General features: G+C 64.8%; 2 gene segments (V, D, J or C); both read left to right on the top strand.

Moving 5' to 3' along the window:
* LOC307098332 (immunoglobulin heavy constant gamma 1-like) overlaps positions 1–3,076 on the top strand; it is a 4,496-nt gene extending 1,420 nt beyond the window's left edge. Inside the window, exons 4-7 of the C gene segment in view lie at positions 1–278; positions 368–688; positions 2,075–2,205; positions 2,993–3,076. The exon at positions 1–278 is cut by the window's left edge and continues 52 nt beyond it.
* A 29,278-nt stretch (positions 3,077–32,354) lies between these two features.
* Positions 32,355–34,603, top strand: LOC307098331 (Ig alpha-1 chain C region-like). The segment is given in 4 exons: positions 32,355–32,364; positions 33,171–33,476; positions 33,685–34,020; positions 34,209–34,603.
* Positions 34,604–70,388: the final 35,785 nt, after the last annotated feature.

Genomic DNA, 70,388 nt, shown 5'->3' with positions numbered 1-70,388 from the left:
GGACACCCTCATGATCTCCCGGACGCCCGAGGTCACGTGCCTGGTGGTGGACGTGGCCCCGGAAGACCTGGACGTCGAGTTCACCTGGTTCACGGACGGCGTGCAGGGAAGAACGGAGAAGGTGACGGCGCAGCAGCAGCAGTTCAACAGCACCTACCGCGTGGTCAACTCCCTCGCCATCGCGCACCAGGACTGGCTGAAGGGCAAGGAGTTCAAGTGCAAGGTCAACAACAAGGCCATCCCGGCCCCCATCGAGAGGACCATCTCCAAGGCCAGAGGTGGGGAGCAGACAGGGGTGCCCGGGGCCGGGGATGGGGGGCCAGCCCCCCACCTGGGAGTGACCGTCTGTGCTGACCCCCTCCCACAGGGCAAGTCCGGGACCCGCAGGTGTACGTCCTGGGCCCACACGCGGACGAGATGGCCAAGGACAAGGTCAGTGTGACCTGCCTGGTCAAGGACTTCTTCCCGCCGGACATCAGCGTGGAGTGGCAGAGCAACGGGCGGCCGGAGCCCGAGACCAAGTACTCCTCGACCCCGCCCCAGAAGGACCAGGAGGGCTCCTTCTTCCTGTACAGCAAGCTCTCCGTGGACAAGGCCCGGTGGCAGCGGGGGGACCCCTTCACGTGCGAGGTGATGCACGAGGCCCTGCACAACCACTACACCCAGAAGACCGTCTCCCGGAGCCCGGGTAAATGAGCAGCGCCCGCGCCCGGCGCCCCCTGTACATACCCTTGGGCACCAGCATTCAATAAAGCACCCAGCGCGGCCCTGGGACCCTGCGAGCGACACTGTCGTGGTTCTTTCCGGGGCAGAGGGCAGGCCGGCTCACAGGCTGGTTGGCACCGCTGGGGCGGGACCCAGAGCCAGTGAGCCTGCAGGCGCCTGGGCGGGACGGCCTCCCCGCGGAGCCACTCCTCACCCACACCCCCCACACCCCCCAACCCCGGCCGGCGAGGACTCGGTCAGGAGATGTGGACGGGGCAGGAGATGCCCCTCGAGGGCAGGAGGGCCGGGGTGCCCGCCTCTGAGCAAGCCCCGCTGTGGGCAGGGCCTGGTCTCCAGGGTGCCTTGTGCACCGGCCCCAGGGCTCCCGGACGTGGCTCTGTGCCCGCCCAGGAGCACACTGGCCCGTGGTGTGGGACAGGCCCTCCGTGCCCTCGAGACCAAGCCTCCCACCCTCCCTCGGGTGAGGGGGCTCTGTGGGCCACGTCCCGCCTGGGCCAGGCGTGTCCGCTCATGAGGACACTCACCCGATTACCCCAAGAGGCAGAGGTGGGCAGCCCTGGGTCCCGGCAGGGACGGTCCAGAGGCCACAGGGACACTGAGCCAGACCATGGAAAGCAAGGCACTCCCACAGACCAGCACCAGCACACTTGGTCACACACACACACACACACACACACGCACACACGCACGCACACGTGAGCACACAGGCATGAACGCACGTGCATATGTGTGTGGGTGTGTGCAAGCACACGTGTGTACACAGTATGCACACACATGCACACAGAGACAGGCCTTACACTGCAGGCCTCCCATGAGGCACCCTGCACAGGCCCAGACCAGAGAACAGAGCGGGTCCTGGGAACCCCCACCATGGAAACCAACCTGCCTCCCCCCTCAATACCCCAGGGTCACTCAGCAGCTCATCCCACACTGACACCCCTCCCCCTTCCCAGACGCACACACCCTCCCCACACACAGAAGTCCTCCCCACTCACCCACCGGCCTCGGGCCCACCCACTCGTCCTGCACTCCCAGCTCAGACCTGGCGCTGGCCCTTCCCCAGGCAGGGCCCTCCTGCCCTCTGACCCCAGGGGGAGCAGGCAGAGGGGCTGGTGGACGAGAGAGCAGGCTGGACAGCGGGTCAGCCCACCTTGTCCCCCAGGACCCCGTGTGGGTGGCAGAGAGGAGGGGGCAGCCCGGCCAGGCTGAGACCGGGGCCTGAGGCAGAGGACGGGAGAGCCGGGAACCCCAAGCCCCACCTGGCCATCCCCCGTTCACAGGGAGCCCCTGTGCCAGCCCCAGGCCGCCAGCCCCCCGCGGCCCCCAACTGACCCCCCTCCCTGCACAGAGCTGCTCCTGGACGAGAGCTGTGCCGAGGCCCAGGACGGGGAGCTGGACGGGCTGTGGACCACCATCTCCATCTTCATCACCCTCTTCCTGCTCAGCGTGTGCTACAGCGCCACCGTCACGCTCTTCAAGGTGGGCTCCCACACGCCTCACGCGCTCCATGCCATGCCCACATGCCCTGCGCGCCTCACACGCCCCACGTGCCCACACTATCGCCACACATCCCACGTCGTGCCCACGCACCCCATGCTGTGTCCACATGGCCCACACATCCCACGTGCCCCACATGCCCGTCATACCCATGCTATCGCCACACATCCCACATCGTGCCCACGCACCCCACGCTGTGTCCACGCGCCCTACACACCCCACATGCCCCACACCCCATGCGGCCCACGTGCCCCACACACCCCACGTGCCCCACACCCCATGCACCCCACGTGCCCCACACACCCCACGTGCCCCACACACCCCACGTGCCCCACACACCCCACGTGCCCCGCGCCCCATGCGCCCCACGTGCACCACACCCCCCACACTGTGCCCACACTATCGCCATGCATCCCACATGCCCCACGCTGTGCCCACACTATTGCCATGCATCCCACATGCCCCACGCTGTGCCCATGCTATCGCCACACATCCCACATGCCCCACGCTGTGCCCACACTATTGCCACGCATCCCACATCGTGCCCACGTGGCCCATGCACCCCATGCTGTGCCCAGGTGCCCCACGTCATGCCCATGCTATCCCCACGCACCCCATGCGTGTCCACATGCCCCTCACGGTGCCCTCACTGTCCCTCGATGTCCTCACTTTGTCCCTCACTGCCCCATGCCGTCCCCCCACCAGCCCACCTGGCCCCGGCCCCGCAGAGGCTGACGGGGCCCTGCCCTCCCTCCCCCACCACCTGCAGGTGAAGTGGATCTTCTCCTCGGTGGCCGACCTGAAGAGGACCATCGTCCCCGACTACAGGAACATGATCGGACAAGGGGCTTAGCGGCCCTCCCAGCAAGCGCCAGCTGTCTCGACCTGCCGAGGCCCCCACCCGCCGTTCCACCTGCTCCACCTGCTGCAACACCTGCTCCTCCGCCCTCTGACCTTGCTGCCCTCTGACCTCTCCACCCTCAGACCCCAGGCCCCCCTGGGCCTGCACCCCGCCCTCTGGCCTCATGGCCATCACAGGCTGCATCCCGCCCGGGACCTGCCCCTTTGGAGAACTGAGTGGACAGCAGATTCTGCTCCAACCTGAGCTGACGGAAGCCCGCCCACCCTCCACGCAGCCACTGACGCCACCCCGGGGCGTGTGGCCTAGGACACTGCCCGGGCGGCGTGCGAGTCCGTCCTGAGGGGCGGAGGCCCGGCGCCCAGTGTGTGGGCAGGAGCAGGAGGCAGGGCTCCCAGGAGGTGCCGAGTCCCCCCAGGAAGCTCCATGTGGGCCCTGACAGTCGCTCAGCAGCCTCTACCAGAGCACACCCTCGGAGCGGGGCCTGGCGGGGCTGCTGCGGGGCCCAGGGGGCAGGATGGTACCACCCAGGGTGGGTGGGCATCGGCCCGCAAGCCTCCTGGGGCGGGGCCTGGTGACCAGGTCCCAGCAGGTGAGACCCAGCCTCCGTGGACAGAGGCGGGGACGTGGGTGTGGAGGTGCAGCGGGCCTGGAGGGCCCAGGTCAGAGCACAGGCCTGAGTCCTGCCCCCTCGCCCTCCCAGGTAGCCCCTGCTCTGGGGAGGGGGGCTGAGAGCCGAGAGCACTGGACGGAGAACACCGCCTGCCTTGGCGACCGGCAGGTGGACAGACGTCCCGATCCCCAGGGAGCGCCCATCGGCACGTCCCGCCGGGAAGGGGGGAGACGCGGACCCGTGATGCAGGGGACACGCAGAGAGATGATTCCCAGGAAACGCACCTTGTAGCTTGGGCCGCTTTTCGTTTTCTGTTTAATTTCCTGGAGCCCGTCCATTGTCTCTACTGGTGTGTGTGGTGTGTGTGTTTGACGACAATAAAAGCTCCTTAAACATCCATGCCTCGCGGGATCTCCCTGTGCCACCGCCTCGTGAGTCCACAGCCAGCGGAGGCGTTGGGGCGGGGGGGGGGGGTGGGTTGAGCCCTCTCCCAGCGCCACGACCTGCCCCCCTCTGCCTCCTCCCCCCCCCCCCTTCAGCCGGCATCCAGCCCAGAGGGTGAGGCAGGCGGCCCAGAAACCAGGGGGCGCCGGGAGCCACACGGGCGTCCGGGCTGGGGCTGGGGCAGGACTGGCCATGGCCAGAAACAAGACACTGTGTGGGGGTCAGTCAGCACCCACAGGAAGCGGAACAGCACCCAGAGACGCTCCCCGTCCTGGAGCCTGAGTCCCAGGGCAGGTGCTGTGGGCTGGCTCCCCCGAAGCCTCTCTCCTGAGCGTGTGGACGGCCACCTTCCCCGGGGTCCTCACGTGGCCGTCCCTCTGCGTGTCTGTGTCCCATCTCCTCTTCTTTCTTCTTCTTCTTCTTTTTCTTTAAGCTTTTTTTTTATTATTGATTTCAGAGAGGCAGAGGGATAGAGAGATAGAAACATCAATAAAAAGAGAAAAATCATTGATTGGCTGCATCCTGCATGCACACACATGCAAATGCACACAGGACCTCACATATGAACACATGCACAAGCAGGTCCTCACACATGCACACACAGGACCTCACACATATGCACACATGCACGCACAGGTCCGCACACACATAGGTCCTCATGCATGCGTGTGCATACATGAACACATGCACACAAGGGTCCACACACATATGTCCTCACACACATACACACACGTCCTCACACACATGCACATACACATAAGTCCTCACACACACAGGTCCTCACATGCACACAAACACACACAGGACCTCTCACACACACACACACACACACACACACACACACACACACACAGGACCGCACACACAGGATCTCACACACATACACACACACACACACAAGACCTAACATACACACACACACACACACACACACTCAGGCACTGCCCACTGGGGCGCCTCATGCCCGAGCCTTTGCTCAGGCCCCTTCTCCGGTGCCCCCTTCTACGGTGCCCCCCTTCTCCGGTGCCCCCTTCTCCGGTGCCCCCCTTCTCCGGTGCCCCCCTTCTCCGGTGCCCCCCTCCATGCACCCAGCAGCTCCCGCCCTCCTGCTCGGTGCCTGTTCCCGGAGCACCAAGAGAGCACAGCCAACGCCGTCCCACAATCACGTGGCCTCCGCTCACCAGCCCGAGCTGCGGCCGTCTCCCAGGAGCCCCTGCGGCCGTCTCCCAGGAGCCCCAGCGGCCGTCTCCCAGGAGCCCCTGCGGCTCTCTCCCAGGAGCCCGAGCGGCCGTCTCCCAGGAGCCCCTGCGGCCGTCTCCCAGGAGCCCGTGCGGCCGTCTCCCAGGAGCCCCTGCGGCCGTCTCCCAGGAGCCCCAGCGGCCGTCTCCCAGGAGCCCCAGCGGCCGTCTCCCAGGAGCCCCAGCGGCCGTCTCCCAGGAGCCCCAGCGGCCGTCTCCCAGGAGCTCAGCGGCTCCGCAGGGCCAGTCCTGCGCACACGGATGCCTGCGGGCCCCTGGGAAGGAGCAGGACCGGCCTGGGGCAGTGCCGACGGTGCGGGGTCGCAGCATCGGCCGGACCGGTGGCTGCCCTCCCACCGTCCCCGGTTCCTGTCGAACTTCCCGCCGGTCGGTCTGGTGAGTCTGTCTGTTCTGGAGACAATGGCTAAGAACACGAGCAGGGCTGCGAAGCTGTGGGAGACCCCCGGCCCCAGCACGGACCTGCACACCGAGGGCACGGGGGAGGGCGGGGTGCCGCCCCAGGCCCCGGAGAGATGGCGGTTCCGTTCCGCCAGGGCACACGCCAGGCTTCAGGGTCAGCCCCGGGCGGGGCGACTGCAAGAGGCACCCCCAATCGATGTTTCTCTCCCTCCCTCCCTCCCTCTCTAAAGCCAATAAAAACGCCCTCGGTGAGGACTGAAGGTAAAAAGCATGTTCTTGTGCGCAGACCACCAGACCCACGCCCCCGGCTGCTAACGGGACTTGGTGGGCAGCGTCTGTGGCTTATCAGGCGGTGGGAACGCGTGGGGAAGCGTTGGGAATTGTGGGGGAGCGTGAGGAATTGTGGGGGAGCGTGAGGAATTGTCGGGGAGCGTGAGGAATTGTGGGGGAGCGTGGGATGCGGGAAGAAGGCCTGTGACCGGACACCCAGCTCTCGCCCCGGACAGTGAGCGGCGGGAGCCTGGCGGGGCTCCTGCTCACATCCCGGCCGGTGCTGGAGGGAGATGGAGCAGGGGAGCCCATGGCGCCGGCTGCCTTCTGCCTGGCCGACTCGCTTGGAAACGGGGTCTTTGCCGATGGAATTCGGGCAGGATCTTGAGATCACACTCGGATTGGGGTGGGTCCCAGGTCCCAAGACTGTGGCCTCCAAAGACAGCCCTGGCCGGCTTGGCTCCGCGGGTAGAGCGCCAGCCCATGGACTGAAGGGTCCCGGGTTGGATTCCAGTCGAGGGCAGGTACCTTGGTTGCAGGCTCAATCCCTGGCGCTGGTCAGGGCGAGTGTGGGAGGCAACCATTCCATGTGTCTCTCTCACACCAATGTTTCTCTCTGTCTCTCCCCCTCCCTTCCACTCTCGCTAAAATTCAATGGAAAAAAATACCCTCGGCTGAGGATTAACAGCAAACAAACAGGAAGATTTGGCACAGAGACGCCAGGCAGGAGGCCAGACAGAGGTGGAAACTGGGGTGGTGTCCAGCCCCAGACCCTGGAGCCTCCGTGGAGCGCCCCCCCCCCCCCCCCCCCCGCTCACACCCCTTCTGGCTGCAGGTTCCAGATGTGTGTGAACTCGCTCCTGTGGCTTAAGGCACCACGTTGTGGTGGGAGCCACAGGGCACTCGATCGCCGGCAGCCAGTTCTCCTGACTCCGAAGGCACAAGCCTGAGGGGAGGTGCTTATGGACTTCGCCGTGGGAACCAGGAATGTCTGTTAATATCTAAGATGTGGACACAGCCCCCGGGCCCATCCGAAGACAAGTGAACAAAAAGTGTGGTCCATCTACACCACGGAACACTATGCCACAGTAAAGGAGAAGGATCTCTTACGCTCTGGGACAGCATGGAGGGACCTGGGGAGTATCGTGCTAAGGGAAATAAGCCAGGCACAGAAAGAGAAGTATCACACAATCTCACTCATATGTGGAATCTAATGAACAAATAAAATGATAAGAGAATGGATCCAGGGACATGGAAGCATGGAGCAGAGCGCGGAATCTCGGAGGGAAGGCAGGGAGGGAGGGTGGTGGGTGGGAGGTGATCAGCCAAAGACCATGTGTGCACACATGCATGGCCCATGGGCACAGACAGTGCGTGGTGAGGGCCGGGGGCGGGGGTGAAGGTGGGCTAGAGGGGAGTCAATGGGGAAAAGGGAATATATGTAATACTTTCAACAATAAAGATTTTATCAATCTACTAGGGGCCCGGTGCACAAAATTCGTGCACTCAGGGGGGGGTTCCCTAGCCTGGCCTGTGCCCTCTCACAGTGCGGGAGCCCTGTGATTGATCTCCACAAAGCGGTAGGCCCCGCCAACCCATCCGGGGCTCCTTGATGGATTGCCCCAAAGAGGTAGGACAGAGATGGGGGTCCCACCTCCTCGCTGCATGGAGCTGCTGGACCCCCGGTGTCACCGTGCGAAACTGCCAGGACCCACCTCCATGGCTCCGCACACGTAGCATCAAGTACCCGCCCACCCATGCATGACTCACCATGCACGCAGCCCCACCCACCCACACATGCCTGCTACACACGCAGCCTCCTGGTGATGGATTGTTATGGCGTGAGGGCATCATGGCATAAGAGCATAATGACCGGCTTTTATTAGTATAGATAATAATAAAAGGGTAATATGCTAATTAGATTGAACGTCCTTCTGGACAAAGCTGTGGCTTCGAGGGAAGCCTGGGTCCCAGGTGCCAGAGGGAAGCTGGTGCCGGCAGCCAGGGGAAGGAAGGCCTACGCTTGCACGAATTTCGTGCATCGGGCCTCTAGTAAGTAAATGAATGAATGAATGAGTGAATTTCTGTTAAATGAAGGACGTGATAAGCAACACGAAGGGACGGGACTAACGGGGAGAAGGTCGTCCCACGTTGAACGGTCACCAGGGATCAGCGTTTGGAACGCCTGTCCTCGGATTCCCAAGACCCTGCCAATGAGCTCGCATGTCTGTGTCAGACCTTCTGCAAAAGCCACCGGTCATGGGACTCGGGACCCATCCCAAACCCAGTGTGATCTCGAGATCCCGGACCGAATTTCACTGGCAAAGACCCTGTTTCCTAAAGGTCAACGGGGCAGACAGCCACAGCGCCATCAGCTCCCCTGCTCCATCTCCCCCAGCGCCATCAGCTCCCCTGCTCCATCTCCCCCAGCGCCATCAGCTCCCCTGCTCCATATCCCGCCATCAGCTCCCCTGCTCCATCTCCCGCCATCAGCTCCCCTGCTCCATATCCCGCCATCGGCTCCCCTGCTCCATCTCCCCCAGCGCCATCGGCTCCCCTGCTCCATTTCCTGTCAATGCCATCGGCTCCCCTGCTCCATCTCCCGCCATCGGCTCCCCTGCTCCATCTCCCGCCATCGGCTCCCCTGCTCCATCTCCCGCCATCAGCTCCCCTGCTCCATCTCCCGCCATCGGCTCCCCTGCTCCATCTCCCCCAGCGCCATCGGCTCCCCTGCTCCATCTCCTGTCAATGCCATCGGCTCCCCTGCTCCATCTCCCGCCATCAGCTCCCCTGCTCCATCTCCCGCCATCAGCTCCCCTGCTCCATCTCCCCCAGCGCCATCAGCTCCCCTGCTCCATCTCCTGTCAATGCCATCAGCTCCCCTGCTCCATCTCCTGCCATCAGCTCCCCTGCTCCATCTCCTTCCATCAGCTCCCCTGCTCCATATCCCGCCATCGGCTCCCCTGCTCCATCTCCCCCAGCGCCATCGGCTCCCCTGCTCCATCTCCCGCCATCGCTCCCCTGCTCCATCTCCCCCATTGGCTCCCCTGCTCCATCTCCCGCCATCGGCTCCCCTGCTCCATCTCCCCCATCGGCTCCCCTGCTCCATCTCCCCCATCGGCTCCCCTGCTCCATCTCCCGCCATCGGCTCCCCTGCTCCATCTCCCGCCATCGGCTCCCCTGCTCCATCTCCCCCAGCGCCATAGGCTCTCCTGCTCCTCCCACTGGCGTCATGGCCTCCGGAGGTAAAATGCCAAGAACACCTTTAGGAAACGAGGTGAGGGCCAGCCCAGGGAGGTACTGGGGCTAAGTGCCTGCATTAGCGATGGGAGCTGGTTAGCGGTGGGAGCGCGTTAGCGATGGGAGCGCTGATATCAGGACAGGAGGCGCTGCAGCCTCCAGGTAATGCTTTCCGGAGATGCGGACACATGGGGAAGGCAGGGCCCATGCTCAGGGCCCCCTGGGTGCAAAGGAGGGCAGGAAGCCTGGGGTGGCTCCGTCAGTGCCAGGAAGGAGGTAGGCCCGGGGAGACACATGCATGTGTGCATGTCACACAGGTGCAAGCACCCACACACATGTGTACACATGTATGAACACAGAAACACATCACCCAGACATGCACCAAGAGATCTGTTCATGTCACAGGTGCACACACATGAACACCTGTATGCACACAGCAAGGCACATGCATGTCATACAGATGCTTACACATGCGTACACTGGGAGACACGTGCATGCATGCCTCATAGGCACACCCACACGTGGTTATATACATGCCCGCACATGGAAAGACGTGCATTGCACATATGCACACGTGTGTGCATTGGTGACATGTGCATTGTGTGTGTCACACCGATTCACACACTCACATACATGTGCACAGCTGAGACACAGCTCTTTTAGATGCAGGCTCTGTCCTGAGTCCTGAAGTACAGGAGCAACAGGGTGGGGCCACAGTAGGGCTGGCCGATGAGGCTGGGGCACGTGCCTGCTGGGTAGGGGGCATCTAGGCCCAGCCCTGAAGAGGTAGAGGGCAGCTCAGGGGCGACTCCTCAGGGGAGGGGCAGGGAGACGGCCCCCGGGAGGAAGGAGCAGCAGACCCGTGTGCTCAGAGCCGAATGGGAGACATTCTCCTCCAAGTCCAAGGGGCCGTCAGGGCAGCCCAGGCTGGAGATAGGGTCCCCTCCACAGACCCCCGCCCACCTCCACAGACCCCCGCCCACCTGCTTCCACAGACCCCCGCCCTCCTACACAGGCCCCCGCCCTCCTACACGGGCCCCCACCCTCCTACACGGGCCCTGGCCCTCCTACACGGGCCCCTACCCACCTCCACAGGCTCCCGCCCTCCTACACGGGCCCCGGCCCACCTCCACAGACCCCCGCCCTCCTACACGGGCCCCCGCCCTCCTACACGGGCCCCGGCCCTCCTACACGGGCCCCCGCCCTCCTACACGGGCCCCCACCCACCTCCACAGACCCCGCCCTCCTACACGGGCCCCCGCCCTCCTACACGGGCCCCTACCCTCCTACACGGGCCCCGGCCCTCCTACACGGGCCCCGGCCCACCTCCACGGGCCCCCGCCCTCCTACACGGGCCTCTACCCACCTCCACAGACCCCCACCCACCTCCACAGACCCCCGCCCTCCTACACGGGCCCCGGCCCACCTCCACAGGCCCCCGCCCTCCTACACGGGCCCCCGCCCTCCTACACGGGCCCCTACCCTCCTACACGGGCCCCGGCCCTCCTACACGGGCCCCCACCCACCTCCACAGACCCCGCCCTCCTACACGGGCCCCTACCCACCTCCACAGACCCCCGCCCACCTCCACAGACCCCCGCCCTCCTACACGGGCCCCCACCCTCCTACACGGGCCCCGGCCCTCCTACACGGGCCCCCACCCTCCTACACGGGCCCCCACCCTCCTACACGGGCCCCTACCCACCTCCACAGGCTCCCGCCCTCCTACACGGGCCCCTACCCACCTCCACAGACCCCCGCCCACCTCCACAGGCCCCCACCCACCTCCACAGACCCCCACCCACCTCCACAGACCCTCACCCTCCTACACGGGCCCCCGCCCACATCCACGGGCCCCCGCCCACCTCCACAGACCCCCACCCACCTCCACAGACCCCCGCCCTCCTCCACGGGCCCCCGCCCACCTACACGGGCCCCCGCCCTCCTCCACAGGCCCCTGCCCCAGCACCAGCAGCCCAGCGCCATCTGGGAGGTAAGGATAAAGCCAGGAGGCTGGCTTGGCGCTGAGGCCCAGGCCCCATGTGCCCACAGCCCAGGAGAATGGATAGGGGTGCCGGGGACCAGGGCAGCTGAGCGGAGCCCCAGCCCCACACATCCCCATGTGTGAAGACTGCAGGGTCGGGCACCACCAGCCAAGCCCAAGCGCCCAGCTGGGCTCTGCCTGCTCCAGGCCTGTGGTTTCTCTTGGAATCACGGACTCTTCCAAGGAATTCCATGTTCCCCATGCCTCCACCACAGCACCCGTCCCAGGAGCCACATGTGGGGTGTGACAGGCCAGGACAGTCTGCCGGGGGGCTGAGGCTCCGGCTGTGTCCTGTGCTGTGCACCTGTCAGCCCCCCGCCTGCCCAGCCTCCCATGCAGCAGCCCTTTGGGGGTCTCCCCAGGCCACGGGGCCAGACAGAGCCACCTGCACACAGCCTCTTGCATGGGGATGACTGGCCCGGGGGACGGGGTCCTGACGTGTCCCTCTCTAAGCCTCTGCACCCCACACTGATGAGCCGGACTGCCAGGTTCCCTTGGGTGGGGGGCCTTCGGGGGGTTCTGAGGACACACAGGCCTGTGGGACACATCCACGGCGGGAAGGCACACACAGAGCGTCGACGACGGGCCGCCGCCCCAGCAAATCAGAGTCCACGCCGTGGGCACCTCCAGGCCATCCTTCCGCCCCACACCCTCGGTGGCCACGCACGGCAGGGAGGCAGCACGGTGCCCCCAGCCTCCAGCGGCTGGAGGGGCCTTGTAGCCAACCTCACAGTCACCACCAGCCTCCCCCCCGGCCCCTCCGGCCCCCGCGGGCCAGACCACCGGTCACAGCCCTGACAGGGACTCCAGCTCCAGGACATGGCATGGGAGCAGCTATGAGAGATGGTCACCCGCCAGCATTGCCAGGGCCCAGGAAGAGCCAGGTCTTCCTGTCCCGTGTGGCCCGCGACCTGCACACGCACCCCGGAGCCCACTCCGCCAGGGGCGAGACCCATGACAGCGGGCTGCGTGTTGGCGTGAGGTCCTGTCCGCATGTGGGCACGGGGCCCACCAGGCCTCCACTCTCAGCACAAACACTCCCAGCCCTTCCCTCCCCGGGAGCAGCGGCGGGCAGCCTGGTGCCGCCCCCTCCTGGGGGCAGCCCGGTGACCCCGCGTGTGCTGACAGCGTCCAGGGAGCGGGCAGTGGGGGGACACGGCGCAGGCAGGAGAGCACCTGCGTGGGGGCCTCACAGGCGGTGGCTCCATCGACTTCCCAAGAACAGCGGCGGGAACTGCCAGGCCTGCGGGCCGGGGGTTCCCGTTCCATTTTTAGCCGAGAGCGATGAGGCAGAGCTCCCCTCCCCACATATCTGGACGTAAAAATACCAACAATGGTTTCTACAGGTTCAGCTCTCCGCCTGGGAGCCTTTCCAGGGAGCCACAGGCAGTGGGGATGGGTCACGCCGTCGCCACACCGGTCGCCTCGCCAACCAGGCACCTGACCAAGGCCCCACGCGCCAGGTACCTCCGCTCCGGGCTGGTCCCGGCCGCAGTGAAGGGCAGGCCGCCCAGGCCACGGCCCAGAAGAGGACATCGGACGGCCACCCAGCCGGGCCCTGGCCTCCTGGTTGCTGCTTACCGCTCAGCTGCCCCTCCCTGAATGGGAAGCAAGACAGAGACCAGAGCCAACCTGGAGGGGACAGGCAGCCGAGAGCCTCGGGGGACAGGCTGGGCAGGGCCCCGGGCGGAGGGCAGGGAACACGCAGAGGGTACAGACAGTGGGCGGCGGGGAGATCAGCCAGGAGGGCTGCCCCAGCCCAGGGCCCGGGAAACAGCAGGCAGCCAGGGGCACAGCCTCTGGCCTGGGTGGGGCTGAATGAGGGGTCTGCACTGGGCTAGGCTGGGCCAAGGGTGGCTGGAGTGGACAGAGTTGTTTAAGGGAGATGGGTATCCTCGGCTCAGTTGGGCCAGGTTGGTCATTCTGGACTGTGCTCAGCCATGCTGGGCTGAGCTGGGCTGGACTGGGCTGAGCTGAGCTGGGCTGGACTAAGCTGGGCTGAACTGGGCTGAGCTGGGCTGAGCTGAGCTGAGCTGGGCTGAACTGGGCTGAGCTGGGCTGAGGTTGGCTGAGCTGAGCTGAGCTGAACTGGGCTGAGCTGAACAGGGCTGAGCTGAACTGGGCTGAGCTGGGCTGGGCTAAGCTGGGCTGAGCTAAACTGGGCTGAGCTGAGCTGAGCTGAAATGGGCTGAGCTGGGCTGAGCTGAACTGGGCTGAACTGAGCTGAGCTGGGCTGAGCTGACCTGGGCTGAGCTGGGCTGAACTGGGCTGAGCTGAACTGAGCTGAACTGGGGGCTGAGCTGGGCTGAGCTGGGCTGGGCTGAGCAACTGGGCTGAGCTGGGCTGAGCTGAACTGGGCTGAGCTGGGCTGAGCTGAACTGGGCAGAGCTGGGTTGGGCTAAGCTGGGCTGAGCTGAACTGGGCTGAGCTGAGCTGGGCTGAGCTGAACTGGGCTGAGCTGGGCTGAGCTGAACTAGGCTGAGCTTGGCTGAGCTGAACTGGGCTGAGCTGGGTTGGGCTGAACTGGGCAGAGCTGGGTTGGGCTAAGCTGGGCTGAGATGAACTGGGCTGAGCTGAGCTGAGCTGAGCTGGGCTGAGCTGAGCTGAATTGTGCTGAGCTGGGCTGAGCTGAACTGGGCTGAGCTGAACTGGGCTGAGCTGGGCTGAGCTGAACTGGGCTGAGCTGGGCTGAGCTGAACTGGGCAGAGCTGGGTTGGGCTAAGCTGGGCTGAGATGAACTGGGCTGAGCTGGGCTGAGCTGAGCTGGGCTGAGCTGAACTGGGCTGAGCTGGGCTGAGCTGAACTAGGCTGAGCTTGGCTGAGCTGAACTGGGCTGAGCTGGGCTGAGTTGGGCTGAGCTGAGCTGAGCTGAACTGGGCTGAGCTGAGCTGAACTGGGCTGAGCTGAACTGGGCTGAGCTGGGCTGAGCTGAACTGGGCTGAGCTGAGCTGAACTGGGCTGAGCTGGGCTGAGCTGAACGGGGGGCTGAGCTGGGCTGAGCTGAACTGGGCTGAGCTGAGCTGAGCTGGGCTGAGCTGAGCTGAGCTGAGCTGAACTGTGCTGAGCTGGGCTGAGCTGGGCTGAACTGGGCTGAGCTAGGCTGAGCTGAACTGGGCTGAGCTGGGCTGAGCTGAGCTGAACTGGGCTGAGCTGAGCTGAGCTGAGCTGAACTGGGCTGAGCTGAGCTGGGCTGAGCTTGGCTGATTTGAGCTGAGCTGGGCTGAGCTGGGCTGAGCTAGGCTGAGCTGAGCTAAGCTGAGCTGGGCTGAGCTGGGCTGTGCTGGGCTGAGCTGGACTGAGCTGAACTGGGCTGAGCTGGGCTGGGCTGAGCTGGGCTGAGCTGAACTGGGCTGAGCTGGGCTGAGCTGAACTGTGCTGAGCTGAGCTGGGCTGAGCTGAGCCGAACTGGGCTGAGCTGGGCTGAGCTGAACTGGGCTGAGCTGAGCTGAGCTGAACTGGGCTGAGCTGAACTGGGCTGAGCTGGGCTGAGCTGAACTGGGCTGAGCTGGGCTGAGCTGAACTGGGCTGAGCTGGGCTGAGCTGAACTGGGCTGAGCTGAGCTGAACTGGGCTGAGCTGGGCTGAGCTGAACTGGGCTGAGCTGGGCTGAGCTGAGCTGGGCTGAGCTGGGCTGTGCTGGGCTGAGCTGGACTGAGCTGCACTGGGCTGAGCTGGGCTGAGCTGGGCTGGGCTGAGCTGGGCTGAGCTGAACTGGGCTGAGCTGGGCTGAGCTGAGCTGGGCTGAGCTGGGCTGAGCTGGACTGAGCTGAACTGTGCTGAGCTGGGCTGAGCTGAACTGGGCTTAGATGAGCTGGGCTGAGCTGGGCTGAGCTGAACTGGGCTAAACTGGGCTGAGCTGGACTGAGCTGAGCTGAGCTGGGCTGAGCTGGGCTGGGCTGAGCTGGGCTGAGAAGAGCTGGGCTGAGCTGAGCTGGGCTGAGCTGGGCTGGGATGAGCTGAGCTGAGCTTGGCTGAGCTGGGCTGAGTTGAGTTGGGCTGAGCTGGGCTGAGCTGGGCTGTGCTGAGCTGGGCTGAGTTGAGCTGGGCTGAGCTGAGCTGAGCTGAGCTGGACTGAGCTGGGCTGAGCTGAGCTGAGCTGGGCTGAGCTGGGCTGAGCTGGGCTGAGCTGAGCTGAGCTGGGCTGAACTGGGCTGAGCTGGGCTTAGTTGACCTGGGCTGAGTTGAGTTGGGATGAGCTGGGCTGAGCTGGGCTGAGCTGGGCTGAGCTGAGCTGAGCTGGGCTGAGCTGAGCTGAGCTGAGCTGGGCTGAGCTGGGGTGGGCTGGGCTGAGCTGGGCTGAGCTGGGCTGAGTTGAGCTGAGCTGGGCTGAGCAGAGTTGGGCTGAGTTGAGTTGGGCTGAGCTGGGCTGAGCTGGGCTGAGCTGGGCTGGGCTGAGCTGGGCTGGGCTGGGCTGGGCTAAGCTGGGCTGAGCTGAGCTGGGCTGAGCTGGGCTGAGTTGGGCTGAGCTGAGCTGAGCTGGGCTGAGCTGGGCTGAGCTGAGCTGAGCTGGGCTGAGTTGGGCTAAGCTGGTCTGAGCTGGGCTGAGCTGGGCTGGGCTAAGCTGGGCTGAGCTGGGCTGAGTTGGGCTAAGCTTGGCTGAGCTGGGCTGAGCTGGGCTTAGCTGAGCTGGGCTGAGCTGGGCTGGGCTGAGTTGAGTTGGGCTGAGCTGGGCTGAGCTGGGTTGGGCTGAGCTGGGCTGGGCTAAGCTGGGCTGAGCTGAGCTGGGCTGAGCTGAGCTGAGCTGAGCTGGGCAGAGCTGGGCTGAGCTGGGCTGGGCTGAGCTGAGTTGGGCTGGGATGGGCTGGAATGGGCTGTGTTGGGCAGGGCTGGGCTGAGCTGAGCTGGGCTGGGCTGAGCTGGGCTGAGCTGAGCTGAGCTGAGCTGGGCTGAGCTGGGCGGAGCTGGGCTGAGCTGGGCTGGGCTGAGCTGAGTTGGGCTGGGATGGCCTGGAATGGGCTGTGCTGGGCAGGGCTGGGCTGAGCTGGGCTGTGCTGGGCTGGGCTGGGCTGAGCTGGGCTGGGCTGAGCAGAGTTGGGCTGAGTTGAGTTGGGCTGAGCTGGGCTGAGCTGGGTTGGGCTGAGCTGGGCTGGACTAAGCTGGGCTGAGCTGAGCTGAGCTGAGCTGGGCTGAGCTGGGCTGAGTTGGGCTGAGCTGACCTGAGCTGGGCTGAGCTGGGCTGAGCTGGGCTGAGCAGAGTTGGGCTGAGTTGAGTTGGGCTGAGCTGGGCTGAGCTGGGCTGGGCTGAACTGGGCTGGGCTGAGCTGGGCTGAGCTGAGCTGAGCTGGGCTGAGCTGAGCTGGGCTGAGTTGGGCTGAGCTGAGCTGAGCTGGGCTGAGCTGGGCTGAGCTGAGCTGGGCTGAGCAGAGCTGGGCTGAGTTGAGTTGGGCTGAGCTGGGCTGAGCTGGGTTTGGCTGAGCTGGGCTGGGCTAAGCTGGGCTGAGCTGAGCTGGGCTGGGCTGAGCTGAGCTGAGCTGAGCTGGGCTGAGCTGGGCTGAGTTGGGCTGAGCTGACCTGAGCTGGGCTGAGCTCTGCTGAGCAGAGTTGGGCTGAGTTGAGTTGGGCTGAGTTGAGTTGGGCTGAGCTGGGCTGAGCTGGGCTGGGCTGAACTGGGCTGGGCTAAGCTGGGCTGAGCTGAGCTGAGCTGAGCTGGGCTGAGCTGAGCTGGGCTGAGGTGGGCTGAGCAGTGTTGGGCTGAGTTGAGTTGGGCTGAGCTGGGTTGGGCTGAACTGGGCTGGGCTAAGCTGGGCTGAGCTGAGCTGAGCTGGGCTGAGCTGAGCTGGGCTGAGTTGGGCTGAGCTGAGCTGAGCTGGGCTGAGCTGGGCTGGGCTGAGCTGAGCTGAACTGGGCTGGGCTGAGCTGGGCTGAGCTGAGCTGAGCTGGGCTGAGCTGAGCTGGGCTGAGCTGGGCTGGGCTGAGCTGAGCTGGGCTGGGCTGAGCTGGGCTGAGCAGAGTTGGGCTGAGTTGAGTTGGGCTGAGCTGGGCTGAGCTGGGTTGGGCTGAGTTGAGTTGGGCTGAGCTGGGTTGGGCTGAACTGGGCTGGGCTAAGCTGGGCTGAGCTGAGCTGAGCTGGGCTGAGCTGAGCTGGGCTGAGTTGGGCTGAGCTGAGCTGAGCTGGGCTGAGCTGGGCTGGGCTGAGCTGAGCTGGGCTGGGCTGAGCTGGGCTGAGCAGAGTTGGGCTGAGTTGAGTTGGGCTGAGCTGGGTTGGGCTGAGCTGGGCTGGGCTAAGCTGGGCTGAGCTGAGCTGAGCTGAGCTGAGCTGGGCTGAGCTGGGCTGAGTTGGGCTGAGCTGACCTGAGCTGGGCTGAGCTGGGCTGAGCAGAGTTGGGCTGAGTTGAGTTGGGCTGAGCTGGGCTGAGCTGGGCTGGGCTGAACTGGGCTGGGCTGAGCTGGGCTGAGCTGAGCTGAGCTGGGCTGAGCTGAGCTGGGCTGAGCAGAGCTGGGCTGAGTTGAGTTGGGCTGAGCTGGGCTGAGCTGGGTTTGGCTGAGCTGGGCTGGGCTAAACTGAGCTGAGCTGGGCTGGGCTGAGCTGAGTTGGGCTGGGATGGGCTGGAATGGGCTGTGCTGGGCAGGGCTGGGCTGAGCTGAGCTGGGCTGAGCTGGGCTGGGCTGAGCTGAGTTGGGCTGGGATGGGCTGGAATGGGCTGTGCTGGGCTGGGCTGAGCTGAGTTGGGCTGGGCTGAGCTGAGCTGGGCTGGGCTGAGCTGAGCTGGGCTGAGCTGGGCTGGGCTGAGCTGAGCTGGGCTGGGCTGGGCTGGGCTGAGCTGAGTTGGGCTGGGATGGGCTGTAATGGGCTGTGCTGGGCAGGGCTGGGCTGAGCTGGGCTGGGCTGAGCTGAGCTGGGCTGGGCTGAGCTGGGCTGAGCAGAGTTGGGCTGAGTTGAGTTGGGCTGAGCTGGGCTGAGCTGGGTTGGGCTGAACTGGGCTGGGCTAAGCTGGGCTGAGCTGAGCTGAGCTGAACTGTGCTGAGCTGGGCTGAGCTGAACTGGGCTTAGATTAGCTGGGCTGAGCTGGACTGAGCTGGGCTGAGCTGACCTGAGCTGGGCTGAGCTGGGCTGAGCTGAACTGGGCTGAGCTGGGCTGAGCTGGGCTGTGCTGGGCTGAGCTGACCTGAGCTGGGCTGAGCTGGGCTGAGCTGAGCTGAGCTGAGCTGGGCTGAGCTTAGCTGAGCTGAGCTTGGCTCAGCTGGGGTGGGCTGGTCTGAGCTGGTCTGAGCTGGGCTGAGCTGAGCTGGGCTGAGCTGGGTTGGGCTGAGCTGGGCTGGGCTAAGCTGGGCTGAGCTGCGCTGGGCTGAGCTGTCCTGGGCTGAGCTGAGTTGGGCTTGGATGGGCTGGGATGGGCTGTGCTAGGCAGGGCTGGGCTGAGCTGAGCTGGGCTGAGCTGGGCTGAGATGGGCTGGGCTGGGCTGAGCTGAGCTGGGTTGAGCTGGGCTGAGCTGGGCTGAGCTGGGCTGGGCTGGGCTGAGCTGAGCTGGGCTGGGCTGAGCTGAGCTGGGTTGAGCTGGGCTGAGCTGGGCTGAGCTGGGCTTGAGCTGGGCTGGCCTGGGCTGGGCTGGGCTGGATTGGGTTATGGTTGGGTTGGGTTAGGGTTGGGTTGGGCCGGGTTGGGTTAGGGTTGGGTTGGGTTTGACTCTGCCTAGTCCAGCAAGGTAGGCCTGTTTCCTGAATCCACTTGACTTGGCTCAGTTGTGCTAATGGAGCCCCACCCCCAGGAAGGTTGTCCTTGGCTGGCGGGTTGAGCTGGGCTGAGATAGGGGGCATTTGGTTTAACTTGTAGACTGGGGTAAGATGAGTTTCATGGCCTGAAATGTTCTATTCTGCGCTGACCTGGGCCAAGATGGACCCAGGTGGGCTCTCTGGAGCTGAGCTGGACTGGGTTGAGCGGGGCTGGCTGCACATAGCTGGGCCCGGGTCCAATGGGCTGAGGTCTGGGGTTCCCAGACCAGTGGGGGGGCAGGCAGAGTCACCTGCTGGGGGCGGGCCTGAAGCGGGCTCCCTGGGGCGGTCAGCAGGGAAGCCTGGCTGGTCAGAGATGTGGGGTGAAGGGGTACCCTCAGCTGCAGAGACTCCAGCCCAGTGAGCAGGAGGTGGGGGTGGGGTGACCACACTCGTGATTCCTAGGGTTGGGGCCTCTGGACCCCAGGCCTTGATGGGGAGCTGAGGGTGGGGGCAGAGGAGACATCTTGCTGATCCCTGGGGGTCTTGGGGTCCCTGCTCCGCAGTGGGGGGGGGGGGCGATGGCTCTGAGCCTCTGCTGCCTGAGGAGCAGAGAGCTTCCTCGTGGGTGGGAGGCATGTGCTACCACTCAGGACCGAGGGGTCCGACCAGGGGCGAGGGCAGCAGCTTCGGGCGGCACAGCCTTCGTCACAGGCGTCTGGGAGGAACCGGGATGAGCCCCAAAGGAGCCCAGGCGCCTCCGTGCCCCGGGCTGGAGCCAGGGCCCATGCTCCCTCCCAGACTCCCGGGGCCGGCCCTGGAGCGGCTGCCCAAGTCCAAGGCTGCCGGCGCTGACGGGCCGGTTCCGTCCCACAGCCTCCATGCAGGGCCCATCCGTCTTCCCCTTGGCCCCCTGCTCCAAAGGGCCCGCCGGGGGCGCCGCCTCCGTGACGCTGGGCTGCCTGGTCAGGGACTACTTCCCGGAGCCCGTGACCGTGACCTGGGACGCGGGGACCCTGACAACAAGCGTCGTGACCTTCCCCGCCGCCTTCAGCTCCGGCCTCTACACCACCAGCAGCCAGGTGACCGCCTCTGGCGAGTGGGCCAAACAGCGGTTCACCTGCAGCGTGGCGCACCCCGCCGGGTCCACCACCGTCAACAAGACCATAGACCCAGCGCCAGGTAGGCCCACACCCGCGGGCGAGGGGCAGGCCGGGCAGGAGGGCGGCGTCTGGGGCCCTGGGCCGGGAGGGGGCTCAGAGGCTCAGAGAGGCCTCCGTGGGGCCGCCGCCTCTGTCTCCAGTGTGCCCCACAAACGTCACCCTGCCCACGGTGGGGATCTACCACTCGTCCTGCGACCCCAGCGGCAACACCCAGGCCACCATCCAGCTGCTGTGCCTCATCCCCGGCTTCACCCCGGGCGACCTGGAGGTCACCTGGCTGGTGGACGGGCAGACCGAGAACCTGTTCCCGATCACCGGCCCCGCCAGTTGGGGGGGCGCGCTGGCCTCCACCTTCAGCCAGCTCAACATCAGCCAGGGCGAGTGGCTGTCCCAGAGAACCTACGCCTGCCAGGCCAGCCTGCACGGCTGCACGGTTAAGGCCGAAGCCCGCGCCTGCCCAGGTACAGCCCTCCCCGCACCCACCCCTGCCTCTCAGGGCCGGCGGGGCCGGGCGCGGCCTCACGCAGCCCCTCCGCACCCACCAGAGGCCGAGCCCCGCGGCGTGAGCGTCTACGTGATCCCGCCCAGCCCCCTGGACCTGTACGTGCACAAGTCGCCCAAGGTCACCTGCCTGGTGGTGGACCTGGCCAGCCTGGAGGGCATGAGCCTGCAGTGGTCCCGGGAGGGCGGGGACCTCGTGAACAAGGCCACCGAGAGCAGCAAGCGCCACTTCAACATGACCTACTCCGCCACGTCCACCCTGCCCGTGGACGCCGGCGACTGGATCGAGGGCGAGACCTACAAGTGCAAGCTGACCCACCCGGACCTGCCCCAGGACATCGTGCGCACCATCGCCAAGGCCCCGGGTGAGCGGCCGGGCGAGGGGAGGCGGGCGGGCCCCCCGCCGGAGCCGGAGCCGGAGCCGGCTGACCCCACGCCCGTTCACAGGCAAGCGCACTGCCCCCGAGGTCTTCGTGTTCCCGCCGCCCAAGGAGCAGGGGGCCCAGGACACGCTCACCCTCACCTGCCTGACCCAGGGCTTCTTCCCTGCCGACATCTCGGTGCAGTGGCTGCGGGACAACGCCCTGATCCCCAGCGACCAGTACACCACCACGCGGCCCCTCAGGGACCGGGGCGCCAGCCCCGCCTTCTTCGTCTTCAGCCGCCTGGAGGTCAAGGGGGCCGACTGGAAGAGGAGCAACTTCACCTGCCGAGTGACCCACGAGGCTCTGCCCAACTCACGGACCCTCGACCAATCAGTGCCCAAAGGCCCTGGTAACTAAGGCCCTGCCTCCCGCCCCCTCCAGGGCTCCCTGCTGTCAATAAACTCAGTGCCAGCTCAGAGCCAGGTGCGCTCGCTCGTTCTTGGGGGCGGGCGGAGGGACAGGTGTGTCTGGCACAGAGGAAAGGACTCCAAGAGGGGACGGGAGGGTTGGGCGGGGCTGAGGGGGTCTCTGTCCACCATCCTCCCGCCAACCCCCATCCTGCCCGCTCCAAGGAGCCTGGGAACCAGAGGGCGGGCCGGGGAGGCCACGGGGACCCGGCTCAGCCCACAGCCCCTGCCTCTCCGGAGGCCCAGGTCTCCACCCCGGCTCCTGCTGGCCCTTCTGGACACAGACAAGCTCCCCCAGGCCCAGCTGCACACACAGGCCCTCTGGGTGGAGGGACGGGCTGAGTGCGACGCCCACACAGGCGCCCACACACAGGGAGCCAGGCAGCCCCCCCGTCAGCCCCACGGCCATCCCGAGCACCATGGGCAGGGACAGGCCCAGCCCCACTCCGCCCTGACCCTCACCTCACTCCGCCCTGACTCTCACCTCACTCCGCCCTGACCTTCACTTCACTCCGCCCTGACCCTCACCTCACCCCACCCTGACCCTCACCCCACCCTGACCCTCACCTCACCCCACCCTGACCCTCACCTCACTCCGCCCTGACCCTCACCTCACCCCACCCTGACCCTCACCTCACTCCGCCCTGACCCTCACCTCACCCCACCCTGACCCTCACCTCACCCCACCCTGACCCTCACCCCACCCTGACCCTCACCTCACCCCACCCTGACCCTCACCTCACCCCACCCTGACCCTCACCCCACCCTGACCCTCACCTCACCCCACCCTGACCCTCACCTCACTCCGCCCTGACCCTCACCTCACCCCACCCTGACCCTCACCTCACTCCGCCCTGACCCTCACCTCACCCCACCCTGACCCTCACCTCACTCCGCCCAGACTGTCCCGGGGACAGGCCGGCCCTCACAAGCACACCCGTGGGCCTCACACGCAATCACGCCTGCCGTGCCGGCCCTGCCCCCACACAGCCTGCAGTGACCCAACAGCGCCACCCACCGCCAGCCCCGGTGCCCCGTGTGGGCAAACGCTTCGCATGTGCGCTCCTGGCGGCCTCCCTTGGCCTACCCCTTACCCAGGCCACCCCGAACCTTTGCTCCCCATCACGCCTGGGCCACAGGACCCAACACGGGCATGGAGAGGACCCCCCTGGCTGGGAGCCCAGCAGGCCTCCCCCCAAACCCTCCCTGCACCCACAGACGGACAGACACATACATGGACACAAACACACACACTGATGCACAGGACAGAGACACACACATGGACACACACACATGGACACACACACACATGAACACACACAGATACCTACACACAGAGATACACATAGACGCAATGCACAGACACACACTGACATGCTAACACAGAGAGACACACGTGGACACACACATGGATACATACACTGACACATATGGACACACAGGGGCACACACGCACCCGGGAAGTGGGCTCCGTCCCACAGCCCAGAGCTGCCTGCTGGCCCCGTCCCAGGGCCTGGAGGCTGCAGGGATCAGAGTCAGGGACCGAGCCCACCCCTACCCCAAGCTCGAGTGCACGTCTAACAGCCCAGACCCCCCACTCCGTCCTGTGTACACACGCACACACACGCACACGCATATGCACACACGCGTGCGTGCCCCAGCTAGCAGCACCCATGAGCATGGAAAGCAGCGAACACCACCACCCAAGGACGTAGTCCAGAGGGACCGGCTGTGCGCTGCCCCAAGCCTGGCGCCTGCACGTGGGCACGCCTCACTCCCCAAGGCAGGAGGCCAGGGGCAGCTCGGGCCCCACGTGGCCAGGCCAGCCCCTCGGAGCTACGGCCCAGGCTGCGGGGCTCAGACCCCCCAGCGGGCTCAGGGCAGCGGGCTCAGGGCAGCGGGCTCAGGGCAGGGGCCGTGTGCAGTTTAGAGGGTCTCCGGGCCGCAAGCGAGAAGCTGAGCGAGCACGGGGCTGGGTGGGCGCCATCCTCCCGGGTGGGGCCCGAGCAGGAGCTGAGGTGAGGGCCAGAGGCCTGGCGAGGGAGACCAGGGGTCTGGATGCAGCCTGAGGGTGGAGGGAGAGAAAAGGTGCCACTGGGATGGGGCAGCGGGCAGCGGGCAGCGGTCCTCGCACCAGCCACCCTGGGCCGGGCCAGGCAGGGCCTCACACCCCAGCCCCCCAGGTGGGCCGGCTGCTCTGGGAAGAGGCCACGGGGGCTGGACAGGGACTGCCTGAGCCCCAGGCAGCAGGGACCAGGCTGCAGGGGCCTGTGCTGCCCACACCCAGGCTGGGGCTGACTGACCCCCACACCCAGGCTGGGGCTGACTGACCCCCGCACCCAGGCTGGGGACTGACTGACCCCCGCACCCAGGCTGGGGGTGACTGACCCCCACACCCAGGCTGGGGGCTGACTGACCCCCACCCCCAGGCTGGGGGCTGACTGACCCCCACACCCAGGCTGGGGGCTGACTGACCCCCACACCCAGGCTGGGGGTGACTGACCCCCACACCCAGGCTGGGGCTGACTGACCCCCACACCCAGGCTGGGGGCTGACTGACCCCCACACCCAGGCTGGGGCTGACTGACCCCCACACCCAGGCTGGGGGCTGACTGACCCCCACACCCAGGCTGGGGGTGACTGACCCCCACACCCAGGCTGGGGGCTGACTGACCCCCACACCCAGGCTGGGGGCTGACTGACCTGCGCCCACAGAGCTGGACCTGCAGGACCTGTGCGTGGGGGCGGCCGAGGCTGAGGAGCTGGACGAGCTGTGGCGCAGCCTCTTGGTCTTCATCGCGCTCTTCCTGCTCAGCGTGACCTATGGCGCCTCCGTCACCCTCTTCAAGGTGGGACCTGCCCCCCAGGGCCGGGGAGGGTGGGAGACCCGGGAGGTGAGCAGAGGGGGCAGGGCCCTCACGCAGCCCGCCTCGCAGGTGCAGTGGGTCTTGGGCGCCGTCCTGCAGGGGCCGCCCCGGGCCACCCACGACTACGAGAACATCGAGGACACCGTGCGGCCGGCGGCCTGGGCACGGGGCAGCTGAGCGGCCTCGCCGCCTCCCTCCCCCGCCTGAGCGACCCTGAGGCCGCCGCCCTGCCCCAGGCTGACGGGAGCAGACGCACCTCCAAAGGGGCCCGGGTCCGGGACCCATCCACAGCTCAGGGGCATCCAGAAGGTTCCAGCTCAAGCCCGAGGCCCAGGCACCCAGGGGACCTGCCAATCACGGCCCCACTCCCACCCCATCTGCCCTCCCCGAGTGGCCCGGGCTACACCCATGGGGGCAGCCACTCTGGGCTCCCCCCAGGCCCCCGAGGTCGGGCCGCTCCCATTCTTACTGGACAACTCCTGGACCACAGTAAGGCCTAGAGCCATGGCCTGGCCCTCTGCGCCGAGTCCAGAGCCCAACCAGCCCGGCCCAGGGACCAAGCCCAACACCCCGAGTCCGGAGCCAAGCCCGAGGTCTCCCTCCCGACCCCCCTCCCAGGTCTGGGGCCCTGGACCTTCTGCATCCACCCCACCTGTCCCTGCAGCACGTGGAGGCACAGAAGCCCTTCTGGGGAGAGGCCCTCAGACTGCGGGGGCTGTGGGCAGGGCCCCACGGTGGAGAAGGGGCTCCCAGGGGAGGAGGAGGGGTCCCCCAGGTGGGGAAGGGGTCCCACAGGCGGAGAAGGGGTCCCACGGGTGGAGAAGGGGTCCCACAGGTGGAGAAGGGGTCCCACGGGTGGAGAAGGGGTCCCACAGGTGGAGAAGGGGTCCCACAGGCTGAGAAGGGGTCCCCCAGGCGGAGAAGGGGTCCCACGGGTGGAGAAGGGGTCCCCCGGGTGGAGAAGGGGTCCCACAGGTGGAGAAGGGGTCCCACAGGCTGAGAAGGGGTCCCCCAGGCGGAGAAGGGGTCCCACGGGTGGAAAAGGGGTCCCCCAGGCGGAGAAGGGGTCCCACGGGTGGAGAAGGGGTCCCACGGGTTGAGAAGGGGTCCCACGGGCGGAGGAGGGGTCCCACGGGCGGAGAAGGGGTCCCACGGGTGGAGAAGGGGTCCCACATCCGGGCATCTCTGAGGCCTGTCCAGAGACATGGAGGACGCGCCACGTAGAGCACCAGAGGCCTTCAGGCTGCAGCCCGCCCTGCTGTGCACTCACGGACTCACTGACACACACACTGGGGACACACACTCACAGACACACACTGTCACATGCTCAGGGACACTCACACTCACAGACACACACTGTCACACGCTCAGGGATACTCACACTCACAGACACACACTGTCACACGCTCAGGGATACTCACACTCACAGACACACACTGTCACACACTCAGGGATACTCACACTCACAGACACACACTGTCACACACTCAGGACACACACACTCACAGACACACACTGTCACACGCTCAGGGACACACACACTCACAGACACATACTGTCACATGCTCAGGGACACTCACACTCACAGACACACACTGTCACACTCAGGACACACACACACACTCACAGACACACACTGTCACACTCAGGACACACACACACACTCACAGACACACTGTCACACTCAGGACACACACACTCACAGACACACACTGTCACACGCTCAGGACACACACACTCACAGACACACACTGTCACATGCTCAGGGACACACACACTCACAGACACACACTGTCACATGCTCAGGGACACACACACTCACAGACACACACTGTCACATGCTCAGGGACACACACACTCACAGACACACACTGTCACATGCTCAGGACACACACACTCACAGACACACACTGTCACATGCTCAGGGACACACACACTCACAGACACACACTGTCACATGCTCAGGGACACACACACTCACAGACACACACTGTCACATGCTCAGGGACACACACACTCACAGACACACACTGTCACATGCTCAGGGACACACACACTCACAGACACACACTGTCACACTCAGGACACACACACTCACAGACACACACTGTCACATGCTCAGGGACACACACTCACAGACACACAGATGCACACACAGCCGCAAGGAACGAGGCCTGGCCCACGCCCTCGCACGGCTGTCGGGCGGAGCCTGGTGCCCTCAGCTCAGCGTCCCCGCTCTCTGACGTGCAGCCCAGATCATGAGACACCCCACGGACCCCAGAGTGAGGACCAGGGCTCGGCTCACACACGGTGAACTGCGTCTCTGCCAAGCCCAGGAGGGAGGAGTGCGGGTCACCCCACCTGCAGGCCACCCCACTAGGCACCCCCCACCTGGGCCCCAGCATGGCCGGGCAGGGAGAGGACAGGACCACGCCCAGGCCTCAGGCCCTGCCACCCGCCTCCCAGCCCTCCCAGCAGCAAGAGGCTGCCTCCCGGGCCCCCCCACCACTCCCTCCCCCTGTGACCCCCCACAGTGGCCTGAAGGGTAACCCCAAAGCTGGGTCCACATCCCCCCTGGAACCGTATTTGGAAAAAGGGACCTTGCAGATGTGACTGAAGTTGAGGGTCTTCAGATGAGAGCATCCTGCGACCCCAGTCCGCTGGCGAGCGTCATCACGAGAGGAGAGGAGATGCAGACACAGAGGGGACGGGCGCTGAGTCCGCCGGCCGAGGGACACGGAGCCCGGAGGCTGGGAATGAGGCCTCCGGAGGGCGCGCTGCTCTGTCCACACTGGGATGGGCGTCTGGCCTCCAGACTGAGAATGAATTTCTGTTGTCAGCACCTTCTGTGAAGAAATGACTAACGGGTAAACACAGGCACATTTCTGTGTCCTTGGTCATGGGCGCCCCACAACTGGCAAGGCTTGGCCACGCAAAGGCCCCCTCCTTCCAAAGAAGCCCGGGAGGACCCGTCCCCAGCTCGCCCCTTCCGGCGGGACCCTCGAGCAGCCCTCACCGGGGACGTGCAGAGCCCAGGTCAACTCAGGCCTCCGCCAGCCGCCGCCACCCACCCTCACGACCCAAGGTCGCATCCACGACCCCAGCGGACGCCTCCTCTTCTGCCCCAAGTCATACGCCGTCTGCACCCACGGTGGGGCCGTGCCCTCCCTGTGTGAGCCTGGCCGAGTCCCCCAACTGCCCTCACGGCCCTCCTTGGTTTCATCCATGCCAGGCACTGTGCCAGCCATGAGGCCCCATCACACGTCCCTAACTGGTGCCCTCTGCCCCCTGGGGCTGGGATTTGGACCCCCTGGAGGGACATGGCCTGGGGGTTCCCAGGCAGGCAGGAAGGCCGAGCTGGCCCTAGCTGGTTTGGCTCAGTGGATAGAGCATCAGCCTGTGGACCGAAGGGTCCCAGGTTCAATTCTTGTCAAGGGCACGTACCTGGGTTGCAGGCACCTCCCCAGCCCAGGCCCAGCGATGTGTTTCTCTCACATCAATGTTCCTCTCTGTTTCTCTGTCTCTCCTCCACGCTCCCTAAAACTCAATGGAAGAATATCCTGGGTGACAGTTAACAACAAAAGAAAGAAGGCGGAGCTGCCCTGACCGGTTTGGCTCAGTGGACAGAGCATCGGCCTGCGGACTGAAGGGTCCCAGGTTCGATTCCGATCAAGGGCATGTACCTTGGTTGCGGGCACATCCCCAGTGGGAGGTGTGCAGGAGGCAGCTGATGGATGTTTCTCTCTCATTGATGTTTCTGACTCTCTATCCCTCTCCCTTCCTCTCTGTAAAAAATCAATAAAATATATTTTTTTTTAAAAAAGAAGGCGGAGCTGCTGGACCTTCATCCCCACACGGACAGCGCTGGTGCGGAGGCTGTGCAGGCGGCATCGGGTCAAAACCCAGGCGGCCTGGGACCCTGGGGTCCTGGGGCCCTAGAAACACCCAGCGGTTCTGAGGTGCCACAGGCTCCCCGCCTCTGTCCACCCTCTGCCTCCGGCTCCGGCTACCCTGGGCCCTGACCCCTGTGAGGAGCTGACCTCCCCGGGGCCAGCGTCACTGACCCGCAGGTGCGCTTTCTGGAGGGGACAGTCAGCACCTTGTGAAGAAATGACTGACGGGTAAACACAGGCACAGCCAGGCCCAGCTGCCCTTGTGTGTCCAGGCCGGGCCACCTCCAGAGAGTGGGGGTCACCAGGGGAGCCCAGGGGCCCGTGGAAAAGCCCTGGACGGGAAAATGGGCAGATGTGGGCCGAGGCAGCGTGCGGCCACCCCAACCTTCAGGGGGGGCCTCACGCACACCCTGGCTTCAGTCTGGGCCCCAGAAGCTCACAGGCATGCCAGGCCAGAGTGGCTCTGCCTCCTTGCCCACCCTGTGGCCTGCTCACCAGGGGCCGCTCAGGGCCAGCCCTGTGCCCGGGACCCCCGCCCCGCGGCCCTCACAGCCTCTCCCCTGGGGCCACCTCAGCCTGTCCCTCGGCTCCCACTGCGCTACCTCGGCCTCTGCGTCCCTGCAGCTCGGCCCCCGGCCCAGCCCCATGAGCAGCCATCCAGAGCCAGGACCCACCACCGCCAGGCCCAGGCTCCTGGGGGTCACAGCCCAGGCCACACACACCTGGCCTCGCCACAGCCAGACCACAGACCAGACATGACGTGCAGACGGGCAGCCGAGACTGGTGGGACAGGAAGTGGCGAGTGACCCCATCTAGGGTCATGACACGGTCTGAAACCCCTCCCCAGGCTGCCCCTCAGCATCAGCCTTCCGCAGAGCGAGCGAGGGCCGGCAGGGGCAGGGGTCTCTGTGCCACACAGCCTCGGGCAGAGCCAGCTGGCCAGGGGGCCTGGGGCTCTCGGCCTCGGACCCTCCAGCAGCCTCGAGCAGGTGGGTCCTGGATGCTGCCCCATCTCCTCCTCCATAAGGCACTCTGAGCCGTACTGGGACCAGGGATGTGGAAAACAGGCACCAAGAGAGAGGAGAGAGAAACAGCACACAGGACCAAGAGCCAGAGGACCACAGGGCAGGATGCTCTGCCCTGACAGGGGAAGTGCTGGGATATTGTGGCCTGGGCTGGGCTGGGCTGGGCTGGGCTGGGATGAGCTGGGCTGAGCTGGGCTGAGCTGAGCTGGGCTGAGCTGAGCTGGGCTGAGCTGGGTGAGCTGACCTGGGCTGAACTGGGCTGGGCTGGATGAGCTGGGCTGAGCTGAGCTGGGCTGGACTGGCTGGGCTGAGCTGGGCTGGGCTGGGATGAGCTGGGCTGGGATGAGCTGGGCTGAAGTGGGCTGAGCTGAACTGGGCTGGGCTGAGCTGGGCTGGGCTGGGCTGGGCTGAGCTGGGCTGAGCTGGGCTCAGCTGGGCTGAAGTGGGCTGAGCTGGGCTGAGCTGAACTGGGCTGAGCTGGGCTGAACTGGGCTGAGCTGAACTGGGCTGGGCTGAGCTGGGCTGGGCTGGGCTGGGCTGAGCTGGGCTGAGCTGGGCTGAGCTGAACTGGGCTGGGCTGGGCTGAGCTGGGCTGAGCTGGGCTGAGCTGAACTGGGCTGAGCTGGGATGAACTGGGCTGAGCTGGGATGAACTGGGATGAGCTGAACTGGGCTGGGCTGAGCTGAGCTGGGCTGAACTGGGCTGAGCTGGGATGAGCTGAACTGGGCTGGGCTGAGCTGGGCTGGGCTGAGCTGGGCTGAACTGGGCTGAGCTGGGATGAGCTGGGCTGAACTGGGCTGAGCTGGGCTGAACTGGGCTGAGCTGGGCTGAACAGGGCTGAACTGGGCTGAGCTGGGCCAAGCTGAACTGGGCTGAACTGGGCTGAGCTGGGCTGGGCTGAGCTGGGTGAACTGGGCTGAGCTGGGCTGAGCTGGGCTGGGCTGAGCTGGGCTGAGCTGGGCTGAGCTGAACTGGGCTGAGCTGGGCTGAACTGGGCTGAGCTGGGCTGAACTGGGCTGAGCTGGGCTGAGCTGAGCTGGGCTGAGCTGAGCTGAGCTGGGCTGAGCTGAACTGGGCTGAGCTGGGCTGAACTGGGCTGGGCTGGGCTGAGCTGGGTGAACTGGACTGAACTGAACTGGGCTGAGCTGAGCTGAGCTGAACTGGGCTGAGTGAACTGGGCTGAGCTGAGCTGAGCTGGGCTGAGCTGAACTGGGCTGAGCTGAACTGGGCTGGGCTGAGCTGGGCTGAGCTGGGCTGGGCTGAGCTGAGCTGGGCTGGGCTGAGCTGAGCTGGGCTGAGCTGAACTGGGCTGAGCTGACCTGGGCTGAACTGAGCTGAGCTGAACTGCACTGAGCTGCGCTGAGCTGAACTGGGCTGAGCTAAGCTTGGCTGAGCTGGGCTGAGATGAGCTGGGCTGAGCTGAGCTGGACTGAGCTGAACTGGGCTGAGTGAACTGGGCTCAGCTGGGCTGAACTGGGCTGAGCTGGGCTGAGCTGGGCTGAGCTGGGTGAGCTGAGCTGGGCTGGGCTGAGCTGAGCTGAACTGAGCTGGGCTGAGCTGGGCTGGGCTGAGCTGGGTGAACTGGGCTCAGCTGGGCTGGGCTGGGCTGGGCTGAGCTGAACTAGGCTGAACTGAACTGGGCTGAGTGAACTGGGCTTAGCTGGGCTGAGCTGGGCAGAACTGGGCTGAGCTGGGCTGGGCTGAGCTGGGCTGAGCTGAACTAGGCTGAACTGAACTGGGCTCAGCTGGGCTGGGCTGGGCTGGGCTGGGCTGAGCTGAACTAGGCTGAACTGAACTGGGCTGAGTGAACTGGGCTTAGCTGGGCTGAGCTGGGCAGAACTGGGCTGAGCTGGGCTGGGCTGAGCTGGGCTGAGCTGAACTAGGCTGAACTGAACTGGGCTGAGTGAACTGGGCTTAGCTGGGCTGAGCTGGGCAGAACTGGGCTGAGCTGGGCTGGGCTGAGCTGGGCTGGGCTGAGCTGGGGAGCTGGGCTGGGCTGAGCTGGGCTGAGCTGGGCTGAGCTGAGCTGGGCTGAACTGGGCTGAGCTGGGTGAGCTGAGCTGGGCTGAACTGGGCTGAGCTGGATGAGCTGGGCTGAGCTGAGCTGGGCTGGACTGGGTGAGCTGGGCTGAGCTGGGTGAGCTGGGCTGGGCTGGTCTGAGCTGGGCTGAGCTGGGCTGAGCTGGGCTGAGCTGGGTGAGCTGGGCTGAGCTGGGCTGGGCTGAGCTGGGCTGGGCTGAGCTGGGGAGCTGGGCTGGGCTGAGCTGGGCTGAGCTGGGCTGAGCTGAGCTGGGCTGAACTGGGCTGAGCTGGGTGAGCTGAGCTGGGCTGAACTGGGCTGAGCTGGATGAGCTGGGCTGAGCTGAGCTGGGCTGGACTGGGTGAGCTGGGCTGAGCTGGGTGAGCTGGGCTGGGCTGGTCTGAGCTGGGCTGAGCTGGGCTGAGCTGGGCTGAGCTGGGTGAGCTGGGCTGAGCTGGGTGAGCTGAGCTGGGCTGGGCTGAGCTGAGCTGAACTGAGCTGGGCTGAGCTGGGTGAACTGGGCTCAGCTGGGCTGGGCTGGGCTGAGCTGGGCTGAACTGGGCTGAGCTGGGCTGGGCTGAGCTGGGCTGGGCTGAGCTAGGGAGCTGGGCTGGGCTGAGCTGGGCTGAGCTGGGCTGAGCTGAGCTGGGCTGAACTGGGCTGAGCTGGGTGAGCTGAGCTGGGCTGAACTGGGCTGAGCTGGATGAGCTGGGCTGAGCTGAGCTGGGCTGGACTGGGTGAGCTGGGCTGAGCTGAGCTGGGTGAGCTGGGCTGGGCTGAGCTGAGCTGGGCTGAGCTGGGCTGAGCTGGGCTGAGCTGGGCTGAGCTGGGTGAGCTGGGCTGAGCTTAGCTGGGCTGGACTGGGTGAGCTGGGTGAGCTGGGCTGGGCTGGGCTGAGCTGGGCTGAGCTGGGTGAGCTGGGCTGGGTGAGCTGAACTGGGCTGAGCTGGGCTGAGCTGGGCTTAGCTGAGCTGGGCTGAGCTGGGTGAGCTGAGTGGACTGGGCTGAGCTGGGTTGAGAGTGGCTGAGCTGGGCTGGCTTCCCGTTGGCGAATGGGGGGAGGTGGGTTCAGTGTGGATCACCTGCAGAGCCGGTTCCCCACCCAGGTGCCCCTGTGTTTCCCGGGCACATGAGGGCCGTGCAGTCTCAGAGGTGCCTGTGCCCTCTCTGCTCCCACCAATGTCCCTGAGGGAATGGGGAACAGACAAGGGGTGGCCTGTGTGCCCAGCCTGTCTGGGTGGGACACCTCACAGGGCTGGTTTGGTTGAGTGTCTAGTCTGAGAGCTTCGTAGGCCCTGGGGTGGCCCCTGCTTGCCGGGGGCTGTGGTGGTTTGCAGAGGGGGTGGCTAGACTGGACTCTGACCAGGGAACTCTGAGGGGCCCGCGGAAGCCCAGGCCCCTCTCCTCTCCGTGTGCCCTCCAGCGCATCAGGCTGGCCCTCAGGGCAGGCCAGTTGCAGGGCCAGACCCCTGGGTGCTCACCTGTGTGTCCCCTGGGCCCACCTTTCATGACCCCCAAACTCTGAGAGACATGGCCATGCCCACTGCACAGAGGGAGATGAGGCCCCAGTGAGGCCCATAGACTCAGCTGATCCATGGAGAGCCGTGTGGATGATGTGGCTCCATCCGCACGTGGCCTGTGTAAGGAGCGTGTCCCGGTCCACGTGCCGGAGCTCTGAGCAGCGTGTCCAGAAACAGTGCAGCTGGACTCGGCGACCAGTCCCCGCCCCGGGTGCCTGGCCTTCAGGCTGAGTGACCTGGGGTCGTCACTCGCCCTCTTGGGGCCTGTTTGCCCAGGGCAGACGGCGGTGGGCATCGTCCCATCCGCGTGGGGCTGTCAGGGGTCTCACGGCGTGTCCTGTGTTGCAGCGAACAACCCCACCAGCCCCACACTCTTCCCACTGACCTTCCGGAGCACCAAACCGTCCGACCCGGTGGTCATCGGCTGCCTGGTCCAGGACTTCTTACCATCCAAGCCCGTGGACGTGACCTGGGACAGCAGCGGGTCAGGCACCTCCATCAGCAACGTCCTCCCCATGTTCACCTCCCGGGGCCTGTACACCATGGTCAGCCAGTTGACCCTGCCGGCCGACCAGTGCCCGAAGAGTGGTATCATGAAGTGCCACGTGCGGCACAACTCCGGCCCCAGCCAGACCAAGGACGTGCCCTGCCAAGGTCAGAGGTCGGGCCAAGGCGGGGTGGGGGCCATCAGGTTCCCACAGTGGAACCACCACGCCCACCGGGGCTCCCCCCAGACAGGAGGGGGCTCAGGCGGAGCCCCCGCAGAGGCTGGGAGAGGGCGAGGGCGGGGCTGGAGCAGGAGGAGGGAAGGGGATGTGGGCCAGGGGCACTGAGGGCTCTGCCTCCCTCTCAATTATATCAGACAAAGATACAACATCGCTCCCATGCCCGTGCTGCCAACCCCGCCTGACCCTGCGCCCGCCGGCCCTCGAGGACCTGCTCCTGGGCTCCGATGCCAACCTCACGTGCACGCTGAGTGGCCTGAGAAAGCCTGAAGGTGCCAGCTTCACCTGGCAGCCCACGGGTGGGAAGGAGGCCATCCAGCAGGCCCCGCAGAGCGACGCCTGCGGCTGCTACAGCGTGTCCAGCGTCCTGCCGGGCTGCGCCGACCCATGGAACCGCGGGCAGAGGTTCTCTTGCACCGCCACCCACCCTGAGGCCAAGAGCGCACTCACCGCCACCATCGCCAGAGCCTCAGGTGGGCCGGGCCCCACCCCAGGGGCGCCCGCTCACCCCACGGTGGGCCAGGTGTCCACCTAAGCCTGCCTGCCCTACCCCTGGCACCCACTCACTTTCTACAGAGGGAAACTGGGCACAGGGTACCCCGCGGGCAGAGGGGCTCTCTCCTCCCTGCCCAGGCCCCTGACCGGCTCCTCTGCCCCCCAGGGAGCACCTACCCACCCCAGGTCCACCTGCTGCCGCCGCCCTCCGAGGAGCTGGCCCTCAACGAGCTGGTGACGCTGACGTGCGTGGTGCGGGGCTTCTACCCCGAAGACGTGCTGGTGCGGTGGCTGCACGAGAGCCAGGAGCTGCCCCGAGAGAAGTACCAGACGTGGAGCCCCCTGCCCGAGGCCGGCCAGGGCGGCGCCACATTCGCCACGACCAGCGTGCTGCGCGTGGACACCGAGGCGTGGAAGAACGGGGACAACTACTCCTGCATGGTGGGCCACGAGGCCCTGCCCCTGAGCTTCACGCAGAAGACCATCAACCGCCTGGCGGGTAAACCCACCCACGTCAACGTGTCCGTGGTCATGTCAGAGGTGGACGGCATCTGCTACTGAGCCGCCCGCCCGCCCGCCCCGCCCTTGAATAAACTCCGTGCTCGCCCAAAGCAGCCACCATCCCTCCAGCGCCTGTCTTGATCCTCTCGGCCGGGCACCTAGAGGGGCCCTCACACCCGTGCGCTTGTGTGTGTGTGTGTGTGAGCATGAGTGTGAGCATGTGAGCGTGAGTGTGAGCATGTGTGAGTGTGAGTGCGTGGTGCACAGGGATTGAGGCCAAGATGGAGTGAAGCCTGAGGCTGGCAGCGCCGTGGGAGGCAGACACGGCTCGGTGGGCCCTGAGGGCATGGACACCACGGGGTGGTCCCGCGTGTCTCGGAAGCCGCCTCGAGGCGTAGCGGGAGGGACAGAGGCGGAAGGGAGCAGGGCAGCCAGGGCAGGGTCTGCGCCACCTGCCGGGCGTGAGGGGAGGGCACGGAAGAGGGGCTGGATTCCAGGGCCCCTCACCCCCGGGTAGGCACCACACAGAGATGCAGGCCAGCCTCCTGACTCACAAAGAAAGGGACCACACACCGGGGGTGCACATGGGTGTGCACACATGTTCTCCACGTGCCCACACTCACATTGATGCACACACATGTTCTCCATGTGCTCACACTCACATGGGTCCACACACATGTTCTCCATGTGCTCACACATTGATGTGCGCGTGCGCGCGCGCAAACACACACACACACACACACACACTGAGCCTTGCAGGTGCAGGAAGTTCATGGTCCAGGCCCAGCTCTGGAAAGGCAAGGGGAGTCCCCATCCAAGCCCTCAGCGGGTTTTCCCCAGGCCCAGCCCACCGTCCCAGGTCCCTCCTGGCCCAAACCACAGGGCGGGGGCAGGTGTGGGGGGTCAGAGAGACAGCTCCCACCAGGACCCCTCTCAGTTTCTGTGTGGGGCCTCTGGCTGGAGGGTGTGGGGGGAACAGAATGGAAAGTGCAGTCCCATGACCACCTGGGACACCGGGCCCCAGGGCCCCACAAGGGGGCAGCGAGGGCCCTGCTCTTGTCTTTGAGACCTTCTGGGCCTCCCCAGGGGACCTGGCCTTCAGGCTACCTCCTCTGTTCCCAGGGCCAAGGTGGGGGGAGAACTCCTAACGACCCTGCCCACTGATCCCCTCTCAAAGGTCCAGTCTCCCAAGGGCAGTGGGGAGACCAAGGTGTTGACAGGGGAAATGCTGCCATAGTGAAGGTGCCCCAGCCACCAGGGACCCAGGGCCTGCCCAAGGAGGAGCTTCCTAAGGAGACTGGGAAAGGAAAAATCAATAGATGAGGGGCTGAACCAGCAGATGGACAGAGGGCAGATAGGTGGATGGACCATAGGACATACGATGGACAAAAGGATGGACAGATGGATGGGAGATGAATGGATGGATGGACAGATGGATGGGGGATGAATGGATGGATGGACAGATGGATGAGGGATGGATGGATGGATGGATGGATGGATGGATGGATGGATGATGGATGATGGATGCTGGGTGATGAATGGAGGATGGATGATGAATGGGGGATGGATGGATGGATGGATGGATGGATGGATGGATGGATGGAGGATGGATGGAGGATGGATGGATGGATGGATGATGGATGGATGGAGGATGGATGGATGGATGGATGGATGGATAGAGGATGAATTGATGATGGATGGATGGATTGATGGAGGATGGATGGATGATGGATGGATGATGGATGTTGGATGGATGGATGGATGGATGGATGGATGGATGGATGGATGGATAATGAATGGAGGATGGGTGGATAATGGATGGATGATAGGTGGTTGAGTGGATAGATGGATGGCTAGATGGAGGACGTATGGATGATGGATGATGAATGGTGGATGGAGGATAAATGGGGAATGGATGGATGGATGGATGGCCGAATGGATGAATAATTGGATGTATCAGCATGTGACAAGCAGGTCCCAATTCCACTTAGCATGGCAGTCTATGCCCTAGGATCCTGAAGCCAGCACGGCTGCCTGGCCTTCACTGGGCCCTCCTTCATGCTCCTGTAGCTCATCAGCTACATTCCCTGGGAGGCCCACTGAGGGCCCATCCAGCCCTCAGCATATGAACCACAGCCCAGATCCACGCCTCAAAGTGGGGCAGCTGGAAGGTGGGCTCGTCCATCCTCTCCGGCCCCTCCAGGGCCCAGGCCGGCTCAGCCCCAAGAGCAGGGGCATGGCAAGGACACAGATAGGCCTTGGGCTCGAGCTCTCCTTGGAGCAGCAAAGACAGTGCCCACCCTCCCGCCCTGCCAGCTCTCTCTCCCTAAGGCGGGCCAAGACCCTCCCAGACAGAGCCCTGCGGGCATCTCCAGAGCCGCCATGGCCCTAGCCCCTTCCCCGGGGACCTGCCACCTCCTCTCCAAGGCCGCCTCGCCTGTGAGATAAGGAACCACACTGCTGTGCCCCGACCCAGGGGTGCGGGGATGGGAGGGCGATGGCTCGGCCCACACCCACGCAGGCGCACGCCTCGCAGGCGCAGGCCTCGCGGGCTCTCGGTGTCTTGCAGGCTGCCAGGAGCTGCTTCCCTGTGTGCTGATAGACCTGCCCCAGGAGGACCGGGAGGAGGACGCCCCGGGAGCCAGCCTGTGGCCCACCACGGTCACCCTGCTCACCCTCTTCCTGCTCAGCCTCTTCTACAGCACAGCCCTCACCGTGACAAGCGTCCGGGGCCCCCCCAGCAGCAGGGAGGGCCCCCCGTTCTGAGCAGGAGCCAGCCAGGCACAGGTGGGGGCGAGGAGACAGCATGGTGGGCTAACGTGGCATGGGGCACCCGGCGAGCAGGGAAGCAGATGCCACAGGGGGTCTGGAATCTGAGGGAGGTCGTCCCTCACGGACATCGAGGACATGGGCAGGCCGGGCCCAGAGCGCTGATGTCCCCGCACAGGGTCAGGGAATCTGCTTCCCACCCGGTGCATTCGCTGCAGGTTCCATCTAGTCTGCCCGGAGCCAGCCCAGGGCGGGGGGGGGGGGGGGGGGGGCATTGGCCAGGACCCTGCCCACTCAGGAGCGGCCCCAGGCCTGACCCTCCTGTGTTTGCAGGAAGAAGCATGGAAGAACCTCCCAAGCGGACACCAGAACCAAGCCCAACTTGCAAGCACCCACCCATTCCCACACGGCTTCCTGGCACAATAAACTGTGACAAACACAGAGGCTCTCTGACTCTGAATGAGGGGAGGGCGCAGGGGCCAGCGGGGGGGCAGAGAGAAGGGTACCAGCCTCATGCCCCAAGGCAGGTTCACAGTGAACATGGAGACGGAGCCCCCTGCCAAGGCCAACAACTGGGTCCTGCATGAGGCACAGGTGTGAGCAAAAGCAGGTCTCACCAAGGGAAGTATAAACAAGATCCCCACAGGCAGTGGGCCCGGCTCCCCCATCCTGATCACTGGACCCTGGTCCTGGTCACTGGGTCCTGGTCCTGATCACTGGGCCCTGGTCCTGTTTACTGAGCCCTGGTTCTGGTCACTGGGTCCTGGTCCTGATAACTGGGCCCTGGTCCTGATCACTGGGCCCTGGTCCTGTTTACTGAGCCCTGGTTCTGGTCACTGGGTCCTGGTCCTGATCACTGGGTCCTGGTCCTGGTCACTGGGCCCTGGTCCTGATAACTGGGTCCTGGTCCTGATCACTGGGTCCTGGTCCTGGTCACTGGGCCCTGGTCCTGATCACTGGGTCCTGGTCCTGGTCACTGAGCCCTGATGCTGGTCACTGGGCCCTGGTCCTGATCACTGGGTCCTGGTCCTGATCACTGGGTCCTGGTCCTGGTCACTGGGCCCTGGTCCTGGTCACTGGGCCCTGGTCCTGATCACTGGGTCCTTGTCCTGGTCACTGGGCCCTGGTCCTGATCGCTGGGCCCTGGTCCTGATCGCTGGGCCCTGGTCCTGATAACTGGGCCCTGGTCCTGATCACTGGGCCCTGGTCCTGATCACTGGGCCCTGGTCCTGATCACTGGGCCCTGGTCCTGGTCACTGGGCCCTGGTCCTGATCACTGGGTCCTGTCCTGGTCACTGGGCCCTGATCCTGATCACTGAGTCCTGTCCTGGTCACTGGGCCCTGGTGCTGGTCACTGGGCCCTGGTCCTGGTCACTGGGCCCTGGTCCTGATAACTGGGCCCTGGTCCTGATCGCTGGGCCCTGGTCCTGATCGCTGGGCCCTGGTCCTGATCGCTGGGCCCTGGTCCTGATAACTGGGCCCTGGTCCTGATCACTGGGTCCTGGTCCTGGTAACTGGGCCCTGGTCCTGGTCACTGGGCCCTGGTCCTGATCACTGGGCCCTGGTCCTGATCACTGGGCCCTGGTCCTGATCACTGGGCCCTGGTCCTGATCACTGGGCCCTGGTCCTGATCACTGGGCCCTGGTCCTGGTCACTGGGCCCTGGTCCTGATCACTGGGCCCTGGTCCTGGTAACTGGGCCCTGGTCCTGGTAACTGGGCCCTGGTCCTGGTCACTGGGCCCTGGTCCTGGTCACTGGGCCCTGATCCTGTTCACTGAGTCCTGTCCTGGTCACTGGGACCTGGTCCTAATCACTGGGTCCTGGTCCTGGTCACTGGGCCCTGGTCTGGTCCTGGTCACTGGGCCCTGGTCCTGGTCACTGGGCCCTGATCCTGTTCACTGAGTCCTGTCCTGGTCACTGGGACCTGGTCCTAATCACTGGGTCCTGGTCCTGGTCACTGGGCCCTGGTCCTGATTACTGGGCCCTGGTCCTGATCACTGGGCCCTGGTCCTGATCACTGGGCCCTGGTCCTGATTACTGGGCCCTGGTCCTGATCACTGGGTCCTGGTCCTGATCACTGGGCCCTGGTCCTGATTACTGGGCCCTGGTCCTGATCACTGGGTCCTGGTCCTGATCACTGGGCCCTGGTCCTGATTACTGGGCCCTGGTCCTGATCACTGGGCCCTGGTCCTGATCACTGGGCCCTGGTCCTGGTCACTGGGCCCTGGTCCTGATCACTGGGCCCTGGTCCTGATTACTGGGCCCTGGTCCTGATCACTGGGCCCTGGTCCTGGTCACTGGGCCCTGGTCCTGATCACTGGGTCCTGGTCCTGATCACTGGGCCCTGGTCCTGGTCACTGGGCCCTGGTCCTGGTCACTGGGCCCTGGTCCTGATAACTGGGCCCTGGTCCTGATAACTGGGCCCTGGTCCTGATCACTGGGCCCTGGTCCTGGTCCCTGGGCCCTGGTCCTGATCACTGGGCCCTGGTCCTGATCACTGGGCCCTGGTCCTGGTCACTGGGCCCTGGTGCTGGTCACTGGGCCCTGGTCCTGATCACTGGGCCCTGGTCCTGGTCACTGGGCCCTGGTCCTGATCACTGGGTCCTGGTCCTGGTAACTGGGCCCTGGTCCTGATAACTGGGCCCTGGTCCTGATAACTGGGCCCTGGTCCTGTACACTGGGCCCTGGTCCTGATCACTGGGCCCTGGTCCTGGTCACTGGGCCCTGGTCCTGATAACTGGGCCCTGGTCCTGATAACTGGGCCCTGGTCCTGATCACTGGGTCCTGGTCCTGATCACTGGGTCCTGGTCCTGATCATTGGGCCCTGGTCCTGATCACTGGGCCCTGGTCCTGATCACTGGGTCCTGGTCCTGATCACTGGGTCCTGGTCCTGATCACTGGGCCCTGGTCCTGATCACTGGGCCCTGGTCCTGATCACTGGGTCCTGGTCCTGATCACTGGGCTGGGCTCTGGTCCTGATCACTGGGTCCTGGTCCTGATCACTGGGTCCTGGTCCTGATCACTGGGTCCTGGTCCTGATCACTGGGCCCTGGTCCTGATCACTGGGTCCTGGTCCTGATCACTGGGTCCTGGTCCTGATCACTGGGCCCTGGTCCTGATCACTGGGCTGGGCCCTGGTCCTGGTCACTGGGCCCTGGTCCTGATCACTGGGTCCTGGTCCTGGTAACTGGGCCCTGGTCCTGATAACTGGGCCCTGGTCCTGATAACTGGGCCCTGGTCCTGTACACTGGGCCCTGGTCCTGATCACTGGGCCCTGGTCCTGGTCACTGGGCCCTGGTCCTGATAACTGGGCCCTGGTCCTGGTAACTGGGCCCTGGTCCTGATCACTGGGTCCTGGTCCTGATCACTGGGCCCTGGTCCTGATCATTGGGCCCTGGTCCTGATCACTGGGCCCTGGTCCTGATCACTGGGTCCTGGTCCTGATCACTGGGTCCTGGTCCTGATCACTGGGTCCTGGTCCTGATCACTGGGCCCTGGTCCTGATCACTGGGCTGGGCCCTGGTCCTGATCACTGGGTCCTGGTCCTGATCACTGGGCTGGGCTCTGGTCCTGATCACTGGGTCCTGGTCCTGATCACTGGGCCCTGGTCCTGATCACTGGGCCCTGGTCCTGATCACTGGGTCCTGGTCCTGATCACTGGGCTGGGCTCTGGTCCTGATCACTGGGTCCTGGTCCTGATCACTGGGTCCTGGTCCTGATCACTGGGTCCTGGTCCTGATCACTGGGTCCTGGTCCTGATCACTGGGCCCTGGTCCTGATCACTGGGTCCTGGTCCTGATCACTGGGTCCTGGTCCTGATCACTGGGTCCTGGTCCTGATAACTGGGCCCTGATCCTGATCACTGGGCCCTGGTCCTGATCACTGGGCCCTGGTCCTGATCACTGGGTCCTGGTCCTGATAACTGGGCCCTGGTCCTGGTCACTGGGCCCTGGTAATGATCACTGGGCCCTGGTCCTGGTCACTGGGCCCTGGTCCTGATCACTGGGCCCTGGTCCTGATCACTGGGTCCTGGTCCTGATCACTGGGCCCTGGTCCTGGTCACTGGGCCCTGGTCCTGGTCACTGGGCCCTGGTCCTGATCACTGGGCCCTGGTCCTGGTCACTGGGCTCTGGTCCTCATTACTCGGCCGGGTCCGGGTCTTATTTCCACCTACTCTGCCTCACTGTCCATGAGGGTCTCCGGGCCCAGAGGCCACCGTGGCAGAGGGCTTGGGGCACAGGGTGGGGCAGGCGGGGGAGGCCCGGGTGTTTGTGTTCTCTTGTTTTTCTCGTTCTTCTCAAGGCTCCGGTACCGCATCACCTGCTGAAACTTCCAAAATTACCCCGCGGGCCGCTGAGTCATTGTGAGCCCGCCGGCAGGTGTCCCGGCCAGAGCCCGCGGCGCTGAGGTCTCACCCCGAACCGAGAGCTGGCCAGGTGGCGGGCCTGGGCCATGGGCCGAGCCCAGAGGAGCCTTCTAGAGCAGGAGGCCCCCGGGGCCTGCAGAATGCCCCACCCACAGCAGCTCCCACAGAACAGGGTCAGCCGGGCTCCCCCAGACCAACCAAGGTCAGCAGGTCAACCAGGGTCAGGCCTCAGAGAGGCCAAGTTCAGCCAAGATTACACATAGGTCAGCCCAGCGTTGTCCAGGGTCAACCAGGGTCAAGCAGGTCAGCTCAGGGTCAGCCAGGGTCAGCCTGAACAGTACCCGGATGTGGGTGGACCAGCTGACCAGGGAGACTCCAGGGTGTCTCAACGCCAGGCCCACTGGCCTCGGCCATCATGTCATGAGGGTCAGGATGGCCCATTCCCTTCATTCCTTCCTTACATGTCACCTGGGAACCTTCCGGAAGGAGCAGCCTCCTCGTCACCATCTGGTGACTATGGAGCCATGACCGGGCCTTACAGAGGCCAAGGTCAGCCAGGCCCGGCTGGTGTTGGCTCCGTGGTTGAGCGTCAGGGCCCAGGCCCGGGTTGCAGGCTTGACCCCCGGTGGGGTCGTGCCGGAGGCAGCTGATCCGTGAGGTTCCCCTCTCATCATTTATGTTTCTCTCTCTCCCCCTCTCCCTTCCTCTCTCTCTGAAAATCAATAAAAACATATTTAAGAAAAGAGCCTGTGAGCTTAGCCAAGGAGACCCCACACCTGCTGTTCCGACGTCACCGTTCGGCCAGGTTCTTGGGCGGCTAACTGGCCGCTGGACTCTGCAGCCCGCAGCCCTCCCGAGCCTGTAGCCATGACACCACCACGCCCGGGTGGCATTGCCCGCTGCCGGGGCCTACACCCCACGCATCCCTCCCTCCTGCTTCCCCTGTGTGGGGCCCACAGCCGGGGGCAGAGCGTGGGCACAGCCCTGGGACCCCAGCAGACATCCCTGTGGGCCCCAGGCCAGGACAGGCACGACCCACAGGCTCATGGCAGAGGGCCCACAGCCCACACCCAGGGACACTGCACTAAAGTCAGAGACAGAGAGAGACAGAGGCAGAGACAGACAGGAACAGAGAGATAGAGGCAGAGACACAGAACAGGGGCAGGGAGAGACAGGAACAGGGACACAAACAGGGACAGGGAGAGAGACAGAGACACAGACACAGAGACACAGACAGGGACACAGACACGGACACAGACAGAGACACAGACAGAGACAGGGACAGGGACAGGGAGGCAGAGGTGGGAGACACAGAGCCAGGCCGGGAGAGGGGGACCCAGGGGACAAACAGGCACCGAGAGGAAGGGAAGCAAAGGGAGCAGCAGGCCCAGGAGCCAGGTGTGGGCCCCTCACACACACACACACCACGTGCACAATCAGTCACAATCCGCCCTGCACACACAGAGCATTTACACAGTTCCCAACCACGGCCTGGCCTCTTCACACTCAGGTCACACGTTTCCCTCACATCCAGAGATGTACAGACACACACTCACACCCACACATTTACTAATGGGCACACACTCGCACACTCAACTCATCTATCACACCCACTCTCACACACCCACTCTCACAAACCCACTCTCACACACCCACTCTCACACACTCACTCTCACACACTCAACTCATCTATCACACCCACTCTCACACACCCACTCTCACACACTCACTCTCACACACTCAACTCATCTATCACACCCACTCTCACACACCCACTCTCACACACTCACTCTCACACACTCAACTCATCTATCACACCCACTCTCACACACCCACTCTCACACACTCACTCTCACACACTCAACTCATCTATCACACCCACTCTCACACACCCACTCTCACACACTCACTCTCACACACTCAACTCATCTATCACACCCACTCTCACACACCCACTCTCACACACTCACTCTCACACACTCAACTCATCTATCACACCCACTCTCACACACCCACTCTCACACACTCACTCTCACACACTCAACTCATCTATCACACCCACTCTCACACACCCACTCTCACACACTCACTCTCACACACTCAACTCATCTATCACACCCACTCTCACACACCCACTCTCACACACTCACTCTCACACACTCAACTCATCTATCACACACTCTCTCACACTCACTACACACTCAACTCATCTATCACATACATTCTCACATACTCTCACACTCACACACTGTCACAGTCACAGGCTCTCACAGTCACACTCTCACAGTCACATACTCTCGCTCACACTCTCTCACACTCACAAAGTTACACTCACACAGTCACATGCTCTATCACACTCACACACACTCACACTCTCAGTCACACACTCTCTACCAGTCTCACACACTCACTCACACTCTCACACTCACACTCACAGACTCTCACAGTCACACATTCTTTCACACACTCTTGCACACACTCTTGCACACCCACGAGCTCACTCACACTCCCTCTCATGCACAGCCCCCCTTTGGGCTAAGGGAGACCCACAGAGGCTCACTCAGGCCTGGCTGCTCCCTGTGGGGGTGAACATGCCCAGTGTGGGGTCCACCAGCCCACAGCTCACCCCCTGGTGCCCGGGCCTGCCTGGGGTCTCCTCTGGGAGGGGCGGGTGCTCTGTGCTGGGGAAGGCCCCAAGCACCAGCGGAGGGGGGCCGTGGGGGAGGTCAGCAGAGCTGGGAGCGGCGGGCGAGGCAGAGCCGGGCCTGTGTGGGGTGGGGGCAGAGCAGGTCGGGCCCCCTGCAGCTCCGGGTCTGGCCCCGAGGTTGCGGGACGCCCTCCAGCGCTCTGCCCTGTGCAGGTCGCTGTGCTGCTGAGGCAGCCTCCGGGCCTCGGGGAAAACCCAGGTCTGCCTGGGCCCGACACGGGGCTGGGAGGGGGCCTGGGGCCACGGCACCACGGGAGGCAGGAGACCTGGGACAAGGGCTCTGGGACCCCAGTCTGGGTGCCTGGGGCTGGGGCAGGACCCCACGAGGTGCTGGCAGCTGAGGGCCTGGGCCTGGGGCTGGGGCAGGACCCCATGAGGTGCTGGCAGCTGAGGGCCTGGGCCTGGGCCTGGGGCAGGACCCCATGAGGTGCTGGCAGCTGGGGGCCTGGGCCTGGGGCTGGGGCAGGACCCCATGAGGTGCTGGCAGCTGGGGGCCTGGGCCTGGGGCTGGGGCAGGACCCCATGAGGTGCTGGCAGCTGGGGGCCTGGGCCTGGGGCTGGGGCAGGACCCCATGAGGTGCTGGCAGCTGGGGGCCTGGGCCTGGGGCTGGGGCAGGACCCCATGAGGTGCTGGCAGCTGAGGGCTCAGGCCTGGGCCTGGGGCAGGACCCCATGAAGTGCTGGCAGCTGGGGGCCTGGGCCTGGGCCTGGGGCAGGACCCCACGAGGTGCTGGCAGCTGAGGGCCTGGGCCTGGGCCTGGGGCAGGACCCCATGAGGTGCTGGCAGCTGAGGGCCTGGGCCTGGGGCTGGGGCAGGACCCCATGAGGTGCTGGCAGCTGAGGGCTCAGGCCTGGGCCTGGGGCAGGACCCCATGAAGTGCTGGCAGCTGGGGGCCTGGGCCTGGGCCTGGGGCAGGACCCCACGAGGTGCTGGCAGCTGAGGGCCTGGGCCTGGGCCTGGGGCAGGACCCCATGAGGTGCTGGCAGCTGGGGGCCTGGGCCTGGGCCTGGGGCAGGACCCCCTGAGGTGCTGGCAGCTGGGGGCCTGGGCCTGGGCCTGGGGCAGGACCCCATGAGGTGCTGGCAGCTGAGGGCCTGGGCCTGGGCCTGGGGCAGGACCCCATGAGGTGCTGGCAGCTGGGGGCCTGGGCCTGGGCCTGGGGCAGGACCCCCTGAGGTGCTGGCAGCTGAGGGCCTGGGCCTGGGCCTGGGGCAGGACCCCATGAGGTGCTGGCAGCTGAGGGCCTGGGCCTGGGCCTGGGGCAGGACCCCATGAGGTGCTGGCAGCTGGGGGCCTGGGCCTGGGGCTGGGGCAGGACCCCCTGAGGTGCTGGCAGCTGAGGGCCTGGGCCTGGGCCTGGGGCAGGACCCCATGAGGTGCTGGCAGCTGGGGGCCTGGGCCTGGGGCAGGACCCCATGAGGTGCTGGCAGCTGAGGGCCTGGGCCTGGGGCTGGGGCAGGACCCCCTGAGGTGCTGGCAGCTGAGGGCCTGGGCCTGGGCCTGGGGCAGGACCCCATGAGGTGCTGGCAGCTGGGGGCCTGGGCCTGGGGCTGGGGCAGGACCCCATGAGGTGCTGGCAGCTGAGGGCCTGGGCCTGGGCCTGGGGCAGGACCCCCTGAGGTGCTGGCAGCTGAGGGCCTGGGCCTGGGCCTGGGGCAGGACCCCATGAGGTGCTGGCAGCCGGGGGCCTGGGCCGGCTGTCCCTGGGGATGGTGCCCGGGACAGGCACAGAGCAGGGCACCAGCCTGCACTGCCTGACGGTGATGGACGCTGCCAGGTTCCCAGAGGGGAGGGAGGGCCTGGTGGGGTGTCTGTGGGGCTGGGGGTGTTGGGGGGCCAGGGGCGGCCAGGCTTATCCCGGGGGCTGGTGAGCAGCGGCAGCGGGCAGGCTGGGGGACAGAGAGGATGAAGGCCAGGGGGTGACCAGGCCTGAGGGTGACTGAGCCCAGGCCCAGGCGTGGCCCTGGCTGCGGGAGGACCAGAGGCAGAGGGAGGCGGGAGCCCGGGGGAGGCCACCCGTCCCGAGGGTCAGGGTGGGCCCCGTTTCTGCCCCCGTGTCAGCGGGAAGCTGTGGAGAGAGAGGCCTCATCAGTGTCGGTGCTTATGGCACGTGGATCGTTCTGGAAAGAGCAGGGCGCCTGGCCCTCCCGAGAGTCTCCGGTTTTCGGAATAACAAGCTCGTTTCCCCGTCTTGGGCGCTTAGTGAGGCTCCCTGGACACGCCCACCACTAGCCCCCACGGTGCCCCCAGCCTGCCCCCCCCCACGGGCAGCCCCCCCCCAGGCCGCTCCTCCTGGCACCTCCCAACCTTGGCAGTGACACCCCATCTTCCAGGGGCACCAGCGGGTTGGCATCCAGACACCAGTGCTGTGCCATCCCCAGCCCACTCAGTGCCCGCCCAGCCCAGCACCCTCACCGGTCACTCGTGTGGCCCCCACGGCACCCAGAGCCCCGAGCGGGGAGTCTCGCTGGCACTCCCCACTGCCCAGCCCGGGGCCTGGCCACGTCCTGCTGCCATGGCCCAGCCTCGGCCCAGCCACATGCATCCTGTTCTCGTCCGGTCCCCAGCGGGGATGCTCCGTGCTGAGCCGCCACCATGGGGGCTGGGGGCTGGGGGCTGCACTGTCGGGGTCTCTGGGCCCCATGCCAGGCTCCGGGCCCTCAGGGCCCACTGCCCCCCCCCATGCCCCGCCCCCCCAGGCAGGTGCAGGGGGCTCCTCTCAGTTTCTCCCCAGTGACTCATCCGGCAAACATGGCCCGGAGGACACATGCAAATGGTTGTTTGTTCCACACGAAAAACTTCTCTCTCACCCGCAGAGGCTGTTCCAGAAATAGCTCGGCCAGTTCCCCACCTGCAGCCCGCCGCAGGCCTCCCCCCACCCCCCTCCTCCCCCTCCCCCCCTCGTCCCCCATGGCCAGGCCGCAGGGCTCAGCGACCCTCCCCGCAGGCAGAGCCCCCGGCCCACCAGGCCCGTCAGTGGCGGGCGGCCACCTGACACGGCGATTGCAGTGAATGAACGGCTCCTCGCTGGTTTCCGTCCCTGTGACCCAGGCCCTGCCGCTGGCGGGCGTTTAGGGGACAGAGGGCGGGCTGCTGGGACCCTGCCCGTCCCACCCCGGCCAGGCTCAGCGGGGGGCTGTCCCCAGGGCTCCCGCGATGGGCGCGGTGGGCCCAGGCGGTGGTCAGAGCCTGAGCCCTCGTCACCTGTCGCCTCCCGGGCCCGCCAGCCCTGGCCTGTCCTCCTCACCCTGCCCGGCCCCGGCCCGGCCGGACACGCTCGTCCCCACCTGAGCCTCTGGTTCCACTCCCCTGGACCCTCTCCTCGTCCCTGGTCCTCGCCTTCTCGTCGCTCCCAGTCCCTGTCTCTCTGTCTCTCTGCTTCCCTGTCTCCCTGGATCTCTAGCTCGGTGTCTCTCTCTCTCTCTCTCTCTCTCTCTCTCTCTGGCCCTGTGTCCGTCTGTACCTCCCTCTCTGTCTCTCTCCATGTATTTGTCTCTCTGTCGCTCTGTGTTTCTCTGTGTCTGTCTGTCTCCCTCTCTGTCTGTCTCTCCCTCCTCCGTCCGTCTGTCCCTCTCCGCTGTGTCTCTCCTTGTCTTAACCTGGGAATCAGGGAGGGCCAGGCTCCTCTGCTCGTTCCAGAACGATCCAGGCTCCACAATCACCAGAAGGTTCCCAGCTGACATGTGAGGAAGGAGGGAGAGGAATGGGCCCAGCCCGACCCTCCGTGACAGGGTGGCCGAGCCCGTGGGCCTGGCCTGCACCCTGGAGTCTCCCGGGCCGGCTGGTGCACCCACTGTGGGCTGGGTGGGGGTCACGGCCAGACAGCCATGGCCAGCGGCTGCCCACACCCACCCCTGCAGCTCTGAGGAGGGGGGGCTGCCCCAGTGCCCACCACCCCGTCCACAGCGGCAGTGGGGGGGAGCGGGGCGCACACCCCAGGGCGAGGTGGCGGGAGCGCGGGCGTGTCTGTGTGACACGAGGGTGCGGTGACTCCTCAGAGCGACAAGGACGATGGTTGTGCCCCGGCTCCTGCCTCAGACGCCGGCCGCGGGCTGCAGGCGAGGCCGGGGCTCTCAGCTGCCAGGGCCGGCGGGCACGCTGGGCACCCCACCCAGGCCTCACCCACACGGCCTCCTCGGCAAGTGTTTTCAGATGGGCCTTCAATGTGCCCGCCAACACGGAGGAGGGCCCGGCGGGACACTGACACGCGTGACATTGACACGTCAGCGTGGGAGGCAGATTCTGACTGGAGGAAGGCCAACACTCCCACCTCCACCTGGACCCCAGGCTCCTGGGCGCAGTCAGGGCAAAGCCAACGTCCCCCCTGAGGTGCCCACCGACCCTGTGGCTCCTCCTCACGGCCTCTGCCCCCACCAGCCTGCCAGCTCCAGCTGCGACCGAGCCCCCAGGATAAGCCTGCTTCTCCCCCAACCCTCCAGCCCCACACGTGGCCCCGCCAGGCCCTCCCTCCACCCCAGGAATCCTGGCAGCCTCCATCACTGCCAGGCTGTGCTGGGTGCCCTGCTCTGCGCCTGTCCTGGGCCCTGTCCCAAGGCAGCCGGCCCAGGCCCCCAGCTGCCAGCACCTCATGGGGTCCTGCCCCAGCCCCAGCCCCAGGCCCAGGCCCCCAGCTGCCAGCACCTCATGGGGTCCTGCCCCAGGCCCAGGCCCCCAGCTGCCAGCACCTCATGGGGTCCTGCCCCAGGCCCAGGCCCAGGCCCAGGCCCCCAGCTGCCAGCACCTCATGGGGTCCTGCCCCAGGCCCAGGCCCCCAGCTGCCAGCACCTCATGGGGTCCTGCCCCAGGCCCAGGCCCTCAGCTGCCAGCACCTCATGGGGTCCTGCCCCAGGCCCAGGCCCCCAGCTGCCAGCACCTCATGGGGTCCTGCCCCAGCCCCAGCCCCAGGCCCAGGCCCCCAGCTGCCAGCACCTCATGGGGTCCTGCCCCAGGCCCAGGCCCTCAGCTGCCAGCACCTCATGGGGTCCTGCCCCAGGCCCAGGCCCCCAGCTGCCAGCACCTCATGGGGTCCTGCCCCAGCCCCAGCCCCAGGCCCAGGCCCCCAGCTGCCAGCACCTCATGGGGTCCTGCCCCAGCCCCAGCCCCAGGCCCAGGCCCCCAGCTGCCAGCACCTCATGGGGTCCTGCCCCAGCCCCAGCCCCAGGCCCAGGCCCCCAGCTGCCAGCACCTCATGGGGTCCTGCCCCAGCCCCAGGCCCAGGCCCTCAGCTGCCAGCACCTCAGGGGGTCCTGCCCCAGCCCCAGGCCTGAGCCCCTGGCTGCCAGCACCTCGTGGGGTCCTGCCCCAGGCCCAGGCCCAGGCCCCCAGCTGCCAGCACTTCATGGGGTCCTGCCCCAGGCCCAGGCCTGAGCCCTCAGCTGCCAGCACCTCAGGGGGTCCTGCCCCAGGCCCAGGCCCAGGCCCCCAGCTGCCAGCACCTCATGGGGTCCTGCCCCAGGCCCAGGCCCAGGCCCTCAGCTGCCAGCACCTCATGGGGTCCTGCCCCAGCCCCAGGCCCAGGCCCTCAGCTGCCAGCACCTCGTGGGGTCCTGCCCCAGCCCCAGGCACCCAGACTGGGGTCCCAGAGCCCTTGTCCCAGGTCTCCTGCCTCCCCTGGTGCCGTGGCCCCAGGCCCCCTCCCAGCCCCGTGTCGGGCCCAGGCAGACCTGGGTTTTCCCCGAGGCCCGGAGGCTGCCTCAGCAGCACAGCGACCTGCACAGGGCAGAGGCCTGGAGGGCGTCCAGCAACCTCGGGGCCAGACCCGGAGCTGCAGGGGGCCCGACCTGCTCTGCCCCCACCCCACACAGGCCCGGCTCTGCCTCGCCCGCCGCTCCCAGCTCTGCTGACCTCCCCCACGGCCCCCCTCCGCTGGTGCTTGGGGCCTTCCCCAGCACAGAGCACCCGCCCCTCCCAGAGGAGACCCCAGGCAGGCCCGGGCACCAGGGGGGGAGCCGTGGGCTGGTGGACCCCACACTGGGCATGTTCACCCCCACAGGGAGCAGCCAGGCCTGAGTGAGCCTCCGTGGGTCTCCCTTAGCCCAAAGGGGGGCTGTGCACGAGAGGGAGTGTGAGTGAGCTCGTGGGTGTGCAAGCGTGTGTGCGAGTGTGAGAGTGTGGACGAAAGGAGCCACATGCTAACCTGACAAGCTTAGGGGAGGCCTGCGTGGCGGTTGTACAAACTCAGAGACCTAAAGTCACCACAAAAGTTGGTCTGAAAATTAAATATTTAACTACAAACAGGTTATGGTGGGCAGTCATGTCCTAGGCCAGTGGTCGTCAAACTCATTACTCAACAGAGCCAAAAAGCAACAGTACAATGATTGAAATTTCTTTTGAGAGACAAATTTTTTAAACTTAAACTTCTTCTAACGCCACTTCTTCAAAATAGACTCGCCCAGGCCGTGGTATTTTGTGGAAGAGCCACACTCAAGGGGCCAAAGAGCCGCATGTGGCTTTCCAGCCACAGTTTGCCCACGATGGTCCTAGGCTGATATCTTCCCTGACAAAGATCAACTTAGATCTTCTTTCCTGAGCCCATTTGCCTTTTTGCCTCTAAGATAACATATCTGTGAGATGTCTGGGTAACTTGTAACTTCCCTTTTTCTGGAGCCCCTGGGGCACAACCAGATGTAGTGGGCGCCAGGACAGATACCACCAATCCCTTCATTATCATGTTAATTGTTCCTGCACCCACCTAAGTATGTGTCCATCATTTTACTTTTTATCCAATCCCAGGGGTTTCCCACCACTTTGCTTTTATCCCACCTCCTTAATCCATCACCAATGAATTTCGTGTAACCCATCTATGTCCCTCCTTTGATGGCAATGTATAAACACAGATGTAACCCGCCATTCTCCAGAGCATTATCTCAATCCGTTGAGGTTCTGCTTCCCGGCATATGTCGACAGTTTGGCTCAAATAAACTCACAAAATTCTTTACAGGTTTCAATGGGTTTTTTACGTTAACAAGAGTGTGTGAAAGAGTGTGACTGTGGGAGTGAGAGTGTGTGTGAGAATTTGTGAGTGACAGTGTAGTGTGAGTGTCAGGCTGTGAGGGTGAGTTTGTGAGTGAGTGTGAGAGTGTGTGACTGAGAGTGAGCGTGTGTGTGTGAGCGTGAGTGTGAGAGTGACTGAGAGAGAGTGTGGGTGTGAGACAGTGTTACTCTGAGAGTGTGAGGGTGTGTGTGGTTATGAGTGTGTAAGTGACTGTGAGAGTGAGTGTGTGAGTGTGTGAGTGTGAAATATGGAATGAATGTGTGGGGTCTTTATGTTCATCTGTGTGGATGTGTGTGTCTGTATGTTATGAGCGTGTGGAGGGGTGAGGGGAGTCCGGGTGACTGTGTGGCCGTTCGTGTTGCGTGTAGGAGGGTGTGGTGGTGTGTTTCTCTCGTGTCTGCGTGTGGCTGTGCTGGGCGTGGGGGTGGGTCTGTGTGTCTGGGCCTCTGTCTCTGTCCAGGTTTGAGACACCTGCGCTGAGGCCCAGCTGCCCTGAGGTGAGTCCGGGCGGTGCCAGCCGCTGCCCACACTCCAGCCCCTCCCGGGCCCCTGCGCCCCACGTGCCCCCCCGGGTGAGGCCTCTGCTTGGAGCCGCAAGTCCGGGGCTCTGCCGACCAGGGGTGCTGGGCAGCCTCAGCCCACTGAGTGCACGGGCGCCAGACGTGACTGTGTGCAGACACACACGGATCCACACTCAGGCATGTGTGCGTGCCTGCACACAGAGACACGCAAGCACACACTCAGGCAAGTGCATATGCCAACATGGACATGCAGACATACACACACACACATGCACACATAGGCCTGAGAGTGGCCCGCACACACCTCCCCGGTGCTGGGGACGGCCTCCCAGCCACGGTGCACCTGGTGCCACGTCATGAGTGTGCATTGGTGCCCCTGTGCTGGGGGCAGGGCCGCCCCTCCAGCCCCGGGGTCACTGGGGGGCTGGGGTCACTGCTGCGGAGCCAGGAGGCCGGGGGCCTGGAGGGGGCCTTGCCCTGCCCTGGGGTGATGACAGCCAGCCTGGGTGGGAGGGGCTGAGCCCCACCTTCCACCTTACACACCCCCACACACCACACACTACACACCACACACTACACATACCACACATCACACACACCACACTATACACCACACACCACACACTACACACCACATACTACACACCACACACTACATACCACACAGTACACACCACACACTACACGCCACACACCACACACCACACACCACACACCACACACTACACACCACACATCACACACACCACACTACACACCATACACTACATACCACAGACTACACACCACACACTACACACCACACACTATACACACCACACATCACACACAACACACTACACACACAACACACTATACACTACACACACACCTACACTCACTACACACCACACACTACACACCACACACCACACACCACACACTACACACCACACACCATACACTACACACACACCTACACACCACACACTACACACACACCTACACACACACCTCTACACTCACTACACACTACACACCACACACAGCTATACTCACTACACACATCTGCACACTTCACACACCCCTACACACTGCATACCTACTAGTACACACATCTGTGTGTGTGTGTTGTGTGTGGTATGTGTGTACACACATCTACACACCACACACCACACACCTCACACATCTGAACACACACCTACACACCAACACTACACACCACGCGCAACTACACATATCTCTGCACACCTGTGTACACACTACACACATCACACACACCACACTATACACTACACACCACACACTACACACCACACACTACACACCACACCACACACTATACACTACACACCACACACTACACACCACACCACACACTACACACACCACACACCACACACCACACACTACACACCACACACTACACACCACACACCACACACCACACATCACACACACCACACTACACACCATACACTACACACCACACACCACACACTACACACCACACACTATACACACCACACATCACACACAACACACTACACACACAACACACTATACACTACACACACACCTACACTCACTACACACATCTGAACACACCTAAACACCACACACTACACACCACACACCATACACTACACACACATCTACACACCACACACTACACACACACCTACACACACCTCTACACTCACTACACACCACACACAGCTATACTCACTACACACATCTGCACACTCCACACACATCTGAACACACCTACACACCACACACCACACACTACACACCACACACCATACACTACACACACACCTACACACCACACACTACACACACACCTACACACACACCTCTACACTCACTACACACTACACACCACACACAGCTATACTCACTACACACATCTGCACACTCCACACACTCCTACACACTGCATACCTACTAGTACACACATCTGTACACACATCTACACACCACACACCTCACACATCTGAACACACACCTACACACCAACACTCACTAACACTACACACCACACACAACTACACATATCTCTGCACACCTGTGTACACACAGCTATATACCACACATACTACACACACCTGTACACACACCTATATACATATGTGCACACCCCTGCATACTACACTCACACATGTGTGCACATATCTGTATAAACACCTACACACCATGGACCATGCTCCCTCGCTGGCCCCTGCACTCTCGTGTGCTCACACACATGCTTGCACCCACATGCACGACGGGCCGTGTGGGGTTCGAGCTCCCGACCTGGGCCGGGGAAGGATCCGAGGGGCATGTCTGTGCCCAGAGCCGAGGGCAGAGCCGTGAGGCCACGGTGCCAGGGCTGTGGCCATAGCACATCACGTGTGTGTGTGTGTGTGTGTGTGTGTGTGTGTGTGTGTGTGTGTTGTGTGTGCACGTGAGTGTGTGGCTGTGGAGCGGGTCCCCCTTTCCATCTGCCCCTCGGCCAGCAACTGTGGTTCTGGAAGCTTCTGTGGAGCAGGGCAGGGGCCACACTCAGGGCCGCCCGCAAGGACAGGGCCGGGCTGGGATCCTCACGCTGCCCAGGGCCCTGGGACCCCTGCCCCCACGAGAGGCTGGACCGCGCTCCCCTCCCCCACGCCCCGTCTGAAAAACAAGCTGTGGGCCAGCTCGCTCCCCCCATGCACACAGGCACAAACACACACGCAAATGTTTCTAAAAACACCGAGGCGGGAACCGCAGAGCAGCTGGCCGGGTGGAAAGCCCCTGCTTCGCCCCTGGGACCTCAGCAGCTGAGCGAGACCCGGCATTTGCATGGGGCAGGGGGAGCGGGCAGCTGTGTGGGCCGATTCCTGACTATCCTCCCCCTGCCGTGCCCCCAGCTGCCCAGGCCTGTGTGGTGGCCAGGCGAGTGACCAGGCCCGGAGGCCTGCCTGGAGGAGGGGGCCTCCCACGGGGAGATGAGGCACAGCGCCCACGAGCAGGTCTCCATCTCCCTGGGAAGTGGACTTCACAGGCCACAGGAACGACGCCCCGGCCCTCAGCCATCTCACCCCTCACCGGCCGCACCGCCTCCGCCCGTCCTGCCCGGGCACCGCCGCCCGCCCTCCGTCCTGCTGGCCCAGGACAGGCCCGCCCGCCCCACGCCAGCCCGCCCCACCCCAGGCCCCACAGGGCCAGCCCAGGGCAGACCTGTCCCTTGTCCCTGAGCCCCCACCCTGCACATTGAGACCCTGGGGGGCCAGCAGGGTGTGGGGCCCATGGCACAGGCAGCCCTGAGGGTGCCCTTGTCTGGGGACGGGGGGGCAGGGGGTCCTCGCCACCACCCCCTGCAGCTGGCCCGGCCTCCAGGGAAGGCCCTGAAGCTTAGGAAGGGGTTTCCGAGGGCCCCAGGTGTGGCCTGGGTGACAGGGGTCAGTGGGGCAGCCCCTCCTTACACACAGTGTCCCACACACGGTCATGCAGTCTCACCGTCACACGGAGAAGGACAATCACACAGGACAGAGACACACAGAGACACAGGGAGACAGACACACACACACACAGGGAGACAGACACACAGAGAGAGAGAGACACAGGGAGACACACACACACAGGGAGACAGACAGACACACACACACACAGGGAGACACACACAGAGACACAGGGAGACAGACACACACACAGACACAGGGAGACACAGGGAGACACAGGGAGACAGACACACACACACACAGGGAGACAGACAGACACACACACACACACAGGGAGACACACACACAGGGAGACACACACAGAGACACAGGGAGACAGACACACACACACACACAGACACAGGGAGACACACACACAGAGAGAGAGACACAGGGAGACAGACACACACACACACACACAGAGAGAGACACAGGGAGACACACACACAGAGACACAGGGAGACACACACACAGACACAAAGAGACACACACACAAGCAGAGATGCACAGAGACATGTAGACAGAGGCAGAGACACATGGAGGCTTCACACACACTCCTAGACACACACAGACACACAGGCGTTGGCATACAGATGTACCCATACACCCATGGGCTCAAGCACACATGTGGACACACGTGGCCTCTCAGGTAAACAGTGTCTGCACTGACAGACAGATATACAGATGCTTGGCCTGTGGGGTTGTGAATGTGTGTGAATGTGTATGTGTGCGTGTGTGTGTGTGAGTGTGTGTGTGAGTGTGTGGGGATATGAGTGTGTGTGTGTGTGAGTGTGGATGTTGGAGGTTGTGAGTGTGTGTGTGTGTGTGTGTGTGTGTGAGTGAGTGTGGATGTGGGGGATTGTGAGACAGGCACCCAGGCAACCTCCAGCCACACACACTCTCAGAGGCTCACACTCGGCCTATGGACACTGTGCACTCACACACGCAGGCACATGCCACTTCCAGAGACCCACATGGAGCTGGAAGCACAAGCTCACCACACGCATGAGTGTGTGAGTGTGTGTGTATATGAGTGTGTGTGTGTGAGTGTGGATATTGGAGGTTGTGAGTGTGAATGTGTGTGTGTGAGAGTGTGTGTGTGTGTGTGAGTGTGTATGTGTGTGAGTGTGTGTGTGAGTATGGATGTGGGGGATTGTGAGTGTGAGTGTGTGTGAATGTGGGGGGTGAGTGTGTGAGGGATGAGTGCGTGTGGTATTGTGAGTGTGTGTGTGAGTGTGTGGGGGTGAGTGATTGTGAGTATGTGAGGTTGTGAGTGTGTGGGATTGTGTGTGTGTGAGTGAGTGAGTGTGTGGGGGTGAGTGAGTGTGTGGGGTTGTGAATGTGTGTGAATGTGTGTGTGTGAGTGAGTGGAGGTGAGTGTGAGTGTGTGGGGTTGTGAGTGTGTGTGAATGTGTGTGTGAGTGAGTGTGTGGGGTGAGTGATTGTGAGTGTGTGTGTTGTGAGTGTGTATGAGTTGTGAGTGTGAGTGGACCACATGCTGCCTCCTGCCCTGCCATGTCCCCTGTGGGGCAAGTGCACGGGTGACTGGGGGTCCCTGGGGGGCTGGTGCACTGTGTGTCTGGGACCCAGCCCCCGGTGGATCCGTTCTGGGGTGTCTGTGCTGTGCCGGGTCCTGAGTCCCCAGAATGAAGAGCTGAGGAAGGCCTGGGGTCTGGGCTGGCAGAGGTCCCCCTGTCCCCCAGAGATCCCCACGGGGCCCACACAGCCTCCCCACCCCACCCCACCCCGTGATCCTCTGGGAGTGACTGCGTCTTGGAGAGCATGTGAGAGCCCGAGTGTACTGTGTGAGCCATGTGAGCCCATGTGAGCCCATGTGAGCCTGTGTGAGCCATGTGAGATCATCTAAGCCATGTGATCCATGTGAGCCCCTGTGAGCCATGTGAGCTCATGTGAGCCTGTGTTAGCCCATGTGAGCCTGTGTGAGCCCATGTGAGCTATGTGAGCCATGTGAGCCTGTGTGAGCCCATGTGAGCCATGTGAGCCTGTGTGAGCCTGTGTGAGCCCATGTGAGCCATGTGAGCCATGTGAGCCTGTGTGAGCCCATGTGAGCCATGTGAGCCTGTGTGAGCCTGTGTGAGCCATGTGAGCCTGTGTGATCCTGTGTGAGCCATGTGAGCCTGTGTGAGCCATGTGAGCCATGTGAGCCTGTGTGAGCCATGTGAGCCTGTGTGGGCCTGTGTGAGCCTGTGTGAGCCATGTGAGCCATGTGAGCCTGTGTGAGCCTGTGTGAGCCATGTGAGCCATGTGAGCCTGTGTGAGCCATGTGAGCCTGTGTGAGCCATGTGAGCCATGTGAGCCTGTGTGAGCCATGTGAGCCTGTGTGAGCCATGTGAGCCATGTGAGCCTGTGTGAGCCTGTGTGAGCCATGTGAGCCTGTGTGAGCCTGTGTGAGCCTGTGTGAGCCATGTGAGCCTGTGTGAGCCTGTGTGAGCCATGTGAGCCTGTGTGAGCCTGTGTGAGCCTGTGTGAGCCCGTGTGAGCCATGTGAGCCTGTGTGAGCCCATGTGAGCCTGTGTGGGCCTGTGTGAGCCATGTGAGCCTGTGTGGGCCCGTGTGAGCCATGTGAGCCTGTGTGGGCCCGTGTGAGCCATGTGAGCCTGTGTGAGCCTGTGTGAGCCATGTGAGCCTGTGTGGGCCCGTGTGAGCCATGTGAGCCTGTGTGAGCCTGTGTGAGCCCGTGTGAGCCTGTGTGAGCCTGTGTGAGCCATGTGAGCCTGTGTGGGCCCGTGTGAGCCATGTGAGCCATGTGAGCCTGTGTGAGCCATGTGAGCCTGTGTGGGCCCGTGTGAGCCATGTGAGCCTGTGTGAGCCTGTGTGAGCTCATGTGAGCCTGTGTGAGCCTGTGTGAGCCTGTGTGGGCCTGTGTGAGCCATGTGAGCCCGTGTGAGCCTGTGTGAGCCTGTGTGAGCCCATGTGAGCCATGTGAGCCCGTGTGAGCCTGTGTGAGCCTGTGTGAGCCTGTGTGGGCCTGTGTGAGCCATGTGAGCCTGTGTAAGCCTGTGTGAGCCTGTGTGGGCCTGTGTGAGCCATGTGAGCCCGTGTGAGCCTGTGTGAGCCTGTGTGAGCCCATGTGAGCCGTGTGAGCCTGTGTGAGCCATGTGAGCCTGTGTGAGCCTGTGTGAGCCCATGTGAGCCATGTGAGCCTGTGTGAGCCATGTGAGCCTGTGTGGGCCTGTGTGAGCCCGTGTAAGCCTGTGTGAGCCTGTGTGAGCCTATGTGAGCCCGTGTGAGCCTGTGTGAGCCCGTGTGAGCCCGTGTGAGCCCGTGTGAGCCCGTGTGAGCCTGTGTGAGCCCGTGTGAGCCCGTGTGAGCCTGTGTAAGCCCGTGTGAGCCCGTGTGAGCCTGCGGGCCAGGAACCCGGGGCCCACAGTGCAGCTGCCTGGGCCTGTCTCCCTCCGTGGACCCACTCTGACCCCTCCCTGCTTGTCTCCCGCCCTTGACGCTCCTCTGCCACCTGAGGATGGTTTGAAAACCCAGGCGACCATCTCCTCCCACCACAGCCCCTCAGGCACCTGGGCCCAGCTCCCCAGCTCCCACCCGGCTGTGGAGGGTCTACGGGCAGACTCCACACGTGGGGCTGTGAGGGTCCAGTCGCCCAGCCGAGGGCAGCAGGCACTGAGCCACCTCCGCCCCCCTGTCCCCTCCTGCTGAGCCCAGGAAACCCCTGGTCACAGCCAACACCCTGGCCCAGCCCCTGCCACCTGGTCTTGCTGCTGTGGTGAGGGCATCCTGACCCGCCAGGGCCACCCCACTCAGTGTCTGAGCCCCCCCTGGGCCCGTGCCCCCCACTCAGCGGCTGAGCCTCCCCTGGGCCCGTGCCCCCACTCAGCGGCTGAGCCCCCCCTGGGCCCATGCCCCCTGTGCTCAGGGCCCTCGGGGGGCCTCAGGGTGGAGGCCGGGATGGCGGCTCAGCTTGGGGGGGTGGGTGATGGGTGCTTTTGGTGGCTCTTGGATTGTGTGTCTGGGTTTAGGGCCCTTTTCGGTCAGAATCTGACATTTCACAATAAAAGGGTCTTTTCCTTAAGAGAAGATCTGGGGGACAGGAGTGCAGGGCAGCCCCATGGGACCCCTCAGACGAGGCAGGGCGGGGGCTGGGAGGGCCGTGGCGGGGAGACAGGCTGGCAAGTGGGGGGCTGGGGAGCAGAGCCCACTCCGCCAGGGGGAACCCCGAGGCCTCGGGCCCAGGCCTCCAAGGGCCAGGGGTCCCTGGGGGCTGAGGGGGGCAGCCTCACCCTCCTGGCCTCCCTGCACCCCGGGCAGGGGCCCCACTCACCCCTGGAGCCCCCTCCCCGCTCCCATCCTTCCAGACCTGGGGGGGCGTGGCTAGGGAGGAGGGTCTGGTCGTCGTGGGGGCTGCTCCCCTCCTGGGACTTTCTCACCAGCCCCAGGCCCAGCCCTGCCCCCCCCCCGACAGTCGGGGGGGGGGAGGGGGTCAGCAGGGCCAAGGCTAGGGGACGGGCTGGAGGAGGGGCCGCGCCCTGCCCTGACCGGGGCCAGGGCTGAGGGCGGGCAGCTGTGGTCAGCCCCAGGGCTTCCCAGCAGAGGACCCGGCACGTGTGCCAACGCGCCCGCGGACGGGCTTTAGCTGACATGGAGGGACCAGGCCTGAGGCCGGGGCGCGCGGGCCAGGAGGAGCCTCGGTGGGCAGACAGGGGCCGCCATCGTCTGCACACGCCCACGTGACCTCTCCAACTGTGACCTCCTGGTCATAGCCCAACACTCACCCCCTGAGCTACCCTGCCGGGCTGGTCACCCGTGCTTAGGGCTCCCTGGTGCCCTGGTCCTCACGTGAGTGCAAACTCGAGGCCACGCAGACGGGGATGTGTGGGGCCTGGGCCCTGGGTGCCCCTGGGGACACGGGCCCTCACCTCGAGCCTGCGGTCCTGCCGTGCCCTGGCCCCGCCTTGTGCAGTGACCGGGGACCCTCAGGGCCCTCTTTCCCACAGGCCACCGGCCAAAGCAGAAGGCAGCTTCCTGTCGCTTTAGGTCCAGTGTTTCTGGGGTTCACGGGGACCGTGGTCAGGGGGCCGCTCCGCTCAGCGGTGGGACAACCCCAGCTTTTCTCCTGCTTCCCTGGCTGAGGGCAGAGCCCCGCAGAGGAGGGGGCCCGGGGCCAGGGCGGGGCTGACCCTGTGCAGCTCAGCACACAGACAGCACACAGCACACACAGCCAACACACACAAACACACAGCCAACAAACACACAGCCAACACACACATAGCACACACAGTCAACAAACACACAGCCAACATACAGCCAGCACACACACAGCCAGCACACAGCACACACACAGCCAGCACACAGCACACACACAGCCAGCACACACACAGCCAGCACACAGCACACACACAGCCAGCACACAGCACACACACAGCCAGCACACACACAGCCAGCACACAGCACACACACAGCCAGCACACAGCACACACACAGCACAAAAACAGCCCACACACAGCCAGCACACAGCCAACACACAGGCAACACACAGCACACACAGCCAGCAGACAGCACACACACAGCACACACACTGGCAACACACAGCACACACAGCCAGCAGACAGCACACACACAGCACACACACTGGCAACACACAGCACACACAGCCAACACACAGCCAGCACACAGCACACACACAGCATACAGCCAGCACACAGCACACACACAGCACACAGCCAGCATACAGCCAGCACACAGCACACACACAGCACACACACAGCAAACACACAGCACACACACAGCAAACACACAGCACACACACAGCAAACACACAGCACACACACAGCACACAGCCAGCACACAGCACACACACAGCACACACACAGCACACACAGCCAATGCCAGGCTGACGGGCTCTGTCGCCGTCCAGGGGGCACTGGAGGAGAGGGCACTCCCAGGGGAATATAGGAACTGGGTCGCCGGAACAAGTCCCTGGGATTTAGAACGTGTACCCAGCAGGTATGCACACACTGGTAGACCACGGACACAGGCCCACACATGTGTGCGGGTGTGACAGCCTGAAAAGAACCCCCTGAGGGTAGGAGGAGGTCCCACAGACCCTGCAACCTGGAATGTGAGTCCCCTGTCACCTCGGACCCAGGCCCTCCTGGCCGCCTCCAGCTGACCTCCCCTGGAGGCCCGATGGCCCCAGGCCCAGGCTGTCTCCCTGGCGGCACCAGGCACCCGTCTCCTGCCCCACTGGGTCCCCACCATCGAGGTGCCCAGGACAGGACAGGGGACCAGGAGTGTGGTCCCCAGCTGTGTCCCAAGCACCAATCTCAGCGTCCAGGGGCCCAGTGCCCCCCCCCCCAGGTCTCCAAACACTGCCCTGAGGGTGGACGCTCACCCCGGGCCCAGCCAGCTCAGCCCCATGGCCATGTTATTGTGGTGAGCTCAGCATGCAGCCTGGCGCGAACAGGGTCAGGTGACCTGGGGCTTATGGCCCACTCCTGGCACCAGCACCAGCTCACGCACAGCTCTGCTGCCCCCGTGTGGCCGTCAGCAGCATCGCAGCCCGTGGTCAGCAGGTGGCTCTTCCCATCCTCTGGCTAAGACAGGTGGGGCAGGTGGGGCAGCTGGGGCAGGTGGGGAAGGTGAGCGCAGAGGGCAGCGGGAGAGGGCAGGTGGGGACAGAGAGCAAAGGGCAGAGGGCAGGGGAGGGGCAGACGACATGGACAGCACCACCTGGGGGCGGGGGGGGGGGGTGTCTGCCGGGCCCCGTCAGTGGGCAGTTCTGGGTCCCGCCCTCGCCCCACAGCCTCTCAGGGGCGTGGCCTCTGGGTCCTGAGAACCTCCCGGGCGGCCACGCGGGTGCGGGCACCAGGCGTGTCTGCTGTCCTGCCGGCTCCAGGCCCAGCCCAGCCTGAGGTTAGAGGCCTGAGGGGTCACTCGCCCCCTGGTCGGGTGGGGTGCTGTGCTCCTCATTGCAGGTGGGGGAACACTCCCCAAGGCCCATCCCCGTGGCCCACAGAGTGACACCCGAGGGTCCACTCCCATCCTGTCCCAGGTCCCCTTGCGGCAGGGCCTGCGGGGGGGGGGGGGGGGCGGTCGCGCTGGGGGTGCTGGGAGAAGGCCTTTGGCAGCCCAGGGGTGAGTCCCCGCCTCGCCCCCATCGGCCCGCAGAGCGGGCTCGGGCGCCCCCTGGAGGCCACGCTGCGCCATCGCCGTTCTGCCGTGGCCCCGCCCCCAGACACTCCTCCCAGGCGGCTCTGGGGCCATCCTGGGGGTTCAGGCCTGGGGGGTGCGGGTGGAGGTCAGAGCAGTGGAGACCACGGACCAAGCAAGTCATGGCGGAGCCAAAGCAGGAAGCCCCCCGAGAAGAGTCAGGGCGCCCCCGGCGGGTCACAGGCCCGGGCTGCGGGCTCGGTCCCAGGGGGGGCGCGCAGGAGGCAGCCGATCCAAGACTCTCTCTTCAGTGATGTTTCCATCTCTCCCTCTCCCTTCTCTCGGAAATCAATAAAAATATTTTTTTTTAAGAGTCGGTGCCAGGAGGCGCTCAGGGGGAGGTTTGGGGGGCCCGTGGTTGGGGTCCTGGGGGTGGGACCTGCAGCGCGGGGGGTCCGTGCTGTGACTCCAGTGCTCAGCGATCCCGGGAAACAGGACGCGCTCGCGGGGACCCCCGGCTGGAAAGTCCCCCCGGAACGTGTGTGTTTGACGTTGGAGACCAGAGCGAAGGGACGGGCGCCCGGGGCCCCGCGCGGGGACCGCCCTGCGATGCGCGCACGTCCCGATGCGGCCGGGACCGCGGAGCAGGGACAGCGCGGCCTGAGAGCGGCCTCGGGGCCCGGGCACCGGGGCCAGACACCCCCACACGGGGCTCCCCTCCCAGGAAGCAGCCAGGGCCGGGGGAGGCCGGGGGAGGCCGTGGGTTCCCAGCAGCGATGGAGGCCCCGCTCATCTCCAAACTCCCACCCCACCCAGCGCTCCGTGCGGGCGGAGGGACGCGGCGCCCCGCCTGGGCGGCCCACACCAGAGCCCGCAGTCCCGTCCTGGAGGCTGGGCCCAGCTCACGGCCCCCGCCGGTTCCCCCGGGGCCTCCCCTGGGCGGCAGGCGGCCATCTCCTCCCGCGTCCTGGCGGGGTTGTCCGTCTGCGCGTGTCTGTCTGATCGCCTCTCCTCAGGTCACCACTCATTGGGGATTAGGGCCCATGGGGTGACCGTTACCTCGTTCCCCTCTGGAAGGGGGAACGGCGTGCCGTCCTGGGGTGAGGGTTTCAATGGATGGATTTGGGGGACACCGTTCAGCTCTCAACACTAAGAAAATAAAATTGCAGGTCCTGGCATTTTGAGATGAGAACAGGGTAAGGGCAGGTGGCCGGGCGCCGGCAGGGCAGGGGCGGGCCAGTCTGGGGGCCAGTGGGGGCCCCATGGGCTCAGGCCACTGGCAGGTCCTCCCTGGGTCACAGCCCCCTCCCCCCCCATACACACACACACACACAGACCCACCCGATCCCCGGGACCAGAGAGCAGGCTCGGGCGCCGCCTGGTGGCCGCCCTGCGCCATTGCACACGCTCCAGACTCGCCCCCAGGCCCCGCCTGTGAGATGTTGGACTCCAGGCTGGAGAGACCGCAGGGCGGGGCCGAGGAGTCCGTCCACCAGCGGCCACCGCCAATGACCCGTCCGTGCCCGAGGGGCCAGGGCTGCCTGCAGAGCCCGCTTGCGCGCCCAGATCTCAGCTCCAGGTCCCCGGACCTCAGCTCCAGGTCCCCGGACCTCAGCTCCAGGTCCCCAGACCTCAGCTCCAGGTCCCCGGAAGCTGTGAGGGGCCCTCCTCTCGGGCGCAGAGCCAGCAGGAGGGGAGCAGCGCCTCTCCCAAGCCGAGGGCGATGACGCACCGTCTTTGCTCTGAAGCTGATGGCAAAGTGCTCACCTCCCACCGCGGGCCCCTGGGAGCCCCAAACCCACACCCGCGTGCAGGGGTGACCGCCTGGGAAGCGCCCCCATGGGGGTCCCACAGACCCTGCAACCTGGAATGTGAGTCCCCCTGTCACCTCAGACCGGGGCCCTCCTGGCCGCCTCCAGCTGGGCCCAGGCTGTCTCCCTGGCGGCACCAGGCACCCGCCTCCTGCCCCACTGGGTCCCCACCATCGAGGTGCCCAGGACAGGACGGGGGACCGGGAGTGTGGTCCCCGAGCTGTGTCCCAAGCACCAATCTCAGTGTCCAGGGGCCCAGTCCCGCCCCCCAGGTCTCCAAACACTGACCTGAGGGTGGACGCTCACCCCGGGCCCAGCCAGCTCAGCCCCATGGCCATGCTATTGTGGTGAGTTCAGCATGCAGCCTGGCGGGAACAGGGTCAGGTGACCTGGGACAGGGGTCCAGTGACCTGGGGCTGGCCTCCCCTCTGGCCCACTCCTGGCCCCCAGGCCCAGCACAGCCGCTCTGAGCTGGACACCAGCACCAGCATATGCAGGGCTCTGCTGCCCCCGTGTGGCCGTCAGCAGCATCACAACCCGTGGACAGCAGGTGGTTCTCAGGTGGGGAAGGTGGGAGCAGAGGGCAGGGGGAGGGGCAGATGACATGGACAGCACCTGGGGGGGGGGGGGAGCGGTTAGACTAGGGCTGGGCTGTCAGTGGCAGTTCTGGGGTCTGGTGACCTGGGACACGGATCAGGTGACCTGGGACAGGGCTCGGGTGACCTCGGACAGGGGTCGGGTGACCTGGGGCTGACCTCCCCATAGGCGGCCTCTGGTCCACTCCTGGCCCCCAGGCCCAGCACAGCAGCTCTGAGCTGGACACCAGCACCAGCACACGCAGAGCTCTGCTGCCCCCGTGTGGCCGTCAGCAGCATCGCAGCCCATGGTCAGCAAGTGGCTCTTCCCAGACCTCTGGCTGGGGCAGGTGGGGCAAGTGGGGCAAAGGGCAGGTGGGGAAGGTGGGGTCAGAGGGCAAAGGGCAGAGGGAGGGGCAGATAACATGGACAGCACCACCTTGGGGTGGGGGTTAGACTAGGGCTGGGCTGTCAGTGGCAGTTCTGGGGTCCAGTGACCTTGGACAGTGGTCAGGTGACCTGGGGCTGGCCTCCCCTCTGGCCCACTCCTGGCCCCCAGGCCCAGCAGCACATCAGCTCTGAGCTGGACACCAGCACCAGCGCACACAGAGCTCTGCTGCCCCCATGCGGCCATCAGCAGTATTGCAGCTCGTGGTCAGCAGGAGGCTCTTCCCATCCTCTGGCTGGGACAGGTGGGGCAGGTGGGGTCAGAGGGCGAAGGGCAGAGGGAGAGGCAGACGGCATGGACAGCATCACCTGCCGGGGGGGGGGGAGGGCGGCGTGTCTGGTTCAGCCTGTGGCCCAGGGCTGGGCCCAGTCAGTGGGCAGTTCTGGGATCGGGCCTCGCCCCCCACCCTTTCAGGGCAGTGGCCTTGGGGTCCTTACAGGGAGGGCCACGCGGGTGCGGGCACAGGCGTGTCTGCGGCCCTGAGCGCTCCAGGCCCAGCCCAGCCTGAGGTTGGAGGCCTGAGGGGGCCACTCTGCTCCCTGGCCAGGTGGGTGCTGTGTCCCTCATTGCATTTCGGGGGGACACGCCCCAAGGCCTGTCCCCGCGGCCCAGACTGACATCCGGGATCCACCCGCATCCTCTCCCAGGTTCCCTTGCGGCAGGTCCTGGCGGGTAGCCATTCCTGGGGGTCACCTCGGAGCACATGTCAGCACTGGGTTTGGGCCACATCCCTGAAGTCTGGACCCATGGCTCCTGACCACGGTGACTCAGCGCAGCGCGGGAGCCCCCTGGTGGCCGCCCTGCGCACCGCACCTGCTCCGACCAGCATCTCCGTCACCGCCCAGCCCCGGAGCCAGGACACAGGAGGAGCCAGAGGGAAGGGAGGGGACCAAGCGGGCATCGCGGGGGGCGGGGGGTGGGGAGGGAGGCGGGAGCACAGCAGAATCATCACGGGGACAGACCAGGCCCCGCACACGCCTGGGGGCGATCACCTGGTGGGGAAGCCGAGGCCCACGGGCACTTACCTGATCACAGGTCCTCCCGGACCGACCCAACTCCTGAGCTCCCAGGGCCAGAGCCGCAAAACTAAGTCGTGTCGGATAAAAAAACCCACGTGCAACGCAGGTGTCCACGGGTCCGTCATTAAATAAAACTGCCTGGGGCCTGGTCGGTGCGTCTAATGGTTAGAGCCTCCGCCTCCACGCCGGGTTCGATTTCTGGTCAAAGGCACGTACCTGAGTTGCAGGCTCCATCCCAGGCTCCAATGGATGTGTCTCACATCGATGTTTCTCTCCCTCTCCCTCTCCTCCCACTCCCTCCCTTCCACTCTCTCTAAGAGGATTGGATATATACACTGAGCGGCCAGATTATTATGATCTCTGAGCGCATAATAATCAGGCCACTCAGTATATATATTAGAGACCTGGTGCATGAATTCGTGCATGGGTGGGGTCCAGCCAGCCTGGCCAGGGGGAGGGGACATGGGCGATTGGCCGGCCTGCCTGCTGGTCGAACTCCTGGTGGAGGGGACAATTTGCATATTAGCCTTTTATTCTATAGGGTAGACACTGAGTGGCCAGATGATTATGGGTTCAGAGGTCATCGTCATCTGGCCGCTCCGTGTACATGCCTGTGTGCACACATATGGGGAGGAGCCCGATCTCCCCGCAGAGGAAGCCCCGTCGCTGAGGCAGAGGCCCTGCCCCTCGGAGGAGCAGTCCCGCCCCCAGGTGTGGCTGCGCGGTGCACCCCACTCCAGGGGAGAACCTGGCTGCACCCCTCGGCCAGCGACCTGGGTCAACGACACAGTGGCCGTCCCCAGGGACCACGTGGCCACGCTGTCCGTGTGCAAACGCCAGTGTCATCGCGAGAAAAACACCCAGCAAGCCCCGTGGAACCACCTGCGGGTCGTGGGGTGCCCGGTCCTCAGCACGAGGCTCCGGAGCTGCAGGCGGGGGCGCCAGGGCCTGGGAGGCCCGGGGAGGTCCAGGGAGGCCCTGGGAGGACCTGGGAGATCCTGGGAGGCCCGGGGAGGTCCTGGGAGGCCCTGGGAGGTCCTGGGAGGTCCAGGGAGGTCCTGGGAGGCCCGGGGAGGTCCGGGGAGGTCCTGGGAGGCCCAGGGAGGTCCTGGGAGGCCCTGGGAGGTCCAGGGAGGCCCGGGGAGGTCCTGGGAGGTCCGGGGAGGTCCTGGGAGGCCCTGGGAGGCCCGGGGAGGCCCTGGTAGGTCCGGGGAGGTCCTGGGAGGCCCTGGGAGGACCTGGGAGGTCCTGGGAGGCCCTGGGAGGACCTGGGAGGTCCTGGGAGGTCCTGGGAGGCCCGGGGAGGTCCTGGGAGGTCCTGGGAGGCCCGGGGAGGCCCGGGGAGGTCCTGGGAGGCCCGGGGAGGCCCTGGGAGGCCCGGGGAGGCCCGGGGAGGCCCTGGTAGGTCCTGGGAGGCCCTGGGAGGACCTGGGAGGTCCTGGGAGGCCCTGGGAGGCCCTGGGAGGACCTGGGAGGTCCTGGGAGGCCCAGGGAGGTCCTGGGAGGTCCGGGGAGGTCCTGGGAGGCCCGGGGAGGTCCTGGTAGGTCCGGGGAGGTCCGGGGAGGTCCTGGTAGGTCCGGGGAGGTCCGGGGAGGTCCTGGGAGGCCCGGGGAGGTCCTGGGAGGTCCTGGGAGGCCCGGGGAGATCCTGGTAGGTCCGGGGAGGTCCTGGTAGGCCCGGGGAGGTCCGGGGAGGTCCGGGGAGGACCTGGTAGGTCTGGGGAGGCCCGGGGAGGCCCGGGGCTGGGACAGGACGGGGCGTGGGCTGAAAGGTGAGGAATCTGGAGAATCGGTGGCTTTTAGCAAATGGCTATCCCTCCCGCCCGCTGAGGAGACCCGGAGCCATGGTGCTGACACAGGAGGTCCCGGCAGGGACACTGGCGAGAGGCTCGGTCCTGGATCGAAGGCGATTCTGAGCACAGAGCTTCCCTCCCGGCCTGCCTCCGGCTGCACGGCCTTCCTGTCCCTGTGCTCGGCGTCCCAGGTTGGGTTGGGTGTCCTCTTCGTTATAAAGTGGGTCGTGGTGTTTTATTTCAGGATAAGAATGCCCACTGTTTAGTCGGCTGGCTTATGGCACCGAGAACACGTACCGCGAAGGCCAGTGGCTGGGTCCAACGTCCACCACCGTGTGTGTGTGTGTGTGTGTGTGTGTGGTGTGTGTGTAGTGTGTTGTGTGTGTGTGTTTGTGTGTGTGGTGTATATGTGTGTAGTGTGTTGTGTGTGTGGTGTATATGTGTGTAGTGTGTTTGTGTGTGTGTGTGGTGTGTGTGTGTGTAGTGTGGTGTGTGTGTGTGTGTGTGTGGTGTATATGTGTGTAGTGTTGTGTGTGTGTTTGTGTGTGTGGTGTGTATGTGTGTAGTGTGTTGTGTGTGAGTGTGGTGTGTGGTGTGTGTGTGTGTGTGAGAGTGTGTGTTTCATTCATGATGTTTCCTTTTTTCTTCCTCGTTGTTGCTTCCCACTGAATACGTTTCGGGGGGGGGGGGTTCGGTTCGGTTCGGTTTGGGTTGGGTTGGGTTTTGCTGGTTAAAACTCGTTCTTCATGACGGCTTCCCGCTCACAGAATTCGCTCCCTTTCACCCCCTCGCCACAGGGCGGACCGCTGGCACCGGGAACCCACCTGCCCCGCCCCGGGAAGGTCAGTTCCAGGTCATTGCAGACATTTCTCCGCGTCTTCACCATCGCACCTTTCCCCGCAGAGACTTCGCCCCCCGCCTCCTCCTCTCGGCCCAGCGCCCCGTGGCCAGAGCCCTGGGGGGGGGGGGGGACCCCAGCTCTTCTGCCTGAAATGCTTTCATCGCCCCACATTTCCACGAAGCCTTGCCGGATCAGCGAATCTCTCTCTCTCTCTCTCTCTCTCTCTCTCTCTCTCTCTCTCTCTCTCTTGATTAGGGTATTGCATCTGCATCCTTATCCCCCCGTTGCCCCCCGCCCTCATCCTCCTCCGCGGGCCCCAGGCGTCCCGGGTGGAGCTGAAAAGTCCGGCGTCCGGATAACGCACTCCGTTTCCGTTTCCGGGGACCCGCTCTTTTGCGGACCCCGTTTTCTAATATTATTACATTCTGCATAATTGCCAATGGGTGTGGGTCCCCCCCCCCCCCCGCCCCGTAGCTCCCTCCGGAACCCCGTGGTGTCTTTGGTCCTTGGGGTCGGTCAGGGCGCGGCGGGCGGGGCGGCTTCCAGGCAGGCGGGGTCCCCGCGGTGACAGCAGCGGGCAGGCGTGGGGTTCGGGAGCCCCCTTGTGGCCGTCCTGCGGCGTTGCATGTTCTGCCCGCCGCACGGGGCCAGCGGGGCTCCGGGGAGTCAGCTCCGTGGGCGCTGCCATCTGCCAGCACACCTGTCCCCCCCGCCCCCACTCTGATGTGGCCACGTCCCAGAGCGACGTCACCTGGGTCACCTGGCCGGAGCCTGACGGCCCCCCACCCCACCCCACCCCCGGCCCGCGCCCCGCAGAGCCACCGGCGTGTCCTCCGGGACCGGGGCGGCCGCTGTGCGGTCACCCACGCGGGCCCTGCTACCGCCCGCTCAGGCCTGGCAGCCCCGCACCGCGTGTCCGCGCCCGGCAAAGCCCACGCCCGGCTGAGGCCCGCCGTTCCGGATGCTCCTGGGTTCCCAGCACCGTGGGCGCCCCCACAGCCGCCTCCGTGAGCCCCCCCTGCTCGGCTTAGGCTGTAAGTGATGAACAGAGAGCCGGCCGGGGTGGCTCCGTGGCTGCACGTGGACCTAGGAACCAGGAGGTCACAGTCCGATTCCCCGTCAGGGCACAGGCCCGGGTTGCGGGCTCCAACCCCAATAAGGGGACGTGCAGGAGGCAGCCGATCCATGATTCCCTCTCATCCCTGATGTTTCTCTCTCTCTCCCTCTCCCTTCCTCTCTGACATCAATAGAAATATATTTTTAAAATAAAAAAAGAATGCGTAGCGAGCCCCCGCGCTCCCCTGCGTGGCCAGGAAGGCGGGAGGAGGTGCACCTTTCCCGGGGAGATCGCGGGGCTGTGCAGTGCCGGGGCCTGGCCAGCACACCGGTCCGCGTGCCGTTTACGCGGGCCTTCGCTTCGCCTGCGACACTCCCG

Source organism: Cnephaeus nilssonii, assembly GCF_951640355.1.
Source record: "Cnephaeus nilssonii genome assembly, chromosome: 4".
NCBI classification, from domain to species: Eukaryota; Metazoa; Chordata; class Mammalia; order Chiroptera; family Vespertilionidae; genus Cnephaeus; species Cnephaeus nilssonii.
The sequence above is the reverse complement of the archived record's forward strand: the minus strand, read 5'-3'. Positions and strand labels throughout refer to the sequence as shown.